At 48.2% G+C, this 65,772-nt stretch overlaps 1 protein-coding gene and 1 pseudogene across 1 annotated transcript; both read right to left on the bottom strand.

Moving 5' to 3' along the window:
- Positions 1-7,172: 7,172 nt before the first annotated feature.
- On the bottom strand, positions 7,173-29,228 carry LOC109786292 (cellulose synthase-like protein E6). The gene is made up of 3 exons (XM_020344871.1): positions 29,052-29,228; positions 7,515-7,859; positions 7,173-7,343 (listed from the first exon to the last, which is right to left on the bottom strand). The coding sequence occupies exons 1-3, from the start codon at positions 29,226-29,228 to the stop codon at positions 7,173-7,175; spliced, it is 693 nt and encodes a 230-aa protein (XP_020200460.1).
- Positions 29,229-43,680: 14,452 nt separating this feature from the next.
- Positions 43,681-49,216, bottom strand: LOC109786293 (cellulose synthase-like protein E6; annotated as a pseudogene).
- Between the last annotated feature and the right edge of the window lie 16,556 nt (positions 49,217-65,772).

Genomic DNA, 65,772 nt, shown 5'->3' on the forward strand with positions numbered 1-65,772 from the left:
GGGCAAAACATGACTGTATCAAATTGTCCAGTGCAAAACATGACAGATCTAAGCGGAAGAGACATGTTTAAACCGAAAAAGGTGGGGTATATGTTTACTAGCTGCTTGATATTTGTGCAGACAGAGATGTCTTCCCGTCGCTATTTAGCAAACACACAAAGTGACCGCAATTTTGGTTGAACTGCACAAGAGAATAGTATAGTCACTGCATGCAGTGCCATTTGAAAATAGACACAGAAAGATTGGATAGTCACTTCATGGACTGCAGAAAAGTAGTACTGTACTATTTATTGGCCAACACTAGGTGCTTCATTGCTTTGGTCTGATTATACAATGGGCATCATTTTGCCTAAGTTAAAGTTCGTATTCCGAAAATAGTCTCGCCGTGTGATCAAGAGAAGACCAAATCATATTGCAGTGGATGTTCCTCCATCATGTGTGGTTCATTCCCATGGTTCCAGCTGTTGGTGAAACCACTTACGTTTGCAAGAGGAATTGTAGACTTCACAAACAAATTTGTCATTCAGTCTGTACTAAATGTTGGCCAAGAGAAGCATCCATGTTAGTAGAAGAACATATGTTTTTTCTAGATCTTTGCTTTTGGAGCTACATATTTGTATATGATCTGTGAATCATTGAGATGCATTAACATGTTGATCTTATGTATGGGAATCATACTAGTTGGTTTTAGTTGTGGCTGATCTTTGCTTTTGGAGCTACATATTTGTATATGATCTGTGAATCATTGAGATGCATTAACAGTTCCTTATATCTGTTCGCTCAGTGTTTACAAGTTACCGATCGATCACTAGCTAGCCTACTAATGCGCTCCTGGCTGTTTTAGTTGCGACGCAAGATCCGAAGTGGCAGTTTTTTGAATAGAAATGCCAACCTCTGAAGAAACTCACAAGCTGCTCTGAAGAAAATGCCATGCGAATCTGAAGAAACTGCTAGCAAAAACGTCCGCAAATGCCTTATCTCCCAGCTAAAGTTCATCAATTAATGCCCTCGGCTGCGACTCGTTGCATGCTGCTCTGCGTACTGGCTGCGAGCGATCTTGAGTGCCCGCATGCAGCCGGCCGTAATTAAGGCAGCTAACTCATGCGAAAAAAGATGCGCTTTAATTGTTGCGGGCCTTTTAAATCCGTGGAATCATTATTGACAAGGAGGGAGATGATTCGAGTGCACTCATTTGACCGTAAGGCCGGCGTGCGACCCAGCACGGACGGGGTGGGACGGCACAGTCAGAATTTCAGTTTCTCTAGTTTTCCACGGCAAGCTGGCGTGCTAAGCCATGCCTGCTTCATTATGCATTGAATTTTGATGACCGTCGCGCTACCTTCCGCTTATAAGTATTGTTTCTCGGCCTTCTATGGTGGCACCGTGACCCAACTCGCCCTATCCTCATAAGCCCCCACCGGCCCGACGTTGCTCGCCACTTATCCTCGCTCTCACCACGTCCGCCATGCCCCCGCCCGTCCGCGATAGGCCTGACCGGAGGCGGTCACCGCCGGAACTAGTGTTCGGTTTTTCACCGGAAGGCAGACGGAGGGAGGAGGCATTCTATCGGTCTTTAGATGGCAATGCGGAGATCGAGGACTTGTTGGAGCGCGACCGCCTGGTGGAGGAGCAGGAGTTGTTCGAGCGCGACCGCTTGGCGGATGAGCAGCGTATCGCTGATTTGTGCCGCCAGCGGGACATGGAGCAGCAGCGCACCGACGCTCTGAGTCGCGAGCAGAGCACCCGCACGTGGGCCGACTACGTGGAGGCCGGCGCCCGGCAAATAGCCCTGGAGGCTGTCGGGCACGCATGCGTTCGCGACGCCGATTTTTACTACAAGCTTGTCAAGTGGGTTTCCCTCTTAGAAGTCGAAGCTTCGGTGGACCACGCCGGCATGGAAAGGGCCAACGCGCATGAGCAACGCGCCCTATCCCACCTCTGGCAAGTCCGAGGCAAGGTGGAGGACGCCGGTGCCGGCGTTTAGCGTGTACCGCAGATGGCGGCCGGCATCGTCTAGTTAGCTAAGAGTAAGTTAGTACTTGTACGCTACTAGAGTATTAGTGGAAGTAGATAGTTAACTTGGCTATGATGGTTGTCAACATGGAAGTTCAGTACTCTATATGTTTATCAGACCTGTTACTTTGCTCTGAATGTTGAACTTTCCGTTTGAACATATGGAATGGGCTGTTATTTTTTTAAATGGGTTGTATTTGTCCTCCACGGGTTTAGAGGCTGACTTGTGGGCCTACCAAGTTGACGCGTACACAATCAGGAGATGATTGTATGTGCAGAGGATGACAGCAGGGACCCGCCAGGGTCATGGAAGTACGCAAGCAAAGTGCCTCCTTATTTCAATCCAATAAAAAATGGCTCCTCGTAATGGATTTCTGACATCTGGGTCCCATGCCATTGTCAACGTAGTCAACAAACGAGAGAGTTGCACAACGAGCGGCTGACATCAGGGACCCAGCAGCTCGCCCAGTTATTTTTGTTTTGGGTTAATTTGATAAATGCCACTCCAAATTTGGTATTTCTAAGAAATGCCATTGCAATTTCCAAACTTTGAAAAATGCCATTTCATGCCATCCCCAGTGGCATTTTTCGAAGTCTGGAGTGGCGTTTTTCAAAGTTTGCAAATTGAGTGGCGTTTTCCAAAGTTTGCAAAAATTGCAGTGGCATTTTTATGAATCGCCATATTTGTTGTGGCATTTATCTAATTTTCTTTTGAGACGGAAGCAGGGTGTCAACTGGGCTGTGCGGGGCACTCTGGCATGTCTAGACAGCCTTCTCTTTTATGTTTACCACAGACCAGCCCAGTAGTTTTTTTTCTTTCTGAAAATGGCTAGCCCAGTTTTTTGTGGTTTGCCAAGTAAGTCGCTTTGTGAGGCCTATTGGGCTGCAAATCTTTCAAGACGAGGAGAGCTTCATTCGGCTGGACGAGAAAATGGCCTATCAGTAATGAGAAATGGGCTGTACATTTTTAAAACACATCAAACCGGAAATTACTTTCAAATTTCTTTTTTTCGTTTCAAGATTTTAAATTGCATTAATTTTTATGCGTGGACAATTTGTTGGATTTTATATTGATATACATTTATTTTTAAAATCAGTTTGAATGTGACTCAAAATTTCGGGACTAAAAACAGTTTGGACCGCACCGAAATATGCAACATTTCGTATAATTTTTTAACCGTGGCCACAATATGGGCTATAATGCTAACAAAAAGAATATGGGCTCCAAAAAAACCTTCAGAATTAGCAAATGGGCTGTAAATTATTAGAAATAATGGCAGATGGGTTGTATGCTGTTTTCCACAGATTTGAGGCTTTCCTAAAAAAAGGTTGACGCACAAGCAGTGACTGTTGGATGTCCATCCAACGGCCGTCGTGCTTCTTCAATCTCTGCTCTTCCTGCTCCAGCCGCTCAAACAAGCGCCGGCGGGACTGCCTGCTCCCTCCTCCCCGCGGCCAGCTGTGCTGCCGCGCAGGCTTCACCGCCCCACCGTACTCCCATCGTTGGCCTAGCCATCCCTCTACTCACCCACACATGTTGTTATTCTCCGGCGACGGTAGACGAACCAGCAAACCCTCGTATAGTCGTACTCCCCTCCGCGTGGGAAACAACTGCCGAGTCTTCCCTGCCTCCATGTCGTTCCCTTCCTAGGCCTCACCATCGTCCACCGTCCTGGTGCTCCCGGCGCGGCCTGGTCAACGTGGTCAACGACCGACATGCATCTGAAGTGGATTGTACGTGGAGAGGCTGACAGCTGGGTCCACGGCCGCACGCAAGGAAATGCCTCCTTATTACGCGCAAAATAATGATTCCTCCACCTGACATCTGGGACCCACCGAAAGGGCCTCTGTATTTCGCGAAAAAAAGTTACCGCCGCTGACAGCTCGGACCCACCAGCTATATCTTCGCACGCAAGGAAGTGCGTCCTTATTACGCACAAAAAATGAATACTCCCCCTGCTAGCTGGGACCCAGTATAATGGCAGGCTGACTTGTGGGACTACTAAGTTGACGGGGACGGAGGGCTTTGTCAACTTAGTCAATATGCACGATTCTAGCTCCAGTGACCGTATGATGTCCATCCAACGGCCGTAGTGCTTCTTCAACCTCTGGTCTTGTTGCTCGAGCCGCCCAAAGCAGCGCCGGGCGTGCCGCATGCTCCTGCCTCCCGTGGCCGGCTGTGTGCCGCGGAGAAGTCACCGCTCCCTACTATTCCCACCGCTGGCCAGGCCCTGCGGCGATGGCAGCCTCACACCGCAGCCGAACCAGTGAACCCTCGTACTCCTCTCCGCGCGGGCTTCCACTGCCGCGTCTTCCCCGGCTCCGCGTCATCCCCTTCCTAGGCTCGCCGTCGTCCACCGCCCTGGTGCTCTCAGCGCGGCGTGGTCAACGTGGTCAAGGAACGGCTTCCATCGGACGTGGACTGTACATGGAGAGGCTGACAGCTGGGTTCACAGCCGCAGCAAGGAAGTGCCGCCTTATTACGCGAAAAATGATTATTCCTCCACCTGACAGCGGGGACCCACCGGACGGTCCATCGTATTTCACGAAAAAAACGTTTCCCCCTGACTGCAGGGACCCACCAGCTACATCTTCGCACGCAAGGAAGTGCGTCCGGGCAAAAAAAACGATTCGCCTCCCTGACTGCTGGGACCCACCAGCTACATCTTCGCAGGCAAGGAAGTGCCTGACAGTCGGGACCCACCTGGTCGAAGCGTACGTAGCATTGTCATTCTGGTCGCGAACATGTACGTACATACTGGTCGATGTAGAGGCGCGCACGTGTCGTAGTAGAGGCGCGCACGTAGCATGTACACGTACGTACAGCGGCCAGTGTGCAAGAGAGAAAATACGGCCACGTACGTACATACGGGCAGGGTCTCGAACGCCTACTCGCGCATACGTATGGCCAGGGCTCGTGTACATGGCTGGGTCAGAACGGAGAAACAGCGTCGTCGTCGTGTTCATGGGGAGCCAACCGGCTGGGTCGGGACGGAATGCATCGTCGTGTTCATCGGGAGGGCTTGGAGGGAACAGCCGATGGAAACGAGGCCTGGCGTACCGCAGAACGGAGGAAACGGCCTTGTGTTCGACCGGCCACGTTTGAAACAGGATCCTGATCATCGGGAGGGGTCTGGCGTACCGCAAAATGGAGGAAACGGACCTCCTACGGTCGAAACGGGGGTCCTGTTGATCGGGAGGGGTGTGGCGTACCACAAAACGGAGGAAACGGACTTGTATTGGAGCGCTACGGTCGAAACGGGGGTCCTGTTCATCGGGAGAGGTGTGGCGTACCGCAAAACGGGACTCCATGGGACACTGTTCATCTCCACCGTCGACCCCCTCCAGCCTCCACGGGCTACTGTTCATCCACCGTCGACCTCCTCCAGCCTCCACCTGCGACTGTTCATCCACGGGCTCCTGTTCATCCAGCCTCCACCACGCACTACTCCACCGGCTACTGTTCAACCAGCCCTCTCCACGGGCTCCTGTTCAACCACCCCTCCACGGGCTACTGTTCATCCAGCCCTCCACCGTCTACTGTTCATTCTGCCCTCCATGGGGTGGTCCTGTTCATCCTGCCCCCCCACGGGGTCCTGTTCATCCAGCCCCAACCGGCTCGATCGATCGGGGTCCTGTTCATCCAGAGGCAACACCATGGGGTCCTGTTCATCCACCCCCACCAGGAACTGTTCATCCAAACCCCCAGCAACGCTCACTGTTCATCCAGAGGCAGGATCGATCGGCTTCAGTTAGCAGCAGTAGCGAAGGAATCGCTCGATCGGGTTCAGTTAACAGCCATCGATCGATCGCTCGGGTTCAATAACGCGTAGCCTGCAGTGCAATCACTCGAGTTCAGTTAGAGCCCAACGCCTCGCTCGGGTTCAGTTAGAGCCAACGCCTCGCACACACGCGCGTACGTGTATGAGAGAAACGCGCATCGCTCGGCCCCCGACCTCCCACCGTAACCGGGAACTCCCCGAAATTTTCCTCGCCCTCGCTTCTACCACGGTTTTTTCCGTCATGGATGGCCCAAAGAATGTCATGCAGCTGCGTCTCCGGCCCGCCGAGGACGAAAAGCCCATTTTCTGTCATGATTTTTTGTCATAGAAGTAGGAGCCCACCACATCTATGATGATACCGGGTTTTGTCACAATTATCGTCATAGAAGTGTCATATGTATGACAGAAAAAAATTTCGTTCGGCCCAAAATGTCACGGATGTGTCTTTTTTTGTAGTGATAAGGTGCTAAGTGCATTAGTTTAGCAACTATAGTCCGCAATGCATAGGTGCTTAACCTGTTGTCGCTAAGCTCTCTTCATTTAATGACTTAGCTACTAAACTCTCTCATGCATTGGTGAGTTTGCTTCATTTAAATGTTTTGCCTAGGTTCGTGTGCTTGGCGTTGGTTCTTCCTCGGGTCACCAAACCCACCTCTCTCCTCTTAATTGTCTTGCCACATCAGATTTTTCGCCTACATGGCAGGCTTAGCACCCGTACAAGGTGAAGCATTGGGAGAGGCCTTGTATGTGATGAAAAATATTTGTTTAGAAACTACATCTGCTTAAAAATCCAATGATATACTTTTGATGACATATAACTCTTGTTTAGTTAGCTAAATGAATGACCTAGAACTACGTGCACACCTTGTAAACCGAGACGGAGGGAGTATTAAAGAAGTGGAGAGTTTTGCACTCCCTCAACTCTACGGACAATCCAATGACACAAAATGAATTATTAGAGTGTGAACTCGAAATTGCATGATAGCATTTTGCCAATTTGGTTACTATTGCAAACATTAATGTTTACTAAAAACTTCAAAACTATATAGAATATATGTGGCAACTAATATGCTGCTAAGAATTAGTATAAGAAAATGGGCTAATGAACACTATAAAATTTACAATAAATTGCATGCTTAGTACAATGGGGCAAGATTATAGAGTGCATCAGAGCATTCATTGCTCCAGCTTTGAAATTATTGTGGTGCTGAGGCCGCTTCTCCCGTGCCATGTACACAAGTGTTGGTAGCACATTTCCTTCATCATCATTTGCATTTTTGTCTTTGCCCTCTATTAGAATCTAGCAAAAGGAAGGATTATATAACTTGAAACTCCCAAATAGCATGCAAGTTATTTACTCCAGAATCATGCAAACCTTTACTCAAATTTGGAGGGCAGGAAAGCTACCTGAACAATTGGATGGTGATTTTTTGAGGTATTTTCTTGGTCCCATTCATGAAATCCTTTATGGTTTGCTTTGACTTCCTCCGAAATTTTACCTGACAAAATAGCTGTATCAATTCGCTCGGTCATATCTTTATACATCTCCTGTCCAAAAATTAAAGGTGTCAGTTGCCATGCCAAATGTTGAGCACTACGGGTAGGCTGCACTTGAATATTAATTATCTTATCTAGTCACATGCGTGTGCCATGTTGTTCTCTATTCAATAGACATTTGATTACATGTGTTTAAAAAAGATGTTTGGAAAATCTGCTTGCCCTGATAAGTGACCATTCTTTTGGGGTGCACAAATCTTGATGCCCATCTGACTCTGAGAAGTAAACGACTGGTGACCTTGGCTCAATGTTGTATCTCTTGCAGAATGGTATCCAATGCTTTGCAAATATGGAGGCCTCCCACAGAGCATAGAAAGTGAGAACTGAACCTCCGTCATCAGAAAGGTACACACTAAGTTTCTCGGCTGGGTAATTGTATGCCATGAGCGATAGGACGGTGGAGATGACAAGACTTGGTGGCTCTGACAGTGGATGTGTGGTGCATACAAAGATATCCACACAAGGTAGGCTTTCTCCGTACCTTCTGCAGATGACAAAGTAACTGCACTAACGCTCAGTGCGGGAAACACATGTTTCAAAGCAGTAGAACCGTACACTTGACACCCTTAAACTATCAAAACAGTTCACTACTTTTGGATCCAGCTTTGAGAGGAATGAGTCTGAGGTACCTGGTTTATGAGTTGAGTGTTTGTTCCAGAGTCGCAAGAGTTGAGGTGTTCAAATGGACTTATTCTTACAAGAAACCAACCCTTGATTTAGTCCTTACCTTTATTATCTAGCTACCATCTTTTTTCTAGAGAAAAGGCATCTCAGTCTAGCTTATTTATTTACTTTTAGGTTAGTGATCTCTGATCTTAATATGTGCCCTTTGTCCTTGATACAGTCTTCTATCTTGGCAATCATAATTCTAAACAATCTGACCATTTGCTTTTTAACTGCTGTAGCATAAAATAGAAACCCTTGTGGTGTACTCAAAGTTCAAAAAACGAAAGCATCAAACTTTTTGTCTAATTTGTTAACAGAAAAGTAGTCCTATTTGTTGGCCGGCGTCACTTTAAAGCTAGCCTAATGTAGATTCTCAGTGCACTCAAGTACTACGCGTTTTATAAGACTGTAACTCATAGGCTACTATCAAATATTAAGAAAATTAGAAGTATATAGAACTACTAGATCATGAGAATTAGAATAAGGTGGGCCCCTCTCTATGGAAAACACGCCTAGAGATCGTCTGTTATGTTTTGTTGAATTTGTTACATTTCTTTTCTTGAATATGTGGTTCATTATTGTGAGTTGTGACGATGGGCTCTTGTGTGCCTCACTGAGCCCAAGAGCTTCAAGAAAATCAGTCGATGTACATCAAAGGTCTGCGGCATGTTCATCGTTTATGGTAAAAAAAGGCATGTCACTGTTTATACCATTGACCTGGTGGGTGGCATTGTCACAAGCTCACAAAAAAAGAGCTGAATGCATTTGCTTTATTTCGAAGATATATACACAACAGGCTAACAAATAGTAGGCGTTACTGTCAGCTCCATCACCATCGCAGGACTAGTTTGGCTTTTAACAGTCTGCGAATGGCCGTCGTAGACGCAACACCACCCCCTCCTCTGGGATGGCCCAACTCTCCGTCAGTTCCCCTGTGACATCCGGGCCCATGTTGATGGGTTCTATAGGGCCCTGTTTTCCGCTGCTCCTAGGAGCGGCCTTTCATTGGCTCTAGATTGCTGGACCGGCATCCAGCTAGTCTTCGACGCGGAGAACGCGGCCCTCATGGCCCCCTTCTCGGAGGGCGAGGTTTGGGCTGCCATTAAAGGCATGAACCCTACCTCGGCGCCGGGGCCTGATGGCCTTCCGGTTAAATTCTTCCAGACCTTCTGGAACGTGATTAAACCTAAGATTATGGCCATCTTCGACGACTTCTACGTTGGGTCCATCGACCTCGGATGCCTCAACTATGGGATCATCTCGCTCATCCCCAAGGTCCCTGGGGCTTCCAACATTCGCCAGTTCCGCCCGATCACGGTCATCAACGTGATTTTTCAGATTCTAGCGAAAGGGTACGCCAATAGGTTGACCCTGCTAGCCGACCACATTACCCACCCCAACCAGTCCGCCTTTATCCAAGGGCAGTATATCCTGGATGGGGTGCTAGTTCTTCACGAAGTTGTAACGCCCGGATAATTAAGCTACAGTAATCCCACGCTAATGATGCCACGTCACCACGGTTACTGTTGTTAACCTCGCGATGATTCGAAACCGTTTCAAAATTTAAATTCAAATTAATGTCAATAATAAAAGTTTTCAAAAATTTAAACAAAAATGTTCGGTGGGTGCCAGATATTGCACTGGTAATTATTGTGGAGAAAACATATTTTTAGATAATGCCTAACTATTTTAAAATGATGTAAAATAGAAAAGAAAAAAAAATGCAACAGAGAAAACAAACAGAAAAAAAGAAGAAGAAAGGAGGAACCCCCCTGCTGGACCGCGGCCCAGCTGGCCATCGGGCCAACCAGGCCGGCCCAGCTCGGCCCCCACTCCTCTCCCTTATCCATTCCTCCCCCCCACTCCCCACCGACAGCCTCCCCACTCCCCTCGAAATATCCCCCCTCTCCCCCGATCGGGATCGAGGAGGAGGCGCTCGACCCCCGCCGCCCCTGGACCTCTCCGCCGCCGCCCGGATCGTCGTCGCCCGGAGTCGCCTCGCCTCCTCCCCTGCGTCGAGTCGTCCCCGACCCCCTCCACGAGCCCCGCTGCCCCGTCCCTACACCCCCGGTGAGGCCACGGCCTCCACGCCCCTCCTCTCCTTCCCTCGCCCCGCCGCGTGGCCCGCGCCGTTGCCTCGCGCCCGTGGCTGCGCGCGAGCTCGCGCTCCCGCAGCCCCATTCCCCCCGTCGTGCACCGCCCGCGCCGACCTTGGCCTCCCGCGACCAAGCACCGGCCGCGCCCCCGCGCCCCGTCTCTCCCGCCCGCACGCGCGCGCACTGCCGCGCTTGCCTGTGGCCACCCTCGCCCCCAGGCCGCTCCCGTGCGAGCTCCCTGCGCCGGGCCCGCCCGCCGTTGGCCGCCACCGGCCGCCGCTTCCCGTGCCCCGCTCCGGTGTCGCCCGCGCCGCCGCGGATGCGCCGCACCGGCCGCGTCCCGCGCCCGCTGGCCTTCGCCGCGCCGACTCCGGCCGCCCCTGGCCACTGGCACCCCCCTCCTCTTGCTCCGGCGCCCTGCTGTGGCCGCCGGCGCCCAGTCGGGTGCGCCCCTGCCGGCCACGCCCGCAGCGCCCATTCGGGCTATGCCCGACGCCCGACCCGCTATGGCCCTGGGCCACTGCCAAACGGGCCCCCCCACATAACGTTTACAAAAAAGGAAAATGAAATGAAAAAAATAAAATAATAATAATAAACTAGTTAATAAATAAATAAATAAATAATAATAAAAATAATAATAAAACAAATAATAAAAATAAAATTAATTAATTAACTAAATTAATTAAGTTAATTAATCCTGTTTAAATTAATCTAATTAATTAGTTAATTTAATTAAACAGTAATTATTTAGCTAAACCCTAATTAACCTAAACAGAGAATGACAGGTGGGTCCCACTGGACCCACATGTCAGTTTGACTTAGTCAACCCGAGTTGACTGCGGATGTCAGCATGACATCATGCTGATGTCATAAATCCAAATTTTGAATTAAATTAAATAATTAATTAAATTCCAGAAATTAATAAAATCTTTAGAAAATCATATCTTTTAATCCGTAACTCGGATTAAAATATTTTTAACATGAAAGTTGCTCAGAACGACGAGACGAATCCGGATACGCAGCCCGTTCGTCCACCACACCTCCCTAACCTATCGAACTCGCAACTTTTCCCCTCCGGTCCATCTGTCCGAAAACGCAAAACATCGGGAATACTTCCCGGATGTTCCCCCCCTTCGCCGGTACCACCTACTGTCGCGTTAGGACACACCTAGTACCGCTCGTTGTCATGTCACGCATCTTCATGCTTATGTTTGCATTGTATTTACTGTTTCTTCCCCCTCTTCTCTCCGGTAGACTACGAGACCGACACTGCTGCTGCCCAGTTCAACTACGGAGTTGACGACCCCTCCTACTTGCCAGAGCAACCAGGCAAGCCCCCCCCCCTTGATCACCAGATATCGCCTATTCTTCTCTATACTGCTTGCATTAGAGTAGTGTAGCATGTTACTGCTTTCCGATATCCTATCCTGATGCATAGCCTATCCTTGCTACTACTGTTGTTACCTTTACCTGCAATCCTACATGCTTAGTATAGGATGCTAGTTTTCCATCAGTGGCCCTACATTCTTGTCCGTCTGCTGTGCTATACTATCGGGCCGTGATCACCTGGGCGGTGATCACGGGTATATACTTATATACTATATACATGACAAATGTCATGACTAAAGTCGGGTCGGCTCGTAGGAGTACCCGCAAGTGGCTCTTTGTGGCGGAGCGACAGGGCATGTTGAGACCGCCTAGGTGAGAGGTGGGCCTGGCCCTGGTCGGCGTTCGCGAATACTTAACACGCTTAACGAGATCTTGGTATTTGATCTGAGTCTGGCCATTTGGTCTATACGCACTAGCCATCTACGCGGGAGTAGTTATGGGTATCCCGGCGTCGTGGTATCAGCCGAAGCTCTTTTGACGTCAGCGACGGAGCGGCGCGCGCCGGATTGGACTGGAACGCCACTAGGCTAGGTCTGCTTCCGGCCGCCCTCGCAACGTGCAGGTGTGCATAGGGCGATGGGCCCAGACCCCTGCGCGCATAGGGTTAGACCGGCGTGTTGACCTCTCGGTTGAGCCTTGGTGGGGCTGCGATGCGTTGATCTTACGAGGCCAGGCATGACCCAGAAAAGTGTGTCCGGCCAAATGGGATCGAGCGTGTTGGGTTATGTGGTGCACCCCTGCAGGGAAGTTTATCTATTCGAATAGCCGTGTCCCTCGGTAAAGGACGACCCGGAGTTGTACCTTGACCTTATGACAACTAGAACTGGATACTGAATAAAATACACCCTTCCAAGTGCCAGATACAACCCGGTGATCGCTCTCTAACAGGGCGACGAGGAGGGGATCGCCGGGTAGGATTATGCTATGCGATGCTAGTTGCAGGACTCCAATCTACACTCTTCTACATGCTGCAAGATGGAGATGACCAGAAGCGTAGTCTTCGACAGGACTAGCTATCCCCCTCTTATTCTGGCATTCTGCAGTTCAGTCCACTGATATGCCCCTTTACACATATACCCCTGCATATGTAGTGTAGCTCCTTGCTTGCGAGTACTTTGGATGAGTACTCACGGTTGCTTCTCTCCCTATTTTCCCCCTTTCCTTTCTATCTGGTTGTCGCAACCAGATGTTGGAGTCCAGGAGCCAGACGCCACCGTCGACAACGACACCTACGACACTGGAGGTGCCTACTACTACGTGCAGCCCGCTGACGACGATCAGGAGTAGTTAGGAGGATCCCAGGCAGGAGGCCTGCGCCTCGTTCGATCTGTATCCCAGTTTGTGCTAGCCTTCTTAAGGCAAACTTGTTTAACTTATGTCTGTACTCAGATATTGTTGCTTCCGCTAACTCGTCTGTGATCGAGCACTTGTATTCGAGCCCTCGAGGCCCCTGGCTTGTATTATGATGCGTGTATGACTTATTTATGTTTTAGAGTTGTGTTGTGATATCTTCCCGTGAGTCCCTGACCTTGATCGTACACATTTGCGTGCATGATTAGTGTACGGTCAAATCGGGGGCGTCACAAGTTGGTATCAGAGCCGACTGCCTGTAGGAATCCCCTTTCCACACTCCTTGGCCGAAGTCGAGTCTAGACATTACAAAAACTTTTACTAACATAGGCTGTGTGTCTGACGGGCCCACGTCGCCATTGGGTGGTACTAGGATCTTTTACTCCTCGACCTTTACTCTGGGACTCTGAACTCTCTTCTACTCGGGTTAAACGAATTTACTAACTCTAACACTAGGATCCCGTGACCGCATTCACCCCAAAGTTGGATAAGCCATAGTTGTTTCCTAGAATAGTATTTTGAACAATTCACACACTGTCATTTGACTCCTTTGAAACGTCTTCTCTTTCAGATGGAACCCACGAGGCAGGTCGTGCGCCACACGACGGCCATCGGTGCCTCGGGATCACCGGCTGTGCTAGCTGAGATGATGACCTATCTGGGTTATCGCTGGCACCCTGAGTACACCGTCTACGAGGAGTACCAGGACTTTAACCAGGAGCAGTACCGTGCCATCGTCCACCTCTACTCGCGGGAGTTTGACTCCACTACTGTGCTGCACACCGCACATGGTGTTGATGTGACCATCGATATGGCTGTCCACGATGCTGCCTATGTTGCTCTGACACGTCTTCGTGGAGAGTATCGGGAGTTGGACACCTCCCCTTTCAGGCACATTGCTATCGCATCTGATGTTCGTGCGGAGGGATACTATACTGCTGCCTACTCCACTGTCACCCGAGAGCCCTTCTACCATCAGAACCTGGTTCTGCATGCTGATGGGCTGGATCGAGCTAACCGAGCTCTTCGCCAGGAGATGTACACCACCCGTCAGCACCTTTACCGTGCTCTGACGCTGCTGCACCCCTTTGTCCGATCTGGACAGCTACCGCGTACTACGATCTACCCAGCCAGGACCGTGATGCCCCACGGTGTCGGTTGGCCAGAGGTGGGAGGCTACTCTCCCGCACTTGGTCCTCTTCTGCCACCTGAGCGTCGGGCTCTACACCTGAGTATTCGCGGCCCCCAGTCTGCTGACGTGGAGGGCTATCCGTTGCCTCACTACCAGCTGTCGGGCTACGATTACCTCCACAGTACCTCTTGGGACTGATGTAGTCTTGCTTAGTTAGTTTTAGATGCATTCGCCGCGAGCCTGTGTGCCACCTATGATGTTTTAGTCTATGTACTGAACTCTGTGTACTGAACTCTATGCATGACCCCTTTTGTAAGTTATGCCGACTACTATGTAGTAGCTATCGTGCTCCTTTCATTATGCATGTTTCATCATGAATGATCCTTGTCTTTGCAAATTTCTCAATGCTGAACCCCTGTTATATATTAGCAGGATGGTTAGACCAGGTGGTCGTGGTAGTGGTGGCAATGCCCCACCACCACCTGAGTACATGGCTGGTATGATCCAACAGTTTGAACTGAACCGCCAATTCATGGAAAATATGATGGCTCAGTTTCCTCGCCCCAATATGGACCAGCAACCAACCCCAGTAACTCGGCAGGATTTCATGCGCCTGAACCCAACTATGTACCGCAGCTCAACTCAGCCTCTGGATGCTGATGACTGGCTCCGTGACATCACCTATGAGATGGAATCTGCCGATGTAGCCCTTGCCAGCTATGTCAACTTTGCTTCCTTCTTTCTGAAGGGACCCGCAGCTCAATGGTGGGACAGCCACAGGCGTACTCTGCCAGCTGGAACAATCATCACCTGGCCAGACTTCCAAGCTGCTTTCCGTGCCCGCTTCATTCCTCAAGGAGTCATGGACCGGAAGAAGCGTGAGTTCCGCAACCTCACCCAAGGCAACAAAACTGTTGAAGCTTATCAGCGGGAGTTTCTGGACTTATCTCGCTATGCTGAGGAGGACATTGCAACTGATGCACGCGGACAGGAGAAGTTCCGTGATGGCCTCCAAGCTGACATCAAGCTCGCACTTCTAGTGCATGACTTTGCTGATTTCGCCACCTTGGTGAACAAGGCCATCAATGTCGAAACTGGTCTGCAGGAATACCGGAGCTCTCACAGGCGCAACCGTGACACGGGCTCATCTTCGGGCTCGCCCTCACAGAAGCGTAAGATATGGATCCCGAACAGCATGTACCGTCCAAATGCATCTGCCCCAAGGCAGACCTATGCTGCACCTCGTCTGCCTCCACCACCATCTAGGCAGTCAAGACTTCCAGCCCCACCGTCCCAAGCCCCTGTTCCCACTCCCAATAATGGCTTGTGCTTCAGGTGTGGTCAACCAGGGCACCATGCTAGAGAATGCAACCAGAACCAGAATCAACTGGCCCTTCCAGCAACTGGCCGTGGTAACAACCAGCCCCGCAACAACAATGCTAAGTCTTATGGTCGTGCGCATGTCAACCACGTTGATCTCAACGAAGCTCAAGACCAGCCTGCTATGTGATGGGTACACTCCTCGTAAATTCAGTACCAGCATCCGTTTTATTTGATACAGGTGCATCACATTCATTCATGTCAGAAGATTTTGCATTCATGCATGGCATTAGAAGCGAAGACATGAATGCTTCACTATTAGTACACACCCCTGCGGGCCAATGTCGAACCTCCATGATTTGCAACGACGTCCCCGTTGAAATCGAAGGACTAGAATTTCTTGTCTCTCCCATCGTACTGAAGTCTTGTAGCATCGATCTCATTCTGGGAATGAATTGGTTAAAAGCGCATACTGCCTCAATCGTTTACACCACTAAGACCATCCATCTGCTACACCCTTCAGATGAGATAGTTACTTACCAAGCCCATCTGGTGCAAAATGCCGAGGCAAGGCTCTATGCATTGAATGCATTGAACGCTACACCACTCGAGGGCATTGAAAACATTCCCGTCGTGCGTGAATTCCTCGACGTCTTTCCTGAAGAACTTCCAGGGATTCCCCCTGCTAGAGCTGTCGAATTCATCATCGACTTGAAGCCAGGCACCACTCCTATAGCCAAGCGACCCTACAAGATGCCGCCGCATGAACTCCTTGAGCTTAAGGAGGAAATCGACAAATCTCTTCGCAAAGGATTCATTCGCCCAAGTTGCTCTCCTTGGGGAGCACCTTCTCTCTTTGTCAAGAAGAAGGATGGGACAAACAGATCAGTTCAAGACTACCGTCCTATAAACCAAGCTACCATTCAGAATAAATACCCTCTTCCTCGGATCAATGATCTGTATGATCAACTGGCGGGTTCGTCAGTGTTCTCTAAGCTCGACTTGAGGTTGGGTTACCACCAGATCCGTGTTCGCGAAGAGGATATCCCAAAGACCGCCTTCGTGACTCGATATGGTTCATACGAGTACACCGTCATGTCTTTCGGTTTAACCAATGCTCCAGCCACCTTCTCTCGTCTGATGAACTATATATTCATGGATTACCTCGACAAGTTCGTTGTGGTTTATCTGGATGATATCCTGGTATTTTCCAAGAACGAAGAAGAACATGCTGAACATCTTCGACTTGTGCTGGAAAAGCTACGAGAGCATCAACTATACGCCAAGTTCTCCAAATGTGAATTCTGGCTACCGGAAGTAACCTATCTTGGGCATGTCATCTCTAAGGATGGTATTGCCGTCAACCCCGAGCGAGTTCAGGCTATTCTTGATTGGACTCCTCCCAAGAACGTTAAGCAAGTCAGTAGTTTTCTCGGTCTCGCCAGCTATTACCGTCGATTCGTCAAGAACTTCTCCAAGATCGCCAGGCCTCTGACTAACCTGTTGCATAAGGGCGTCAAGTTCCAATGGACAGACAAATGTCAGGAAAGTTTCCAGGCACTCAAAGACAAGTTGACTTCTGCCCCAGTTCTAGCTCCACCTGATACTAAGAAGGACTTCGTCATTTACTGCGACGCTTCCCGTCAAGGATTAGGCTGTGTCCTAATGCAAGACCGCAAAGTGATTGCTTATGCCTCTCGGCAATTGTGCCCTCACGAAGAGAACTACCCTGTTCACGACCTCGAACTTGCTGCTGTCATACATGCGCTGAAGCAGTGGCGACATTACCTTCTCGGTAATCGTTGCGAGATCTTCACTGACCACCAAAGTCTGAAGTATCTGTTTACTCAGCCAGACCTGAACCTCCGTCAGCAGAGATGGATGGAGCTTGTTGCAGACTTTGACTTGGGTATTTCCTATACGCCAGGCAAGGCTAATGTAATGGCTGATGCCTTGAGCCGCAAGTCTTACTGCAACCACCTCCAGGTTCACAAAGTTCAACCCTCGCTTGTTGAAGAATTCAGGAAGCTGAACCTCCATATTGTCCCTCCGGGTGCACTCGCTCCCCCTCCTAAGGAGTTTGGCAAGGTGAACCTCCACGTTGTTACCCAGGGTTCCCTCAATACCCTAGTTGCTAAACCAGATCTCGTGGATAGCATCAAAAGGCTACAGAAGTATGACCCTGAAGCCCACAAGATTAAGCGCTACCTCGCAGAGGGAAAGCCCTCATTCTTCACTATTGCTGAAGATGGCACCTTATACTTCAAGGGCCGCCTAGTGGTGCCATGTGCAGAGAAAAACCTGGATATGACACAGGAGGTTATGAAAGAAGCTCATGATACGCCTCTATGTATCCACCCTGGTAGTACAAAGATGTACCAAGACATCCGTCAGAGATTCTGGTGGTCTAATATGAAGCAAGACATTGCTCGGTATGTTGCTGAGTGTGACGTTTGCCGTCGTATCAAAGCAGAACATCAAAAGCCTGCTGGAACTCTGCAACCTATCTCTATTCCTGAATGGAAATGGGACCATGTTGAGATGGACTTCGTCACTGGATTTCCCAAATCACAAAAAGGTAATGATGCTATTCTTGTTGTCATTGACCGGCTTTCCAAAGTTGCACATTTTCTGGCGGTCAAAGAAACGATCACTGCTAGCCAGTTGGCAACGCTCTATATGTCCAGGATTGTTTCACTCCACGGTATTCCATTGGTTATCAGCTCAGACCGTGGTAGCTTATTCACTTCAAGATTCTGGGCAAGTTTCCAAGAAGCTATGGGAACTCATCTGTCATTCAGTACTGCATTTCATCCTCAGTCGCAGGGGCAAGTTGAACGCGTCAACCAAGTTCTCGAAGACATGCTTCGAGCTTGTGTTATTTCCTTCGGCAAGAAATGGGAGGAATCTCTCCCGTATGCTGAGTTCTCTTATAATAATAGCTATCAAGCTAGTCTGAAGATGGCCCCCTTCGAAGTGTTATATGGACGAAAGTGCCGAACCCCTCTGAACTGGTCAGAAACTGGGGAACGTCCACTCTTTGGTCCGGATATTATCCAAGATGCCGAAGAACAAGTCCGCATTATTCGTGAGAATCTCAAGACTGCTCAATCACGTCAGAAGAGTCAGTATGACCGTCATCATAAAGACATGGTCTATCAACCTGGCGAAAAGGCTTATCTTCGAGTCACACCAATGAAGGGTGCTCACCGCTTCGGGATCAAGGGCAAACTAGCTCCTTGCTATATTGGCCCATTCACTATTCTCGAAAGGCATGGAAAAGTGGCATACCAACTGGAGCTTTCGCCGAACCTTTCTCAGGTTCACGATGTGTTCCATGTGTCACAGCTCCGCCGTTGCTTCAAGGACCCAATCCGAGCAGTGGATCATGAAGTGCTCGAATTGCAGCAAGACCTCTCCTATACGGAGCATCCGGTCCGCATTCTCGACCAAGCTGAACGCCGCACACGTCAGAAGGCGATCAAGTTTCTCAAAGTCCAGTGGTCGCACCATTCTGAAGATGAGGCCACTTGGGAACGAGAGGATCGTCTGCGTGAAGAATACCCCGCACTGTTTCCTTCTACCTCCTAAATCTCGGGACGAGATTTCTTGTAGTGGAGGAGATTTGTAACGCCCGGATAATTAAGCTACAGTAATCCCACGCTAATGATGCCACGTCACCACGGTTACTGTTGTTAACCTCGCGATGATTCGAAACCGTTTCAAAATTTAAATTCAAATTAATGTCAATAATAAAAGTTTTCAAAAATTTAAACAAAAATGTTCGGTGGGTGCCAGATATTGCACTGGTAATTATTGTGGAGAAAACATATTTTTAGATAATGCCTAACTATTTTAAAATGATGTAAAACAGAAAAGAAAAAAAAAAGAAAATGCAACAGAGAAAACAAACAGAAAAAAAGAAGAAGAAAGGAGGAACCCCCCTCCCCCCCACTGGACCCTAGCCCAACAGCCCCCCCCCCCTGCTGGACCGCGGCCCAGCTGGCCATCGGGCCAACCAGGCCGGCCCAGGTCGGCCCCCACTCCTCTCCCTTATCCACTCCTTCCCCCCCACTCCCCACCGACAGCCTCCCCACTCCCCCCGAAATATTCCCCCTCTCCCCCGATCGGGATCGAGGAGGAGGCGCTCGACCCCCGCCGCCCCTGGACCTCTCCGCCGCCGCCCGGATCGTCGTCGCCCGGAGTCGCCTCGCCTCCTCCCCTGCGTCGCATCGTCCCCGACCCCCTCCACGAGCCCCGCTGCCCCGTCCCTACACCCCCGGTGAGGCCACGGCCTCCACGCCCCTCCTCTCCTTCCCTCGCCCCGCCGCGCGGCCCGCGCCGTTGCCTCGCGCCCGTGGCTGCGCGCGAGCTCGCGCTCCCGCAGCCCCATTCCCCCCCGTCGTGCACCGCCCGCGCCGGCCTTGGCCTCCCGCGACCAAGCACCGGCCGCGCCCCCGCGCCCCGTCTCTCCCGCCCGCACGCGCGCACACTGCCGCGCCTGCCTGTGGCCACCCTCGCCCCCAGGTCGCTCCCGTGCGAGCTCCCTGCGCCGGGCCCGCCCGCCGTTGGCCGCCACTGGCCGCCGCTTCCCGTGCCCCGCTCCGGTGCCGCCCGCGCCGCCGCGGATGCGCCGCACCGGCCGCGTCCCGCGCCCGCTGGCCTTCGCCGCGCCGACTCCGGCCGCCCCTGGCCACTGGCACCCCCCCTCCTCTTGCTCCGGCGCCCTGCTGTGGCCGCCGGCGCCCAGTCGGATGCGCCCCTGCCGGCCACGCCCGCAGCGCCCATTCGGGCTATGCCCGACGCCCGACCCGCTATGGCCCTGGGCCACTACCAAACGGGGCCCGCCCCCCCCCCCCCCACAGAATGTTTACAAAAAAAAAGGAAAATGAAATGAAAAATAATAATAAAAATAATAAAAATAATAAACTAGTTAATAAATAAATAAATAAATAAAAATAAAATTAATAATAAAACAAATAATAAAAATAAAATTAATTAATTAATTAATTAACTAAATTAATTAAGTTAATTAATCATGTTTAAATTAATCTAATTAATTAGTTAATTTAATTAAACAGTAATTATTTAGCTAAACCCTAATTAACCTTAACAGAGAATGACAGGTGGGTCCCACTGGACCCACATGTCAGTTTGACTTAGTCAACCCGAGTTGACTGCGGATGTCAGCATGACATCATGCTGATGTCATAAATCCAAATTTTGAATTAAATTAAATAATTAATTAAATTCCAGAAATTAATAAAATCTTTAGAAAATCATATCTTTTAATCCGTAACTCGGATTAAAATATTTTCAACATGAAAGTTGCTCAAAACGACGAGACGAATCCGGATACGCAGCCCGTTCGTCCACCACACCTCCCTAAACTATCGAACTCGCAACTTTACCCCTCCGGTCCATCTGTCCGAAAACGCAAAACATCGGGAATACTTCCGGGATGTTCCCCCCCTTCGCCGGTACCACCTACTGTCGCGTTAGGACACACCTAGTACCGCTCGTTGTCATGTCACACATCGTCATGCTTATGTTTGCATTGTATTTACTGTTTCTTCCCCCTCTTCTCTCCGGTAGACTACGAGACCGACACTGCTGCTGCTCAGTTCGACTACGGAGTTGACGACCCCTCCTACTTGCCAGAGCAACCAGGCAAGCCCCCCCCCTTGATCACTAGATATCGCCTATTCTTCTCTATACTGCTTGCATTAGAGTAGTGTAGCATGTTACTGCTTTCCGATATCCTATCCTGATGCATAGCCTATCCTTGCTACTACTGTTGTTACCTTTATCTGCAATCCTACATGCTTAGTATAGGATGCTAGTTTTTCATCAGTGGCCCTACATTCTTGTCCGTCTGCTGTGCTATACTATCGGGCCGTGATCACCTGGGCGGTGATCACGGGTATATACTTATATACTATATACATGACAAATGTCATGACTAAAGTCGGGTCGGCTCGTAGGAGTACCCGCAAGTGGCTCTTTGTGGCGGAGCGACAGGGCAGGTTGAGACCGCCTAGGTGAGAGGTGGGCCTGGCCCTGGTCGGCGTTCGCGGATACTTAACACGCTTAACGAGATCTTGGTATTTGATCTGAGTCTGGCCATTTGGTCTATACGCACTAGCCATCTACGCGGGAGTAGTTATGGGTATCCCGGCGTCGTGGTATCAGCCGAAGCTCTTTTGAGGTCAGCGACGGAGCGGCGCACGCCGGATTGGACTGGAACGCCACTAGGCTAGGTCTGCTTCCGGCCGCCCTCGCAACGTGCAGGTGTGCATAGGGCGATGGGCCCAGACCCCTGCGCGCATAGGGTTAGACCGGCGTGTTGACCTCTCGGTTGAGCCTAGGTGGGGCTGCGACGCGTTGATCTTACGAGGCCGGGCATGACCCAGAAAAGTGTGTCCGGCCAAATGGGATCGAGCGTGTTGGGTTATGTGGTGCACCCCTGCAGGGAAGTTTATCTATTCGAATAGCCGTGTCCCTCGGTAAAAGGATGACCCGGAGTTGTACCTTGACCTTATGACAACTAAAACTGGATACTGAATAAAATACACCCTTCCAAGTGCCAGATACAACCCGGTGATCGCTCTCTAACAGGGCGACGAGGAGGGGATCGCCGGGTAGGATTATGCTATGCGATGCTACTTGGAGGACTCCAATCTACACTCTTCTACATGCTGCAAGATGGAGATGACCAGAAGCGTAGTCTTCGACAGGACTAGCTATCCCCCTCTTATTCTGGCATTCTGCAGTTCAGTCCACTGATATGCCCCTTTACACATATACCCCTGCATATGTAGTGTAGCTCCTTGCTTGCGAGTACTTTGGATGAGTACTCAGGGTTGCTTCTCTCCCTCTTTTCCCCCTTTCCTTTCTATCTGGTTGTCGCAACCAGATGTTGGAGTCCAGGAGCCAGACGCCACCGTCGACAACGACACCTACGACACTGGAGGTGCCTACTACTACGTGCAGCCCGCTGACGACGATCAGGAGTAGTTAGGAGGATCCCAGGCAGGAGGCCTGCGCCTCGTTCGATCTGTATCCTAGTTTGTGCTAGCCTTCTTAAGGCAAACTTGTTTAACTTATGTCTGTACTCAGATATTGTTGCTTCCGCTGACTCGTCTGTGATGCCCCACGGTGTCGGTTGGCCAGAGGTGGGAGGCTACTCTCCCGCACTTGGTCCTCTTCTGCCACCTGAGCGTCGAGCTCTACACCTGAGTATTCGCGGCCCCCAGTCTGCTGACGTGGAGGGCTATCCGTTGCCTCACTACCAACTGTCGGGCTACGATTACTCTCCACAGTACCTCTTGGGACTGATGTAGTCTTGCTTAGTTAGTTTTAGATGCATTCGCCGCGAGCCTGTGTGCCGCCTATGATGTTTCAGTCTATGTACTGAACTCTGTGTACTGAACTCTATGCATGACCCCTTTTGTAAGTTATGCCGACTACTATGTAGTAGCTATCGTGCTCCTTTCATTATGCATGTTTCATCATGAATGATCCTTGTCTTTGCAAATTTCTCAATGCTGAACCCCTGTTATATATTAGCAGGATGGTTAGACCAGGTGGTCGTGGTAGTGGTGGCAATGCCCCACCACCACCTGAGTACATGGCTGGTATGATCCAAATGTCTGGCCTCAAGATCAACTTTGACAAGAGTGATGTGATGGTGCTGGGCTACTCTCCTGCAAAATCCCTGAACGTTGCCAACCGGCTCAACTGCCGCCTGGGCTCCTTCCCCACGACCTACCTGGGAATGTGTAACACCCCGGATGTAACTTTCCATATTTGTAACTCCAACTCTTGCCATTTTCGGCTATGTGTTATGATATTCCCTTCGTGGTCGGGTTTTGTCCTTTGTTTTGCATTTTGTTTTCGTCATGCATCTCGTATCATGTCATCATGTGCATTGCATTTGCATATGTGTTCGTCTCATGCATCCGAGCATTTTCCTCGTTGTCCGTTTTGCAATCCGGCACTCCCACCTCCTCCGCCGCACCCCTCTTGTTTCGTTTCGTGAGCGGGTGTTGAACTTTCTCGGAATGGACCGAGGCTTGTCAAGTGGCCTTGGTATACCACCGGTAGACCACCGGTCAAGTTTCGTTCCATTTGGAGGTCGTTTGGTACTCCAACGGGTAACCGGGTAACCGCAAAGTCCGTTTGTGTGTTCCAGTAAAACCCCTCTCTAAACAGCCCAAACCCCCTCTAAGTCTCTTCCATGCTCTAGGTCGTTCGATCACGATCGTGTGGGCGAAAACCGCGCTCCGTTTGGACTCTCCTAGCTCCCTCTAGCTATAAATATGTGAGACTCCCCGACATTTCTGGATCCCCGAAACCCTAGCCTCTCCCTCCGCGCGCCGGACACGTCCGCCTGGCACCGGACGAATCGCGCCGCCGCCTCGCAGCCAGTCCGCGCCTGCCACGTGTTGCCGCCGCCGCCCGTACGCCCGCGGCCCGGGGAGCCCGCATCCGGCCCCCACGGGCCCGCGCGTCCTCGCCCGCGGCCCGAGCCGGCGCCTCCCGCCCGCCGCCTCGCCTCCTCCGGCCGCCCGCGCCACCGCCGCATCGCCTTGCCGCCACCCGAGGCCGCCGCCGCGCCTCCTCCGCCCGCGGTCGCTGACCCCGCCGCCGTCGTCCTCCGCCGCCGCCCGAGCTCTTCTTCCTCCTCTCCACGCCGGTGACGTCTCCCTCCTCTCCTCCGGCCGTCCGCAACTCCGGCGAGCTGAGCTCGAGCCAGATCCGATCGGGACTGCCCTAGGGTTGACCTCTCTCCCTCCTCAAATTCTTGAAGTCCTTATTTTTTTACAGTACATGCACCTGTTCATCGCATCATAACTCTCTGCATATAGCTCCGTTTCGCGCGTGTAATATGTTGAAATGTTCGTCTCGAGATGCTCTTCATTCTGTTCCATTGCACCATGTTCATTTGAGTCCATCTTGATGCCCAAATCTCTGGTGCAAGAGTGCTAGTTGCTGTTATATGTTGTTACTTATCAGAACTTAGGGTTTTGTTATTTTTGTTGCATTTATTCTGTGCATCTTATGGTCATGAGCTCTACATGTGTTTTGTTGTATGCCATGCCATCTTTACAGGGGTGTATTCCATGTATTTTTGTGATCTATGTGGTGACTAGCACAAGCATGCAAACTAGACTTCGTAATGTTTCTGATTTCAGGGACTTAGTAATTTCACCAAGTCTGTGACTGCTGTTATTTTGTTGCTATGTATCCATGTGGCTACAGAGAGATCCATGCTTATTTTGGTGATGTTCAGTAAGGATGTTTTGTAGATATTATTGTAATTGATCCATTAATGGCCTTGTTTGCAATTATGGAGTGACGTAGCATGACTCAATCTTGCTCTACTTTTGCTATAAAATATTGCTGGCAGATTCTTAACATGATATTCAATTTTGGCAAGCTTGTTGTAGTTGTTTCATACATGCTATGTACTTGCTCTTGCCATGGGTAGCTTCATAAATATGCCATCTTGCTGTAGGTATGCTTGTTTTGTCATGCATTTCTTTGTGGTGAGTGCATCAAGCTCATCAAGATGCCTTCATATTACTGTTTCTGCCATGCTCTGTTTTCTGCCAAGTCTGAAACCTGTTAACGAAACTTGCTATGTTTACATGGTTGCCATCATATCTTCTGGTCCTTTTTGCCTCACGGTAAGTAAGGTACTTTTGTCATATGCATTTAGTAGAATACTGCCATGCCTTGTTTTCCATGTTAATTTCCTGTAGCATGTTGATTTCGTGCTCTGAACATTGTTAACTGATGCTGTTTCTGCCATGTCCAGTAATTTCTCCAAGTCTGTGAACCTGATATCTTTTGCACTTTTGCCATGCTTGTTTTAGCCTGTTATGTTGTGATCTAGCCGTAGCTCAGTGTTCATCTTTTGTCAAGCATCACCTGTAGATTACTGCCATATGCTTTGTTGCTATATTGGAGTGCTGTAGCATTGTTACTTGTTGCATTCTAAGTGCTATCATGCTGTTAATCACAGATTCGTGTCATTCTTGTTTTGCTTGCCATTTGCAAACCGTGCATCCGTTTCCGGTGATCTTTATATCGATTTTGACCGAAATCATCTCATCTTTCCAGTGGCATGCTTGGTTTGCTAAGTTACTGCCTTGTTCATCATTTTCCTTTCGGAGCACGCATATGCATCGCATATCCAATCTCGCATATCATTCATGTTTTGCATCATGTTGCTTGTGCATTTCCCGTGATTGATTGTGGTTCCATTGCTTGTGTTCTTGTGTTGGGTAGAGCCGGGAGATGAGTTCGTGAACGAGGAACCTGTTGAGTACGCTTACGAGGATCAAGCTTTCGACAACTCTGAGAACCTTGCAGGCAAGCTGACCATACCCTCGAAATCACTTCTATCTTTGCTTTGCTAGTTCTTCGTTCTATTGCCATGCTATGCTACCTACCACTTGCTATATCATGCCTCCCATATTGCCATGTCAAGTCTCTAACCATCCTTTCCTAGCAAACCGTTGTTTGGCTAAGTTACCGCTTTTGTTCAGCCCTTCTTATAGCGTTGTTAGTTGCAGGTGAAGTTGAAGTTGGTTCCATGTTGGAACATGGATATTTTTGGAATATCACAATATCTCTTATTTAATTAATGCATCTATATATTTGGTAAAGGGTGGAAGGCTCGGCCTTATGCCTGGTATTTTGTTCCACTCTTGCCGCCCTAGTTTCCGTCATACCGGGATCATGTTCCTTGAGTTTGCGTTCCTTACGCGGTTGGGTGATTTATGGGACCCCTTGACAGTTCGCCTTGAATAAAAATCCTCCAGCAAGGCCCAACCTTGGTTTTACCATTTGCCACCTAAGCCTTCTCCCCCGGGTTTTCGCGAGCCCGAGGGTCATCTTTATTTAAACCCCGGGCCAGTGTTCCTCTGAGTGTTGGTCCAAACTAGAGCCCTTTGCAGCGCCACCTTGGGGAAACTCGAGGATTGGTTTTAGTTGTACGGACTGCTCATCTGATGTGCCCTGAGAACGAGATATGTGCAGCTCCTATCGGGATTTGTCGGCACATTCGGGCGGCTTTGCTGGTCTTGTTTTACCATTGTCGAAATGTCTTGTAAACCGGGATTCCGAGACTGATCGGGTCTTTTCGGGAGAAGGTTTATCCTTCGTTGACCGTGAGAGCTTATAATGGGCTAGTTGGGACACCCCTGCAGGGTATTATCTTTCGAAAGCCGTGCCCGCGGTTATGAGGCAGATGGGAATTTGTTAATGTCCGGTTGTAGAGAACTTGTCACTTGACTTAATTAAAACACATCAACCGCGTGTGTAGCCGTGATGGTCTCTTCTCGGCGGAGTCCGGGAAGTGAACACGGTTTGAGTTATGTTTGACGTAAGTAGGAGTTCAGGATCACTTCTTGGTCATTACTAGTTGACGACCGTTCCGCTGCTTCTCTTCTCGCTCTCTTTTGCGTATGCTAGCCACCATATATGCTTAGTGCCTGCTGCAGTTCCACCTCATTACACCATCCTTTCCTATAATCTTAAATAGTCTTGATCTCGCGGGTGTGAGATTGCTGAGTCCTCGTGACTCACAGATTCTACCAACACAGTTACAGGTGCCGACGATGCCAGTGCAGATGACGAAATCGACCTCAGGTGGGAGTTCGACGAGGAACGTGGTCGTTACTATGTTTCTTTTCCTGATGATCAGTAGTGGAGCCCAGTTGGGACGATCGGGGATCTAGCATTTGGGGTTATCTTATTTTCATATGGATTTTGACCGTAGTCGGTCTATGTGTGTATTTTGGATGATGTATGGATTATATTTATGTATTGTGTGAAGTGGCGATTGTAAGCCAACTCTCGTTATCCCATTCTTGTTCATTACATGGGATTGTGTGAAGATGACCCTTCTTGCGACAAAACCACAATGCGGTTATGCCTCTAAGTCGTGCCTCGACACGTGGGAGATATAGCCACATCGTGGGCGTTACAGAATGCCCATTAGTGACACCCGGCTCACTGTCGCGGACCTACGTCCAACCGTTGCCAAGTTACAAACGCGCATTATGGCAGGGTTGGTGGCTGTCTAAGGCGGCCCGGACGATCCTCATCAACTCTTCCCTCTCCAGCCCCCTCCTGTTCCTCATGAGCTTCTAAAGCCTGCACGAGATGCCCCACCATGAAATCGCCAAGGTCCAGTCCCGCTTCTACTAGGCTGGCGACAATAATAAACAGAAGTACCATATGGTCAGCTGGCCTGACATTTGCAAGCCTCATGAACAAGGTGGCCTCGGTATCATGTGCTCTAAACGCATGAATATTGCTCTCCTATCCCGCTAGCTATGGCGCATCTCGTAAGGTCACGGTGGCCTCTGGTTAGACATCATCTAGAATAAGTACCTGCGTGGGCAACCCCTAGCCTTCTGCCAGGGCACTGGCAGCTCCTAGTTCTGGCAGTCGGTTGTCCAACTTCTCCCAGTCCTCCGCATCGAGACCTCCATCTCGGTTGGATTTGGGGCTGCTACGATGTTCTGGTTTGACCGGTGGGCCGGCGACACCCCCTTCGCGACTCGCTTCCCCGACCTCTTCTCCATCGCTGTTGACCCCCTGATCTCATTTGGGAGGGCCCTTATTGACTTAGGGCACCTCGCATTCCGTAGGCCATTTGGGCCTCCGGATACCGCCGCCTGGCAGGAGTTGCTTGATTGGGTCACTCTCCATGAGCCGATGGTGGATGCTGGGCCAGATCAAGTGCGCTGGCGCCTTGAGCCTTCTGGCCAATTCTCCACCAAGTCCTTATACCAGGCCATCGCCCCCTCCTCTGCACCTCCCCCACTTATGGCAGTGTGGTCTATTCACCTTCCACTGAAAAATTGGATATTCATGTGGTAGTGGATTCGTGGTCGGACCCCGTCTGGGGTCGAGGTCCTCAAGCGCAATGGCCCGGGTTCTGGCTTATGCCCTCTTTGCGGTGTCCCTGAAGACTCGAATCACATCTTCTTCTCCTGTGTGTCAGCTCAATTTGTCCGGACCTGCTTTAGGGAGGTGGTGGGCGAGAATTTGTGCCATACCAACTTCCCCGACCTATTCACCGAACTCCAGGACTCCCCCTTGTCCTCGCGCCACATTAGGTGGCTTGAGATTGGGGCGATCGCTCGGACCCTCTGGACGATTCGCAACAAGCTTGTGATTCAGGGCACTCCTCTTCGGCGGGCTACTGACGCTCTTTTCAAACTGTCTAGTTACTTGCAGCTTTGACAGCCGCTTAGCCGCCCTCAGGATCGGGACGCCATCTCCGCCTTCATCGCCGACCTTCGCTCGATGGCCGTCCGTCTGTCGCCGCAGCCACCGCCGCCACCCCTGGAGCCCGACTAGACGTCTCCTGTGCTCCGGACTGCTCCGGCGCCCCCTTTTTCCCTTTTTTGGGCTTGTTGAGCTGTGCCCTCAGCAGAACCTTCTGTACTTCCTGTTGTGTGACTTAGGTGTGTGTGTGTGTGTGAACTAGTCCATGTTTGTGCGCTCTCTGGCGGTTTGCTTTATTTATAAAGCGGGGTGAAAGCCTTTTTCGGTATACAATCTCATTCTGGAAACAACCCTAGTTTTTTTGATGGCGTGACACAACCGAAGCATACAGCCCCCGGACGTCGTAGTGACCTGGCAGTGAGCCTGTCCCTCATGGGGCGGCAGCGGAGGGGGCTCCAGCGCACGAACTGCGTGACGGTCCAGTAGGCGGTGTACCAGAGCTCCGCTGCCAGCATGCCCAGCCACGCCGCGCTCCCCTCGCCGACGGCTGTAGTGCATCGCCCGGTAGTACAACAGCAGGAGGATCCCCGCGGCCACCGTGACGGCGTGGAGCATGTACACCGCCTGGCCGCCATGCGTCTCCATCTCGAACAGCCTCATGGTCCTCTCCATCTCCCATGCTCGCGTATCCCTCTATCGGTCTTTTGTGATTTCTCTGCCTCGGAACTCGTGTAGATGATGAACAGGGGTCAGGGGCACACACATGCAATGAGGGGCCTAGTCGGGAGGATCTCAACTCGTGTAGTTGTAGTGGATAGCCGACCAGCATGGACCTCCCCACCCCACACTCCACTAGTTTGGTGGACTGGGTTGCCCATCCCACTGACCCACTCCTCGCGCGCGCACACCCCCACATGGCTACACCCCATAGCCCCGTAGGGCATCTCCAACATGACTCATCAAATCGTCTTGATCAGATGGTTCGACCACTTTCAAACCTCTAATGCGGACACACATTTTGGGTTGGACCAGTTCGGACGTTCGAAATCCCAATGCCGGCCCCAAATCGGGGCGGGAGAGTTTGGACATTCGCCGCCTCGGCGTCCGACAACCTGGGCTCACCCTTCCCATGTCTAGAGCCCCCGGCATTGATGCCGCTCACATCGGCTTGTCGCCGACCTGCATTCAAACCCGGCCGGCCTGTGCCGCCCGCGAAGCCCACTTCAGCTTTAAAGTCGGACAACCTCCCCTCCCAAACCCTATCCTCACCCAGTCCTCCACATCTCCCAAATCTACCGCACACCGCACCTCCAATGGCCACCGCGATAGACAAAAAGATGCCCGAGGAGGATAACGAGCGCACCCGGGCGTGGTGGTTGCTTGGCGGCTACCACTCGACGCAGCCACCGCCACGCCAGGGCTCCGGATCCGATATGCGGCGCTATCCCCAGTCACCGGGTCCGTCTTCGTCCACCGTGAAGGAGAAGCGGGTTGACAAGGAGGAGATCGACTAGGCCGAGCACGCGGCGAGGACTCGGCAGCCGCAACCGCCCATGCCCTGCGGCGGCGACAGATGGCGAGTTCCAGCAGCACATGGAGATTGCACTAAGGGACTCATTGAGTGACTAGGGTCTGGCGTTGTCATCTCCTCTATGCAACCATGGTGTCCAGATTAGACTCCGCGTGTAGTCGTCCCTGTCGCCCCGATGCTAAATGGTGCCTGACTCCTGTGAAGCAAGAGTCATCCCAGTCAAAGCTGCGTAGCCGCCTCGACTACTATCTGAGCGTTAGTGGCTAGCGTTGCACATCGTCCTCATTGTCGAGGGTAGGGAGATGCCTCACCAAGGCGGAGGCATGCTCGGAGCGACACTGGGTGCACCGCTTGGTGGTGTTCGCCAAGACTGACATGCCGCCGCTCTAGGTCATCGCTGAAGCTTGGGCCTTCGATAGGTGCAAGACCACCGAGAAGATGGTTGCCCGCTATCAGCGTCGTCTGTACTAGCAGCTCCTCTTGTCGAGCTGGCCGGGACCGAGCGCTCGATCCACCTCCAAGCCAACAAGATGCGACCCAAGGTGGAAGACACTACTAGAAAAAGGGTCAAATGTCAAGCACATTAGTGCCGGTTTGCTTTTGAGCCGGCACTAATGTGTGCATTAGTGCCGGTTCCAACGGCTAGCCAGCCGCTTTCATTAGTACCGGTTCGTGGCCGACCTTTAGCACCGGTTCGTGCCACGGACCGGTACTAAAGTGAGTGGTGGCAGGATGTTGTCAGTCTGGGGCCCCTCCAGCACCTTTAGTACCGGTTCATGGCACGAACCGGTGCCAAAGGTCGTCCTACATAAGCCCTTCGTCCACCCGAGCTCGCTCTGTTCTTCCCCTTTCCCCTCTCCTCTCTGTTCTTCCCCTCTTCCTCTCGAGCTCATCACACATTTTGCCCAAATTTTTTCAAGATTTGAAGGCCCCCATCCATTCAAATGATCACAAAGGTTAGCAACTTTGTCCTTTCATCTCTCATTGCTAGATTAGCTCTTGCAATGCTTTGTATAGTGATTAATTTATGAGTTTAGTAATTTGGTAGAAAATATATGTGCTAGTATTTGATTTATATGCAATTTGTGGTCAAAACTAACACTTAGTTTGCATATGTAGGTGTGGTTTACTTAGTGCCTTCTAAATCTCCGTCGTAACCACAGTCGATCGCCCGCACCGTTCCGTCGCCGGCACCACCTTGTGGTGAGCCTCTTGTTCATGAATGTTTTACATTACCAAATTGATGTTTGTGTGATTTGGATACATAGTTACTCGTATAATTATCTTACCCGTACGTTGTTTGTTATACATAGTGCCATGGTTTTGATATCCGTCCCCGTCGGCCCTCGTCCTTGTTATGATTCGGATGTGGTATATTCTCTTTTAAAACTAGTTGTTGCATTTCGTGTTTATGACAAATTATGCCCATCAAGTTGACATAGATATTTTTGTCTAGGAGGTTTGTGAACCGGAAATTCCAACCGACCCTAGTGTCGAGAGGTTAAATTTAGTTGACAGAGAAAACGAGTATTTGAAAGAAAAATTGAAAAGAATTGAGGGGGAGAAGATGGAATTGGAGTTGCATGTTGCCGATGTCGTCGATGATCACAAGATCAAGATGGAGAAAATGCGCTTGAAGATTAGAAAGATTAGAAAATATGCCATTGATAGTGAGGCTTGGTATCATTATGTTGTTGGATCAATTGTTACTAGTTGCGATCTTGATCGCATTTGTTGTTGCATTTAAATTCTTTAGTTAGAGAGTTATTTGTTTGTTGCATTTAAGTCTTGTATGAACTTTATGTATGAACATGTATTAATTTGGTCTATTCGGTGTTGTGTAATGAAGATGAGCCGACAATGGATGTACGATGATCGATGCTCTCCCGAGTTCATTAATGGCGTGCAAACTTTTCTGCTTGCGGCTGAGGCAAACAAGCGGACGGATGGTTTTATGCCTTGTCCATGTTTAGCCTGTAAGAATTATCACAATTACTCTACGTCAAGAACCATTCACGTCCACCTGTTTAAGTCCGGTTTCATGCCCCACTATAATGTTTGGACCAAGCACGGAGAAAGAGGGGTTATGATGGAAGACAATGAAGAAGAAGAGGACGACGACAACTATCCGGGCCATGGGTTCCCTGAATACGATGATACAACAATGGGGGAAGAAGCTGAGCCGGCAATGCGGGAAGAACCTGAAGAAGAGGCATCAGATGAGCCCGCTGATGATCTAGGTCGGGCCATTGCCGATGCAAAGAGAAACTGCGCAAGTGATTTGGAGAAGAAGAAGTTGCAGCGCATGTTAGAGCATCACAAGAAATTGTTGTACCCGAATTGCGAAGCTGATAAGAAAAAGTTGGGCACCACACTGGAATTGCTGCAATGGAAGGTAGAGAATGGTGTATCTGACAAGGGATTTGGAAAGTTGCTGGTAATGATAAAGAATATTCTTCCAAAGGACAACGAATTGCCCGAGAGTACGTACGAAGCAAAGAAGGTTGTCTGCCCTCTAGGGTTAGTGGTGTAGAAGATACATGCATGCCCTAATGACTGCATCCTCTACCGCGGTGAGTACGAGGATTTGAACGCTTGCCCGGTACGCGGTGCATTGCGCTATAAGATCAGGCGCGATGACCCTGGTGATGTCGAGGGCGAGCGCCCCAGGAAGAAGATTCCTGCCAAGGTGATGTGGTATGCTCCTATAATACCACGGTTGAAACGTTTGTTCCAAAACAAAGAGCATGCCAAGGTGAAGCGATGGCACAGAGAAGACCGTAAGAAAGACGGAAAGTTGAGAGTACCGCTGACGGGTCGCAGTGGAGAAAAATTGAGAGAAAGTACGGGAAGGAGTTTGCAGGTGACGCAAGGAATGTATGGTTTGGTCTAAGCGCAGATGGCATTAAACCTTTTGGGGAGCAGAGCAACAACCATAGCACCTGGCCTGTGACTCTATGTTTGTACAACCTTCCTCCTTGGTTGTGCATGAAGCGGAAGTTCATTATGATGCCAGTGCTCATCCAAGGCCCTAAGCAACCTGGCAACGACATTGATGTGTACCTAAGGCCATTAGTTGAAGAACTCTTACAGCTGTGGAATGGAACAGGTGTACATGCGTGGGATGAGCACATGGGGGAAGAATTTGATCTAAAGGCCTTGCTGTTCTTGACCATCAATGATTGGCCTGCTCTCAGTAACCTTTCAGGACAGACAAACAAGGGATACCGCGCATGCACGCACTGTTTGGATGATACCAACAGTATATATTTGGACAATTGTAGGAAGAATGTGTACCTGGGACATTGTCGATTTCTTCCGAGCAGGCACCCCGTAAGAAAGAAAGGCAAGCATTTCAAAGGTGAGGCGGATCACCGGACGAAGCCTCGCCACCGTACTGGTGCTGATGTACATGATATGGTCAAGGATTTGAAGGTAGTCTTTGGAAAGGGTCCTGGTAGACAACCTATTCCGAATGACGCTGACGGACGCGCACCCATGTGGAAGAAGAAATCTATATTTTGGGACCTGCCCTATTGGAAAGATCTAGAGGTCCGCTCTGCAATCGACATGATGCACGTGACGAAGAATCTTTGCGTGACCCTGCTTGGCTTCTTAGGCATGTATGGAAAGACAAAAGATACACCTGAGGCACGGGAGGACCAGCAACGTATGCATGGAAAAGACGGCATACATCAGGGTCAAGCCAGCTATGCTCTTACCAAAGAAGAGAAGGAAATCTTCTTTGAATGCCTGCTCAGTATTAAGGTACCGTCTGGCTTCTCGTCGAATATAAAGGGAATAATAAACATGGCAGAGAAAAAGTTCCAGAACCTAAAGTCTCATGACTGCCACGTGATTATGACGCAACTGCTTCCGGTTGCATTGAGGGGGCTTCTACCGGATAACGTTCGATTAGCCATTGTGAAGCTATGTGCATTCATCAATGCAATCTCTCAGAAGGCAATCGATCCAAAAATCATACCAAGGTTAGAGAATGATTTGGTGCAATGTCTTGTCAGTTTCGAGTTGGTGTTCCCACCATCCTTCTTCAACATCATGACGCACGTCCTAGTTCACCTATGCGAAGAGATTAGCGTTTTGGGTCCTGTATTTCTACACAATATGCTCCCCTTTGAGAGGTTCATGGGAGTCTTAAAGAAATATGTTCATAACCATGCTAGGCCAGAAGGAAGCATCTCCAAGGGCCATGAAAATGAGGAGGTCATTGAGTTTTGTATTGACTTTATTCCTGACCTTAAGCCGATTGGTGTTCCTGAATCGCGGCATAAGGGCAAACTGGATGGAAAAGGCATGCTAGGAGGGAATCAAAAAATATGTATGGGCGGACATTCTCTCACTGAAGCACACTACACAGTTATACAGAATTCCGCCTTGGTGGCTCCGTATATGGATGAACACAAGAATTTTCTACGCTCCAAACACCCGGAGCGGTCTGATGACTGGATTACACGTGAACAAACCAGGAGTTTCGCCGGCTGGTTGCAGACACGTACCATGCATGACGCCTCTATTGAAGATGACCTGTACTCGCTGTCCCAGTTACCATCTTCGAATATAATGACTTTCAAAGGGTACGAGATAAATGGTAATACATTTTACACGATCGCCCAAGATAAGAAGAGCACCAACCAAAATAGTGGTGTCCGCTTTGATGCAACAACCAAGACGGGAAAGGAAACATATTATGGTTACATAGAGGAGATATGGGAACTTGACTATGGATGTGATTTGAAGGTCCCTTTGTTTCGGTGCAAATGGGTCAATATGACACGATATGGGGTAACGGAAGACCCGCAGTATGGAATGACAACAGTGGATCTCAACAATCTTGCATATGCAGACGAACCATTCGTCCTAGCTAATGATGTGGCACAGATTTTCTATGTGAAGGATATGTCTACCAAGCCGAGAAAAAAAAAGATAAGGAAGCGAATGCATCATACGATGAGCCAAAGCGCCACATAGTTCTTTCTGGGAAGAGAAACATCATGGGAGTGGATGACAAGACAGTCATGTCAGAAGATTATGAAAAGTTTGATGAAATTGCTCCATTCACAGTGAATATTGACCCGAGCATCCAGTTAAATGATGAAGATTTTCCATGGCTACGGCGCAAAGGGACAAACGCGAAGAAAAAGTTTCACACCCAAAGATCTGGGATGTGATCGGCTTCACTATCATCACTTTCTTCTGTGTTTCACACCCAGGAGGGAATCTCTGTAATAGTTAGGGTAGTTATGTGTTTTGGCATTTGAAACGCGAAGAAATTTTATGTGCAAACAAATTCTTTCATGCATTTACTGATTTTTTCAGCTAAATGACCCTGAAATTGAAAAGCATTTCAAATGAACTCAGAAAAGGTTGAAAGTTGGCATGGTATCATAAATTCACCCACATAGCATGTGCTAAAAAGTAGAGAGGGTTACCGCAAAAACTGGATGCACTTCGTGTATAAAATGGACAATCTCTTTCGAAGTATCAGGGTTTCGGACGAAAACTCATCCGTTACAAAGGGATTTCATTTTTTAAATAACCTAAGGATTACCAAATTGAATATAATGATAAAACACACTAATATTAAACATAAGAAAAAAGAATCACTAAAAATCTATTTTCAAAGTTAAGTTATTCACAAACTATTGATTCACACAAATTTCAAATAATTCAAAATGTAAACTATTCAAATTTGTAAACTGCCGGCACTAACAGAAAGTTTGTAATTTTTTGTACCTAAAGCAAAAATATTCCCAAAGAAACTCTAAATACAGCAAAAAACAACTCAAAATAAATAAACCAAAAATAAATAAAGCAAAAAAATAGGAAAATAAAAAAGCCCACCTACTGGGCCAGAGCGGCCTGCATAGGACTAGAAACCCAACCTGTAGTTGGGCCAGGATGCAGGCCCGCAAGCCCAGTAGGCCCACAGGCAGAGTAGGAGAGGTAGGCCCAGATGGCCTGCTATTGAGAGGAGCTCAATGCAGTGCCCGCGTCGGGGCTTATAAACAAGTCCTGGCGCTCCTCAACTAGCGAGGTGGGACTAAACTTCTGCGCCCCTCGCCTGGCAGCGCACACCCTTTAGTACCGGGTGGTGGCACCAACCGGTACTAAAGGGTGGGCCTTTAGTACCGGTTGATGCCACCACCCGGTACTAAAGGTGGGCTCTTCCCGCCGCTTGGCCTGGCCAAAATCGACCTTTAGTACCGGTTGGTGGCTCCAACCGGTACTAAAGGACCATCCTATATAAGAAACACTTACGAAAATTTCGTCAGTTTCCTCCCACTTCTCTCTGCTTCATCGCCGCCGCCCCGTCCCGCGTCGTCGCCGCCGCCGTCGCGCCGTCCCCGTCGACTCCGCGCCGCCCCCGTCCTCGTCGCGTTGTCCGCGTCAACGGCCCGTCCCCATCCCCGCACCGGCCCGCGTCCCCGTCCCCGCACCGGCCCGCGTCGCCGTCGCCGTCGCCTCGACCTCGCCCGCGCTGTGAGCCTCTGCCCCCCCTCTCCTCTCCCTCCAATCAAAGCCGCCGCGCGCGTCGCCGTTGCCTGCACACACAACACATACACACATACACATACACACACACACACAATACACACACACATACACAATTTTTTTCTGTTTTTAGTTTTTAGTTTTTCTGTTATTAGTTATTAGTTTTTAGTTTTTTCAGTTTTTTCGGTATTAATGTTATAGAAATGTTAGTTATATAGAAATGTTAGTTTTTTCTGTATTAATGTTATAGAAATGTTTGTTATATAGAAATGTTAAAGAAAATTAGTTATACAATTTTAGTTATAGAAATGTTAGAAATGTTAGTTTTAGATATGGTCAATGTTTTTTTAGTTTATTATATTTTTAGTTATAAAAATTAGAATTTGCATATAAGAAATCACAATCCAATCATTTAAAAAATGTTACTTTACTTTTGCGGCATATAGTATTTGTTCTCGACGATGCCCGGCCCGCATCCTCGCCGTCGACCCGTTCGCGACGACGTCCTGCTTCAGAGGACCCATGTTCGGGATTGGGCACCGTCGGGCTGGCACTGGGAGGTGCTACCTGCAGGGGCGCGACGCTTGGTGAGGAACCCGGCCTCGGGTCCCGTCGTCGACCTTGATCTCCTTTGGTGGCGTTCGCGTGGGCCACATTCGGTGCAGAGGGAGCCGGCCCCGCCGGAGGTGGTGCGTCGTCGTGTCAGGGAGGAGGACGAGCACGTCCATCGCTACATGGCTGCTATGGACGTCAGGTTCTCCAATACCTGGCAGGTTCTTTGGGCAGATTACCGGAGATATGATCCTGTGATGGTTCCTTGTCTTTGGGTGTCCACCGCCCGCGCCCCAGGAACCGCGAGTGGCCTAGATTCTTCTATAGTATTCGATCTTTATTAGCTACCTAGCCAGTGATGTATTCGAGATTATATATTATTTGAGACGATGTATTTGAGATTATATATTATTCGAGACGATGTATTCGAGATTATATATTATTCGAGACGATGTATTCGAGATTATATATTATTCGAGACGATGCATATTATGTACTATATGATTCAGTTTTTCCTTATTGATTGCATCCATGCATTGTAATTTGAATACTAAATTGTTTTATATTTCTTCTGTATTAGTTAAATAAAAGCTATGGCGGACAATACCGGCAGAGAGGGAGAAGAGGCCCTGTTCGAGATCATACGCAGCCCTAGCAGGCCAGATGATCTGAATGAAGCAAATGACGGCTCCCAATATCTGAACAATACCGGGGAGGGTGATGATAAGATATTCGATCTCGACGACCGAGCTGATGAAGTCATGAACTATGATTATGATTATGATTATGATGACGCAGACAATGATTATGATGACGAATACAATGTTGATCTTGAAATAACAAAGACTACCGGCGAGGTATATTTATATAAGCAGGCATCTAGTGATCATCACATGTTTTTTTATTTGAAGATATATTAACGAATCGATCTTTCTTCTTTCAGCCCTCCGGATCGAGCAAATCTGCTTCTACAGACAGCAGGACAAAGCGCGGCCCGAGCAAAAAGTTGAAGGAGGGTGTAAAGTACAACATCGATTCCATCAAAGCTAGTGGCGAACCCCTCACGCCTAAGAACATTGCAAGCAAGTTCGTTCGTCAGTGCGGAGTTCTTGTGAAGGACCAACTCCCGATCTCCATTCAAGAATGGAAAGAGCCAAAAACTAAACGCCCAGATGTTACTTGGGTCGACGACAGAGCAAAACAAAAGCTTTGGGAATCTCTGATGGAACATTTCACCCTACCAGATTATTTCACTGATGCAGATGTGCAGAAAGTCAAGGACGCTGCCCTTAAGAAGATGGCAATTGCATTCAACACCCACAAGAAAACTGTATGGGCCAACTACCTCGCTGCAGAAAGGAAGACTCCAGAATTCAAGGGAACACTGGAGAAGCAAAGAGAACACTGGCCCGCTTTCGTGAAATTCAAGGAATCAGAATTATCTAAGGAACGGTCGAGAAAAAACAAGGCCAATGCCGCAAAAAAGACGCAGTTCCATAGACTGGGTCCAGGTGGCTACGCGGTGGCAATGCCTAAGTGGGATAAGTCTGAGCAAGAGATGGAGGATGCAGGGGTCACTCCGGTTACTAGGAGCTGGCCCCCCAGGTGTAGAACTTGGTTCTATGCGCATGGGGGGCGTTGGACCCGAAGACAGGCCTGGTTTCGAAGAAGGCAAGTCTAAAAGGAGCAGAACAAAAGTTACTTGACGCAATAGAAGATGCTCGAAAGGGGGTGTTCACGCCCAACAGAGAGAACGACGAGCTTACGCGCGCCCTGGGAAATCCTGAACACCCGGGAAGAACACGAGGCAAGGGCGTTATTCCCTGGTATGAGGGCTTTTCGGAATGGAACGACGACTACAGGACCCGTGCAAGAAAGAAGATAGAGGAGGAGAAGAAGAGGAAGCTGGAGGAGGAGCAGAGGAAGCAGGACGCGGAACGCCTTCAAGGCCCAGAAGCAAGGCACGTGGACTTGGCACTCAAATTCCAGCAGTAGCAGCAGCAGCAGCAGATCGACTCACTTAGCCAGGAAAGGGGGTCTCAGCAGCGGCAGCAGCAAGCGGATGATCATCCAGCATTGGATAGCACCGTCCCATCCATGCCGAGAAGCAGCGTTGGTTCCGCCCCGGGCGACACACTGCTGGATACATACCCTGTGGATGACATCATAGAGAACACTAACTGTGAGCTACACTTCAAAATGAAGAACATATCCATGAAGGTGGCGAACGTCGTTGCTTTTACAATTACCCCCGAAGCAACCTTCCATTGCGCCCCGATTCCAGCGGGCTATGCTCGTGTCTTGGTTGATGAGGTGGTGGGCCCATATTCGGGGCTAGAGCTTGACATTCCTGGAGGTGACGACGAGCAAACACTGGGAGAGGCCATACATCGTTTCATCCTATGGAAAAAGGATTGCATCATCTTTCGAAGTCCACCGACACCGCATCTGCCGACTCCTCCTCGAAGTCCGCCACCGTGTCAGCAGACTCCCGCTCCTCCAAGTCCACGAACGCGTGAGAAGAGTCCTACTTCAAGTCCGGCACAGCGTCAGGCCACTCCTCCTGTTTCAAGTCTGACAATGTGTCAGGCCACACCTCCTGCTTCAAGTCCGACACAGCGTCAGGCCACACCTCCTGCTTCAAGTCCGACACCATGTCAGGCCACACCTCCTGCTTCAAGTCTGGCACAGCGTCAGGCCACTCCTCCTGCTCCAACTAAGCCACATCAGCCGTCTCCGCCGCCTAAGCAATCGCAGAAGAGACACGCCGCAGCTATGGTGCGTAGCGGTACGAGTTGAGGTAGTACAGAAAGTACAGGCGGAGACAAGCGATATAAATATGGTCCAAGCAGCCTCGCTCCTCTTCCTCAGAGGCCTTACGACATGACCGAGGAGAAAAACGATGCAATAGTGCGGGCCGAAGTGGACGCTCATTTTCGACCGAAACCGGCAACGCCGCCGAGGGAGAAAGTGCATGAGGAAAAGATTGACCACTTCATTCGTATGGCTAGACCACCAGCTCCCAAGCCTGTTGACTCGGACTATGAGCGCCAAATCAGGAAGGCACATCGAGCACGACTACAGAAAGAAGCGAGCTCGAGCTCGAGCCAACAAGCAGCTGTCAAAAAATGCGGGAAAACCGTTCCCCAGCTGGGAGAATAGGCGGCGCAATCGACCCCCCCCCCCCGCTTGTTGTGCCAACAACACATGAGAGTACGCACGCCCAATATTATTGTGGGCAAACCGTTTACGTTCCTGAGCTGGGCGATGTGGTAATAACCGAGGAGCATATAATGCAGGCTGAAATGCTCAAGATCACTGTTGGACAACTCCTCGATATCGAGCCCATGTCTCCGCTTAGAGAGGAGGAAATAAAACGGAAATATGTCCGGGGCCAACCTTTGGTCGAGCCCGAGGAGGTCAAGAACCTCCCAACGAGAATGTATGAATGCATGATTGGTACATGAAAATTACCAAGATTTCCAATCGAGAGTCCCTCATGGTGCAAGTCGAGGAAGATCATTACTTCCATAAGAAAGCTCTGGTCGTTGAGTATTCAGAACTATTTCAGTTATTCAATCAAGATGCACTCGACAAATCTATCGTCAGTTGCTATTGTCTGTAAGTGATTTCTTTCTGTAATTTAAGTCTCAAGCTAGCTCTAGTGCTCATTGATTGATCATTAATTACCTGTAATTATATATCCTCACTATATATTCTTTTTTGTGGTATTATGCAGGATGAAGATGTATGAAATGAAAAAAGTTGGACGCTATGGCATTGGGTTCATTGACCCAAATACCGTTAATGAATACACATGGAAATTGGAATGGTGTAGATAAGATGTAGAGAAAAACATGGTAGAGTTCTTGAAGCGCCTCAATAGCAATGAAGATATACTACTTCCTTACAACTTCGAGTGAGTCACACTGTCTTGTACTACAAATTCTGTTTTTGCTTACTAGCTACATGTTAATAAGTGTATAGGGTTTAGGGTTATAGTTGATTAGTGTTATGCACATGCCCGCTTAATTTATACATGCAAACGTATGCGCATGCAGCTTCCACTGGATCTTGTTAGACATTAAAGTTGATGAAGGAAAAGTTGAAGTACTGGACTCACTACTTAAAAAAATAGTGACTACAGCATCGTGAAGGGGATAGTCTATAGGTTATTTCAATCATTATTAACTATATCTCGGCCTATTTAGTTCGTCATTTCCTGATATGAACTATTTTTAATAACTCCTTTATTAATTTTTTTTTGCCGGCGGGTAGGGCTTGGGCAAAGTACATCAAGGTGACTCCAAGAAAATGGCGACAAAAGCTATGTTGGTATCGACCCAAGGTAAGTAATTAAGTAGTACTAGCTAGCTAGCTACCATTTCTTTAATTCTTGTTTCATACCATTAATTAATTAACATGCTTGATTAATTATTATCTGATTAAATTCTATTATCGTAAAGGCCCTGAAGTAGGCGCCGGGGACTGAAGTGTGTGCATACTACGTTTGCGAGAACATTCGCATGATGGCGTCCGAAAGGAGCAGATCTGATAGACAGGACTGGGTACGTTTGCCAGAACACTATTCACAAATCTTACATGATTGTCGATATCTAGTCACACAACTAATACACATGCATATTGATCTCCTTCTTAACAGTTCAAAGAGGTGCGGGACAAGCTCCTATCAGAGGAGCGCATACGAGCACTTCAAGAGGAAATAGCGGGATTTTTGCTCGACCAGGTCATAGATCCCAAAGGAGAATACTATTACCCGCTACCGCCCCCATGAACCACTTGTCATCATGCTCTGAAGGCACCAAGGCAACATGTAGGAGAAATTGTATATATATACATGTGTATGTGTGAATAATTAATGGTGGTTGTGAGACATTCGATTATATATATATGATCAGTTCTACGAGAAAATCTATTTATATATATGCATAACGTGTACAATATGTAGTATCGTAAAATACCAGCAAACAAAAAAGAATTAAATGGAAAACACAAAATTAATGGAAAAATAAAAATTAAAACCAACCCCCCCCCCCCCAAACATTTAGTACCAATTGGTGCTACCAACCGGTACAAATGGTCTACCAGCACCCGGGCCTGGCTCGTGCCACGTGGTGGCACTTCAGCGTCGGTTCGTGCCGAACCGGTACTAAAGGGGGGGCCTTTAGTCTCCACTCCATAGTGCCGGTTGCAGAACCGGCACTAAAGGCCCTTACGAACCGGTGATAAAGGCATGTTCTGCACTAGTGAGAGGCGGCTGAGCATTTGCGTCGGGAGCGCGACGCCCCGGCCATGGACAGATGCCGCGATCGCTGGAGTTGTATCCTCCACTGGTGCGATTACGACGACTCAATGACAGCGGCGACTGCGGTGCCGGTGGGCTTGAAGGCCATGTCTACGAGGTGGCCGTGTGCTACTTAGCCTAGTTTTAGTTTAGTTATGTTAAGTTAAATTTTCAGTAGTTTGGATGAAACTTGTTAAATCTTATCTAATATGCATGTGATATATCTTACTATGCTTAATTTCGTGTGTGATTCATGTTTGAAATGTTTGGACGAGGGAAATTAGGGAGACAATTTTGGATGGCCGACGCCCAACGAGATGTCCACGGACACGTCAAATTGGCCATACAACGCAATATACAATAGGTACCTTAAACTCATTCAACAAAACTAAGTGAGACAAAGATCTGAAAATCATAGTGAGAACACTCAATGATTCGAACGTGATATTTACAATCCAGTGCCACCTTGCTTTGTCTCTACATTGAGATCTTTGTCCAATGGTCCAAATGGCTAGATCCTATGTATCCAGCTAATGGTCTGATCCTATACAAGTTGTCCCCTCCCTAGTAAAATGTATTGTAAAGAAATCTGTGATATTCTGATTCACATAGATATGGTGATTTTGGGCACTGCACAGTCTTCAACAAGTTACTTTCATAGTTAATATTCTTACAAATATGTTGGTAAGAAGATATAGAAAATAAAATGTATTGTGAAACTATTTTCATTGGTACAACTTTGCTTAATTATTGTGAAGAGTTTCCTCTTAGTCAGTGCTCTCGTTGGCAAGATCTAAGAAATGACAGGATACAAGAGAGGGAGAGGTGGTTGAAAGGGGATCATGATTTGAGGCGGGCACAGGTGGGATGAGAAGGGGTTAGGTGCAGCATTGTGGATGAAAATAAAGGGTTTACGCAAAATGTCTGTGTCCTGGCCAGCTTGCTAAATCTGGACAACTCATTCTTCATTCAATGGTGCAAACGATTGGATCCTATGTATTCATGTGTCCACCTAAAGCCCTGATTCTGTACAAGTTGCTCCCATACTAGGATTTCGCTAGTGCTAGAGGAGATTGAGTTAGATCTGGCATTGATTGCATTGGCGTTCTTGACATTTTCTGTTTGGGTATTTTTATTTTCACAGGGGTAATTTGATCCATGGTTAATCCTGAGACAAAGGGCTTATGCAAATTGCCTCTGCCCAACCTAGGGCTGCGCCACATATAAATACAATTGCCCATGAAACTATCAGAGCAAGTGTTCCAAGAGAACCATAAACCATACCAACTTGAGTACTTAATTACACACCGATGCCTCTTGTGGGACCTTGAACTATTGTTGTCGGTAGGGCCAACATCACAAAGCCAATAGAAGCTAGTGTAACTGGGAATGGTATTCTGCATTTGTCCTTCCTTAGGAACATTGCTTCATAGAATGGGATACTGGTGAATACCACCATCCCACAGAGAATGAGCTGGGGGAAAAGTGCATCCAAGTGTACATTCCATCCACCTTTCATGACTTTACTTAGCCCTCCCAGCAGGCAAACAAGGTTGAGCAAAGAGATAGTCGCGATGATCACATATTCTGGATCCGACGACCCGAATTCCATAATCTCTTGCTCATGCCTCTTGGACTCGTCTTCATCGCTTACCTTTGGTGAAACCACAAAATTCATCTTTGATAGTCCAAGTAACTTCCGGAGATTTTTAAGGACTCCAAAGACAATGAGGTTATTCTTTTGACCAACCACATCCTCTATCCATTCCACCATCCTTTCAGCGTGTCTACAGATGATATTGCCTCATATAGGCTGTACATAGTGGCGGAGCTTGACAGAGATTGTTGAGGGGGCAAAACAGAGTTATGAGGGGCCAAAAGGGCATATTCTGCTAAAACTATGATAATTTTTAAAGTTTTAGCTTACGAACTAATGATATTTCATATACTTTCTCTAGGGTAGGGGGCATAGCCCCCTTTGGCCCTAGTGAAGCTCTGCCACTGGCTGTACATGTTCTTCATGCAGAAGACATACACGAAGGGTGCGATCCATGGACTTGTAATCTGAACACATGAATATTACATCAGTTTTCTAATACAAAACATATATGTAACTAAGGCGAGGCCTTTCCATAGTATGAATCATTTACCTCTGGGAAAAGGGAGGTGCCTTTGAGGAGGGCTAGTGAAGGGATGATAACATAATATAGTGTAGCGAGCGGATTGGTGCCCATAGTCCATAGATATGGTAGCCCATTTGATGCCGTAGCTTGGTTTTTCCATGTGCAAACAAGAAGACGTTGTACTTTGAAAGGAAAATCAAGAAGATACCCTCGCTCCATCGCTTGTGTTGCAGTATCATCTGAGCAAGTGTTGTTGGACCTACACCCATAAAAGCTTGTTTTTTAGGATTGTTGTAGACCGAGTCCCATCCTCTGCAATGTATTGCCAACCCGGTGTTTACATCCTCCACCGAGCAACCATATTTTACCCCAATCTCGTCTCCTCACTGCATGCCATGTTCGTATGTGCAGGCTGCTAAAGACTTGGCTTTCTCTTCAGTCTCATCTATGCTTTCTTGTAATTTGTCCTTGATCCCTGCATTCCAGTCTTCTTGGTAGTCTTCGGTGAACTTCCTGCCGCAAAGGATCTCCCTTCTGTGGCACATCCCGTGCCAATATACATAGGGCCACCCAAACTGTCCATACCACCCATCTCCACCTTTTAGATTGAAGTAGCCACGTTAGTGTCAATAATATAATATGGAGAACATGAGAATTGTAAATGAGGTTACAATTTGGCACTGCTAACCTCATTGATGACATGGAGGGAGTTCCCATATATGTTATTCTTGCTCAGATTGTAATAGTTCTGAGGGTACTGCACAAATCCGATCTTGTGACCCATTCCTTCATCAAGGAAGAAGCACAGTGCATCTCTGCCGCATCGTTGTTGTTGGAGTACATATCGCAGTCCACATTCATGATGATAGGGCTGTTGCTTATCACTGATGATACCCTTATCTGCATTTCAGTAGAATAATTGACACATTTTAGTTTAAGTCCACTAAAGCATTACAACCTTTCATAGAATATAAAATTGTTATCTAATTCCCTCAAAAAGTTTGTCATCTAATTGGCCAAGATAATTGAACACCGACAACACCGATTCCATTCCAGTAGGCTAAATAGGTGTGGTGTCAAGCTACTCTTAGTCTCTCACTGTCTCCTGCTTGGCGGAGGGCAAAAGTATGGAAACAGTGCATCACCATGTGCTTTTAGATGCATCAGCAAGTGTATACATTGGGTTTGTGGTATTAGCTAACTTCTTTATAGCTTCTGTACATTCAAAAACCAAAAATTATCGAAATCACGGTAGGGAAACCTAACTGTCTTCCTGAATAACATAGAGGTGTATGCATGTGTATGCATATGATTTGTGATAACAAATATATATTTACACGCAACATTGACAATTGTGTTTTGTATGCATCCATGGATATGGTGCCCATTTTGGATTTTTACTCGATGTCTTTGATGTCACTAGAAGATGAGTAGACATCATCTACTCAAATTTGTGTGTACATAAGCATAGTCCGATTACAACTTGGATTCCGGTGTTGTCCAACAGACATTGATTTGATTGCATGGGCTACTCATATGAGTGCATACCAGAACCCGCACACCTCGGAACTTGAGCGATGCGACAAGAGTTCTATGCTCCTTGTGTTTGTGTACCTTTATTAACATACGGTAAGTGACTAGTGCGGCATCAACCAACTTTTTCTAATTGATTCTGGCACACATCTCGCTGCAACAGATCCACGGACAATAAGCCCAGGGACTATTTCCCTATTGAGGCTTTCTAACTGTACCAACATATTTTAAGCATACATTCACTGCATTTATATTTCATAAAAGACCGGAGAAGTGGAGGTTTTCTCAACTCTAATTCTCTCAAGTACTTGGGGAAATTCTATTGTGGACTATTGATACAAAGAGGTGAAACTGAATGAAGAAAACACACAACACACCATTTTGTTACTCTTGTCCAGTAATACAGTTTATCACAAACTTCAGAATTATAAATTAGAATATGGTGCAGGTGCAACTAGTATTTCGCCAAGAATCAGTATTAGAAAATGAGTTTACTAATGAAAACTATGAAGCTTACAGTAAACTGTCTACTTAGTGTGAAGGGGCAAGGTTAGTAAGTTTACCAGAGCATTCATGGCCCCAGCTTTGAAGTTATGGTGGTGTTGAGGCCTCTTCTCACGCGCCATGTAAACAAGTGTTGGTAGCACCTTTCCTTCATTATCAACTGCATTTTGGTCCCTGCCGTCTATCAGAATCTAACAAAAGAAACACGTTTAGAACTTGAGACTCACAAATACCATACTAGTTATTTCTCCAAAATCATGGAAACCTTTACTCCATTCTGGAGGGCATGATAGCGACCTGAACAATTAGCTGGTGATTCTTTGAGGTGATTTCCTGGTTCCATTCATAAAATCCTTTATGCCTTGCTTTGATTTCTTCGGGAACTTTGCCCGACATGACAGCCGTGTCAATTCACTCAGTCATTTTGTCAAACATGTCCTGCCCAAAAGATGAAATAGTATCAGTTGCCATGCCAAATGTCGAGCACTATATATAATAATCTTGTCATCACCAGTGTATGTCAATTTATTCCCTGTTCAATAGCCATTTGATGCACGTGTTTTAAAAAGAAGAAGATGTTTGCAATATCTGCTTACCTTGATCAATGACCATTCTTTTGGGGTGCACAGTTCTTGATGCCCATCTGACTCTGAGAAGTAAGCGGCTGGTGACCTTGGCTCAATGTTATATCTCTTGCAGAATGGCAGCCAGTGCTTTGCAAACAAGGAGGCCTCCCACATGCCATAGAAAGTGAGAATCGAGCCGTCGTCGTCAGAAAGGTACACGCTTAATTTCTCGGGCGGGTAGTTGTACGCCATGAGCGATAGGATGGTGGAGACGACGAGGCTTGGCGGCTCCGAGTAGGGGTCCGCAGTGCACACAAAGATGTCCACACACGGTAGCCTTTCTCCGTGCCTTGTCGAAATGACAAATTAACCGAGTTAGTGCTGAGCATGACAAATAGTATATGTTTGGATGATGAAATATATGAAAACAGGTCCCTGGTTAGCTAGTTTTTAAATTCAATTTTGCTACCCGGGAGATGCATGCAAATTGCTCTGGTTTGCCATGATGGGATGGTGTACCTAACTACCTATCAGCTGATGAGTCCCGGAGGTTGGACCAAACCAGACAACCGTACTGAAATTTAAATTCTGCAGCGTGTTCAGCGTTGATTCCGATCCACTTGTTAAATGCATTTACTACAGTTTAGGAGATCTTCTTGAATATGTATTTAGAGAGGGAGCTCTCTTTATCAAAAAGCAAAAACAAAAAAAAAAGTCTTAACCAGCTGCTCTTGTATCTCTTGTCGTAAGAAAGGGTGTGGAAAAATAATACTGTATATGCTCATATATACGAGTATGCTGAGCATGGCAAGATTATAAGTATCTTGTTGTGCATGAAACTGATGAGACGTCACCTTCCCGTTACACACACAGTCCATGCATTAGCTAAGATTGCTGGGTGTTGATGCTGGCGTGCCTGCCTCGGCGTGGTGCATGAGGCCAGGCCTGCAGCAGTACAAATCGGAACACGCGGCGCGGTAGACGCACGCACGGTGTAGCCAGCCAGGGGCACTGGAGGCAACAACACTCGTGTGGCTACTGGTGGTCAGTGCAAGTGCAACTATGGCACGACAGCACACGTTTGTTCTGCCTTCATTGCCACTGAGATGCTAACTAGAGGATGTAAATGACAAATAAATGGTGTCCGCAAGTCCCGTTTAGTTAGCTTTACCTAGCTCTGTAATTCATTTTCCCGGAAAGAAAAACAAAATTTTAAACTGTTAGATTACATAGTGGGTTTAAACGGGATTAAACTGGACCCGCCTGACATCCGTAGGTTTCCATGCGCTGGACGCCATTGATCACTGCCGGTCTGGCTGACCGCTCCCTTGCTCCTGGCCGGTAGGCAAAGCTGTCCTGCCCAGACGGCGGCCCGTTGGCCGTTACACGCACGGACAAGTGCATGTGGGAGTGGGAGGGACGTGGTGGTTTCTTCTTCTTCCTCTTCATCATCAGGTAAAGGCAAAGGCAAAGGCAAGATGAGCAGCACTCTGGTTACTACACAAGTCCTACGCACGACGACGACCACGTGTCACCTGAGCTAACGTACGGATTAGGCAACAACGTAGTGGTAGGAGTAAGCAAGGGAAACACGTACGCCCGTACGCCTGCGGGCAACTGCATCATATTCCTCTCTCGATCATGCAGCCGCGCGCGTGCCGCGACGTTCGTGGTCGAGGGTCATAAGCCATGCATAGCGCGGACGGACGTGGTTCATACCTGGCGGCGAGCCTGTCGATGAAGGGGCGGCGGCGGACGGGGCTCCAGCGCACGGACTGCGTGACCACCCAGTAGGCGGCGTACCAGAGCTCCGCCGCCAGCATGCCCAGCCACGCCGCCCTCCCCTCGCCGGCGGCCGGGACGCGCGTCGCCCGGTAGTAGAGCAGCAGCAGGATCCCGGCGGCCACCGTGACGGCGTGGAGCCTGTACTCCGCCCGGCCCCCGTGAGTCTCCGTCTCGAACAGCCTCATGCTCCTCTCCATCTCTAGCTAGCTGGCTCTCTCGCTCTCTCTATCGGCTGGCCGTCTCAAACTTTCCCGGGGACGGGAGAGGAGGTGCATGCTGGGCACTGGGCAGGAGCGCGCGTATATATGCTCCCCGCGAGGAAGGGGGAGGCATGATTCAGCACCGATACGCCCGGATACGGCTGGATACGCGTATCCTGCAGTATCCCATCCTTTTCGAATTATTAAAAAAAGGATATAAAATCGGGATACGGCCTAGATACGGTGGGGACTCGGCAGCCAGCCTCCAGTGACCATGCTGCTGCCCAGTTCTCCTCCCGATAGCAACCATGGTCGAGCAGGTAACCTCGATGGCTGCTAGCTAGTCAGGGTGTGCATTCGCTTTTTGGGTTTCATTCGGTTCGGTTTATACGGTTTTTATACTTTAGTTTATACAGTTTTATACATAAATACGGTTCGGTTTCAGTAATAATCAAAGTTGACGTGAATTTTTGAACGACTCATATTTTTTTATCGTCAGATTATTCAATCTGTGTATGTAGGTTTGTTTTTTCTTTTGAGAACTGTACGTAGATTAAATCATTAGATGGCAGACATGATTTGGTGGCATATGTACGTATGGTGTGCGCCAGATCGAGCATATATGGCTGATGAGGCGTTGACAGAGATGTATGTAGATATACTAGGAAAATTTGAGGACAAAACAGGAGAAAAGCACAACATGCGCTAGCCTTCTGGATTTTTACGTAGAAAAAATATGCCACGAAACATCACTCGCTAGTCTGTAGGCTGTAGAGTCCACGCTCCTTTTTTTTGGGGGGAAAAGCATCCACGCTCCTGGTCCAGGCGCTGTGCCAACCTCCAACTCATGCTTCAGGCAGCCCAAGGCCCAGGCCCAAGTGCTAGCCTCCAGGTCGTGCGCCAGCCGCGTTGCATAATTTAGTACTCCCTCCGTTCGGAATTACTTGTCATAAAAATGATATATCTACAACTAAAATACATCTAGATACATTCATTTCTTAGATGAGTAATCCCGAACGGAGGGAGTACCATCTTGTGAAGTGACCAACAACGAGATGGCACTAGTAGGAAAAGGGGTTTAGGTCACAGGACAGTTTTCACATTAGCCCCGGTTCAGTCACGAACCGGGACTAATGTGAGCATTGGTCCCGGTTCGTGCGGCCAGGGACCTGCCGGGCCTCGTGGGCGCATTGGTCCCGGTTCGTCCGGACCCTTTGGTCCCGGTTGGTGGGACAAACCGGGACCAATGGCCTTTAGTCCCGGTTGGTGCCACCAACCGGGACCAATGAGTTCCATATATATACCCCATCGCCACAGCAGAGCACTCCTGAATGCTCTGTTTTTTCTGGCCGGCGAGGGGAGGGCATTTGGGTGCTCTAGCTCACCTCCTATGCACATGAGGTGTTCGATGAAATGTCTGAGCCACACTAGTTAATCTTTGTCCTCTCGAAATTCGACCTCCGAGCTCCATTTTCCCCGAGATTTGTCTAGGTTTAGCGGTCCGTCACGTCCCGTCCCCGTCTTCACCACCGTCGATCGTCCGCGCCGATCTCGTCGCCAGCACCACCGTGGTGAGCCTCTTATTCTTATCTTCTTTCTGAAAGGAAAAAATTCTTACTTTAGATAGTTACTTGTCTAATTTTGTTACTTTTATTATTCCTTCTTATTACATAGTGCGATGGTTTTGGTATCCGCCCCCGTCGGCCCTCGTCCTGTCTATGATTCGGATGTGGTATATATTATCTTTTTATAACTATTTGGTTCATTTATTGTTTATGACAAATATACCGACCAACGTGACATAGATTTTATTTATCTAGGCGGTGGTTGAACCGGAAATTCTAACCGACCCTATTGTCGAGAGGTTAAATTTAGTTGAAGAAGAAAACAATTACTTGAAGGAAAAAATAAATAAAAAATTGAGGAGGAGAAGATGATATTGGAGTTGCATGTTGCGGATGTCGTCGATGATCACAAGATCAAGATGAATGCAATGCGCTTGAAGATTAGAAAGATTAGAAAATATGCCATTCATACCGAGGCTTGGTATCATTATGCCGTTGGATCAATTGTTACCTTGGTTGCGATTATGATCGCATTTGTTTTCGCATTGAAATGTTTTACATAGTTTCAATGTATGGTTTAATTAATTAGATGCTCTGGAGAGCTATATATATGTTGTTAGATGAGAACTATGTATGTACTTTGGTTCTAATGTGATGATGAACTTCTATTAATTTGGTCACTTAATTATCTATTCATGATGTTCTGTAATGGTTTTTGACACACTTAATTATATATAATGCACGCAGATGAACCGGCAATGGATATACGGTGACAGACACACCTCCGAGTACATTAAGGGCGTGCATGATTTTCTCGAAGTGGCTGAGACAAACAAGCAGAATGGTTTTATGTGTTGTCCATGCCCTACATGTGGGAATACGAAGTCTTACTCTGACCGGAAAATCCTTCACACCCACCTGCTTTACAAGGGTTTCATGCCACACTATAATGTTTGGACGAGGCACGGAGAAATGGGGGTTATGATGGAAGACGGCGAAGAAGAAGAGGACGATGACAACTATGTGCCCCCTGAATACGGTGATGCTGCAACGGGGGAAGCTGCTGAAGATCAAGAGGAACCAGACGATGTGCCCAATGATGCTGCAAGGGGGAAGCTGCTGAAGATCAAGAGGAACCAGTGCCCGATGATGATGATCTCCGCCGGGTCATTGTCGATGCAAGGACGCAATGCGAAAGTCAAAAGGAGAAGCTGAAGTTCGATTGCATGTTAGAGGATCACAAAAAAGGGTTGTACCCCAATTGCGAAGATGGCAACACAAAGCTCGGTACCGTACTGGAATTGCTGCAGTGGAAGGCAGAGAATGTTGTGCCTGACAAAGGAATTGAGAAGCTATTGAAAATATTGAAGAAGAAGCTTCCAAAGGATAACGAATTGCCCGACAGTACATACGCAGCAAAGAAGGTCGTATGCCCTCTAGGATTGGAGGTGCAGAAGATACATGCATGCCCTAATGACTGCATCCTCTACCGCGGTGCGTACAAGGATCTGAACGCATGCCCGGTATGCAGTGCATTGCGGTATAAGATCAGACGAGATGACCCTGGTGATGTTGACGGCGAGCCCCCCAGGAAGAGGGTTCCTGCGAAGGTGATGTGGTATGCTCCTATAATACCACGGTTGAAACGTCTGTTCAGAAACGAAGAGCATGCCAAGTTGATGCGATGGCACAGTGAAGACCGTAAGAAAGACGGGAAGTTGAGAGCACCCGCTGACGGGTCGCAGTGGAGAAAAATCGAGAGAAAGTACTGGGCTGAGTTTGCAGCTGACCCAAGGAACGTATGGTTTGGTTTAAGCGCGGATGGCATTAATCCTTTCGGGGAGCAGAGCAGCAATCACAGCACCTGGCCCATGACTCTATGTATGTATAACCTTCCTCCTTGGATGTGCATGAAGCGGAAGTTCATTATGATGCCAGTTCTCATCCAAGGCCCTAAGCAACCCGGCAACGACATTGATGTGTACCTAAGGCCATTAGTTGAAGAACTTTTACAGCTGTGGAATGGAAACGGTGTACGTATGTGGGATGAGCACAAACAGGAGGAATTTAACCTGCACGCGTTGCTGTTTGTAACCATCAACGATTGGCCCGCTCTCAGTAACCTTTCAGGACAGACAAACAAGGGATACCACGCATGCACGCACTGTTTAGATGACACTGAAAGTATGTACCTGGACAAAAGCAGGAAGAATGTGTACCTGGGCCATCGTCGATTTCTTCCGACCAACCATCAATGTCGAAAGAAAGGCAAGCATTTCAAAGGCGAGGCAGATCACCTGAAGAAGCCCGCCATGCGTACCGGTGATCACGTACTTGCTATGGTCAATATTTACACGTAATCTTTGGAAAGGGTCCCAGCGGACTAGCTGTTTCGAATGACGCTGAGGGACACGCACCCATGTGGAAGAAGAAATCTATATTTTGGGACCTACCCTACTAGAAAGAGCTAGAGGTCCGCTCTTCAATCGACGTGATGCACGTGACGAAGAACCTTTGCGTGAACCTGCTAGGCTTCTTGGGCGTGTATGGGAAGACAAAAGATACACCTGAGGCACGGGAGGACCTGCAACGTTTGCACGAAAAAGACGACATGCCTCCGAAGCAGTATGAAGGTCCTGCCAGCTACGCTCTTACGAAAGAAGAGAAAGAAATCTTCTTTGAATGCCTGCTCAGTATGAAGGTCCCGACTGGCTTCTCGTCGAATATAAAGGGAATAATAAATATGCCAGAGAAAAAGTTCCAGAACCTAAAGTCTCATGACTGCCACGTGATTATGACGCAACTGCTTCCGGTTGCATTGAGGGGGCTTCTACCGGAAAACGTCCGATTAGCCATTGTGAAGCTATGTGCATTCCTCAATGCAATATCTCAGAAGGTGATCGATCCAGAAATCATACCAAGGCTAATGAGTGATGTGTCGCAATGTCTTGTCAGTTTCGAACTGGTGTTCCCACCATCCTTCTTCAATATCATGACGCACGTCCTAGTTCATCTAGTCGACGAGATTATCATTCTGGGGCCCGTATTTCTACACAATATGTTCCCCTTTGAGAGGTTCATGGGAGTCCTAAAGAAATATGTCCGTAACCGCGCTAGGCCAGAAGGAAGCATCTCCATGGGCCATCAAACAGAGGATGTCATTGGATTTTGTGTTGACTTCATTCCTGGCCTTAAGAAGATAGGTCTCCCTAAATCGCGGTATGAGGGGAGACTGACTGGAAAAGGCACGCTTGGAGGGGGGACTCAATAATATGCAGGGACGGATATTCTTGGTCTCAAGCACACTACACAGTTCTACAGAACTCTACCTTGGTGACCCCGTATGTCGATGAACACAAGAACAGTCTGCGCTCCAAACACCCGGAGCAGTGTGACGACTGGATTACATGTGAACACATCAGGACTTTCAGCAGTTGGTTGGAAACACGTCTCAGAGGTGACACCACTGTTTGTGATGAGTTGTACTCGTTGTCCAGGGGACCATCTTCGACTGTATTGACTTACAAAGGATACGAGATAAATGGGAATACATTTTACACGATCGCCCAAGATCAAAAGAGCACCAACCAAAACAGCGGTGTCCGCTTTGATGCAGCAACCGAGAGGGGAAAGGATACATATTATGGTTACATAATGGACATATGGGAACTTGACTACGGACATGATTTTAGGGTCCCTTTGTTTAAGTGCAAATGGGTCAATCTGTCAGGAGGCGGGGTACAGGTAGACCCACAGTACGGAATGACAACAGTGGATCTGAACAATCTTGGGTACACTGACGAACCGTTCGTCCTAGCCAATGATGTGGCACAGGTTATCTATGTGAAGGACATGTCTACCAGACCGAGGAAAAGAAAAGATAAGGAAGTGAATACATCATACGATGAGCCAAAGCGACACATAGTTCTTTCAGGAAAAAGGGACATTGTGGGAGTGGAGGGCAAGACAGACATGTCTGAAGATTATGAAAAGTTTCATGAAATTCCTCCCTTCAAAGTCAAGGCTGACCCAAGCATCCTGATAAACGATGAAGATTATCCATGGTTACGGCGCAATAAGCAAATGACACAAGCGAAGAAAAAGTGAAGACTTTCTCCCACAACTATTATGATGATACCATGCCAACTTTGTAATAGACGAGTATGATACCATTGTCCGTTTTGTACAAGAAGTGCATCTAGTTTTTGCCGTAACCCTCTCAACTTTCTTGCACATGCTACGTGGATGAAATGATGATACCATGCCAACTTTCAACCTTTTCAGAGTTCATTTGAAATGCTTTTCAATTTTAGGGTCTTATAGCTCAAAATAATTAGTAAATGCATGAAAAATAACAGGCCAAAAATTAAAAATTATGCCACCTACTGGGCCACCACGGCCTGAATACGATTAGAAACCCATCCATGGGCCAGGATTCAGGCCCGCAGAAGGCCCAGTAGGCCCACAGGCATGTACAGAGAGGTTAGGCCCGTAAGCCTGCTTTAGAGAGGAGCTCGACAGCTCAGGCGCACCGCACCTTATAAACAGGTGCGGCTCTCTCTTAGCTAGCGAGGTGGGACTAAACTCACCACCACGCCGTTGTGCAAGGCCATTGGTCCCGGTTGGTGGCACGAACCGGGACCAATTCCACCCTTTGGTCCCTATTGGTGCCACGAACCGGTACTAATGAGGCTGTGGCCCCACGAGCACCTTTAGTACCTGTTCGTGGCACGAACCGGTACTGGAGTTTCTTACTAGCTAAGCAGTTTTTTAGTCCCACCTCGCTAGCTGAGAGGCACTAGGAGCGGTTTATAAGCCCTGAGTGCAGAGACGATGAAGAAGAGGCGCAATGCTCACGTTGCTTAGCTTCAAGCCTTGAGGAATAAGGTAGACTGCATCGAGCTATGTGCAGTGCAGTCTACACTATTCCGAAAGGCTTGAAGCAAATCAACGCGCATTGCGCCTCTTTTTTATTTTTAATCATTAAAAGCAAAAAGAATTTTCATAAAGACCTTTTTTTGATAGAAACTTTAATAGCAGAAAGAATTATCATAAAGTAAAATAAATAAGTAATTAGAAACAAAATAAAATAAAATAAATAAGTTTTTTGTTGTAAGTAGAAACAAAACAAAATAAATATAGCAAAAAAGAAAACAAAAAAATAAATACAGCAAAAAGAATTTTCATAAAGAACTAATGGCACTAATAGAAAGTTTATATTTTTTCTAAAACTAATGGCACTAACAGACAGTTTATAATTTTGTTGACCTAAAAGCAAAAAGAATTAAAAAATAAAGCAAAAAACAAAAGAAAATAAATAATGCAAAAAACAGAACCAAAAAACTGGAATTTTTTAAAAAAAAGCTGCCACCTATTGGGCCACCACGGCCTGAATACGACTAGAAACCCAACCTGGGCCAGGATTCAGGCCCGCAGAAGGCCCAATAGGCCCACAGACAGCACAGTGTGACATTAGGCCCGTAAGCCTGCATTTGAGAGGAGCTCGAGAGGGCAGCCGCAGTGGGGCTTATAAACCACTCCGAGCCCCTCTCAACTAGCGAGGTGGGACTAAACTTTTGGCCGCGGGCAGCGCAAGGCCTTTGGTCCCGGTTGGTGGCACCAACCGGGAACAATGCCCCCCCTTTAGTCCCGGTTGGTGCCACCAACCGGGACCAAAGGCCGCCGCTTCTCGCCCTTTGGGCTGCTGAAAAGGGACCTTTGGTCCCGGTTGGTGGCACCAACCGGGACTAAAGGGTGGCATTGGTCCCGGTTGGTGCCACCAACCAGGACCAAAGGTGTGCCTATATAAGCCAACACTTGGGAAATTTTTAGATACCTCGCCAGTTGCCCTCGACGCCGCCAGGCTGCCCGTGCTCGCCGTCGCCGCCCGCTCCTCGTCGCCGTCGCCCCGCGCCCTTGCCTCGACGGGTCGCCGCCCGGTGCTCGTCGCCGTCGCCCTGCCCCCACGCGCCGCCCCGCCTCGTGCTCCCCTGCTCACGCGCGCCGCCTCGGCGCCCCGAGCCCCCCTGCCCGGCCCGCGCGTGCTCGCCGGCGCCCTCGCCGCCCCCGCCCCGTCCCGCCCCCGCGCGCCGGCGCCCTCGCCGCCCCCGCCGTCGCCATCGTCCTAGCCGCCCCCGCTGTGAGAGCCGCCGTCCCGGCTCTGTTTTTTTATTAGTTAATTGTTTTTTTATCATATATATAATGTATATGTGTATGTATGTGGCTATATGTTTTTGTTCATATGTGGCTATATGTTTTTTATTTTTATTAGTTTAATTTTTTTGTTCATATGTGATGTATATGTGTATGTGGCTATAATGTATATGTGAACAAAAAAAATTGTATGTATGTAGATGTTCAAAATGTATGAATATATATGTCAAAAATGTTTTTTTGTTCATAGAAAGTTTTTTGTTCATATATAGAAAGTTTTTATGTATGACAATGGATATATATTCGATATATATGAGAAATGATGATCCACATGGAAAAGTTTTATATATGCAAAAGTTACAATTTTAGAAAAAATTTATATATCTAGCTAGGAAGGGAAGAAGAAGAAAAATAAGGATAGGAAAGAAGAAAATAAGAAGAGGAAAGAAAGAAGAAGAGGAGAGGAAGAAGAGGAAAAAAGAAGAAAAAGAAGAGGAGAAGAAGAAAGGAATAGAGGAGAAGAAGAAAAAATAGAATATTTTCTATTTTTTCTTCTTCTCCTCTTTTTTTTTCTTCTTTTTTTCTTCAATCCTCTCCTCTATTCCTTTCTTCTTCTCCTCTTTTTATTTCTTCTTCGTTTTCTTATGTTTTATCGGGTCTGTCGTCGTCGATATATACCCCTCCCGATAACTTCAACACAAGGGGGGGTCGATATACCCCCTCCCCGATAACATTATTTTCCCGTGTATATATGTCGTCGTTGTCGATATAACCCCCTCCTGATAACTTCAACACGTGGGGGGTCGATATACCCCCTCCCCGATAACATTATTTTCCCGTGTATGTATGTTGTCGTTGTCGATATTACCCCCTCCCGATAACTTCAACACGAGGGGGGATAACTTCAACACGAGGGGGGGTCGATATACCCCCTCCTCGATAACATTATTTCCCGTGTATGTATGTCGTCGTTGTCGATATAAAACCCCCTCCCGATAACTTCAACACGTGGGGGGGTCGATATACCCCCTCCCCGATAACATTATTTTCCCGTGTATGTATGTCGTCGTTGTCGATATATATAACTCCCTCCCAGATAACTTCGACATGACGGACGGTCGATATGTATACCCCCTCTCGACCGTGATAACTTATACCACGGGAGAATCCCCCAGCCCTCTCGCTCGACCAAAACTCTCGAGGACACCCAAACCCTAAAAAAACGATGTCGGTCTCCTATCCCCTCCCGCCGCGCCCCTACCCTTGAAGCGTTGCCTAGGCCACCCCAAACCCGGAATAAGCTAGGTCTATGTTTGCACTAATATATCCACCTGCTGTCATGTTTGTGTAATAATTGCCATGTTGTAATATTTGCAGAAACAATGGAGCACGGACGAGATGAGCAAGCAGAAGAGGTGTTGGGGGACATAATCTTAGCTGGAGGTGATATCTTGTCGTATCTTAACGACAATGATGGTCTGGAAGAACAGGGTGAAGAAGCAGGCTACGGTGATCGAAGAGTGGAGGAGGAAAGACATGACGGTGACCCAATGCTGGTGCAAGAAGGAGCCCGTGGTGACGGCTCCGGTGACCGAACAGAGTCCGGCCAGGTAAATATATTAGTAAAGGCTGTGCTGACTAGCTAATTGATGCATTCATTGTTTTGGTATGTACAAATATTAATTAACACTCGTCTTTCTTCTTTTTTCTAGCCCTCCGGATCGAGCACAACTACGGTAAAGAGACGAGGCCCGAATAGAAAGTTGCGCTCGGATGAAAGGTTTGAGATCACAGCAATCGTGCGCGACGGCCAACCGGTTGAACCCCTCCGGACAAAGGATGCTTTTGCTGCTCAGTGCGGGGTTCTAGTTAGGGACAAGATCCCGATCAGCATCCACCAATGGTATAAGCCTAAGAAGGAAGACCCTGAGGTGTCTTATGTCAATGATATGCAGAAAGATGATCTTTGGACTGAGCTGAAGGCAAATTTCACCCTACCGCTAGAGGAGGATCCGGAGAAGCCAGTTATAGAGCAACTAATCAAGTCTCATGCTCTTAAGAAGATGGCAGACCTATTCAGGAGGTGGAAGAATGAGCTGAAAACGTTTGTCGACAAAGAAGAGACACCAGAATTCATCGGCCGGTATGAGAAGATCAGAGATCACTGGCCCGCATTTGTGGCCCACAAGACATCGGAAAAGAGTAAGAAGATGTCAGGGACAAACAAGAAGAATGCTGCGAAGAATAAGCTTCACCATCGCACGGGGTCAGGTGGCTACCTCAAAGCCCGGCCTAAGTGGGCCAAGTCTGAGAGGGATCTGCTTGATAAAGGGATCGAACCAGAGACAATGAACTGGCCAGATCGTTGCCGGACTTGGTTCTTCGGGGCTGGCGGAACCTTGGACCCTGTATCAGGGAGGTGTCGTTGGACGGACGAGCAACTTGCAATACCCGTCAAGAAGCTTAAGCACTATATCGATGCAGCGCAGCAAGGGACGTTCGTTCCAGACAGAGAGAACGACGAGCTCACAATGGCCCTCGGGAATCCTGAGCACCCTGGACGGACACGAGGCACGCCAGGCTCCGTTCCGTGGAAGGCTGGTTTTCCGGACGCGGGCGGTTACAAAACCCAGGAGAGGAGGAAAAAAGTGGAGCAGATCCAAATTCAGAAGCTGCACGAAAGGGTTCAAGCGCTAGAGGAACGAGACGGCAATCGAGATGCCGAAACTGCCCCCCAAGCTACACCGCCATCTCAGCGGAGAAGCAGCGTGGCTTCCACCAAGCTGCCTCAGCTGGAGCATGCGGCTCCTGCTAGCTACCCCGTGGATGCTATCACGGAGTCTCAACATTTCCACCTTATGGCGGAATGGCAGAACTTGAAAGTCAAGGCGGCTGTTGGCTCTGTTTTACCTACTGAACCCAGCGCAACCTACCACTGCCGGCCGATTCCAGAAGGATATGCTAGGGTGATGGTGGATGAAATAACGAAGGGATTTGAGGACCTCCAGCTTGACCACCCTACCGGTGAAGGGGAGACTCGGCTGGGTTTAGCTCTGAAGACTCCATGCCTATGGCGGAAGGAGCTCATCAAGCTTCCGAACTGGACGGCTCCGGTGAGTAAGGGCACTCCGCCACCTCCTCTGCCTCCTCCTCCTCCTCCTCCGGCGAGTGATCAGGGCACTCAGCCTCCTTCTCCGGCGCGTGGCGGCACTCCGCCTCCTTCTCCGCCAGCGCCGGCGCGCCAGAGCAGCCAGCCTCCTCCTTCTCCGCCTCGTCAGCAAGGGCGGAAGAGACCCGCCGCCACTGCGGCTGCTCCGGCACGTCGTAGTCCTTCTCCTCCGCCTCGTAAGCAAGGAAAGAAGACAGCCGCAGCCGTTCCGTCTGCTCTGCCGGCGTCTAGCAGTACAGCTGCCAGAGGCGGGAGGCAATACAGATTCGGTCCTTCTCTGAAGACTCCAGAGAAGTTACCATATGAGAGGACCGAGGAGGAGAACGCGAAGATCGTGCGAGCCAAAGTGAAGAACTTCTTTGAAGGGGTGAAAGCAAAGAAACATCCACCTCCGGAGGAGAAGGTAGATCCGGTGAAAGCAAAGCGCACTCTGGCTGCCCTGACAAAACCACCAAAGTCTCCGCCGAGAGGCAACTATGAGCGTGTTCTTGCAAAGACATATGCCGAAGCGGAGCGGTCGGGAAGTACTGTCAGTGATAAAAGGATGAAAGAACGACGAGCTGGGAAAAAAATTACCCAGCTCGGCGAACAAGCGAACCAATCGTGCCCCCCGCTCAAGGTGTCAAAAGACATCGTCGCTAATGATCCGAGTATGGTGCCCGGTTATAGCAATCTTGGAGATTACCTGCCCGACGATGTACATTATGAAATCATGGAGGTGGACGAACACAAACACCATTACGGGAAGCCTCTCGTCAAAGATGTCAGATCTCTAAGCACGATGATGCGAAGACTACATGATTGGTACATGAAAACCTGCAGAGAGTCTGATGGGATGAGTACTTTGACGCTGAGAGTTAAACCGGAGCATGACCTCGTTGGAATTGAACTGCTGAATGTTCCATTTGAGGATTTCTTCCAGTTTTACAATCAAAAGGCCCTCGATAAAACAACGATCACTTGCTACTGCCTGTAAGTAGTACTACTTCTGTCATTAAGTCTCTCTATATAGGTCAGCTCTTTCATTGCATGTATTTATACTTATCCTCACTATATTATGCAGATTGAAGATCGCCGAATTGAAGAAAAGACAAATCGGTGATATTGGGTTCATTAACACAAATCTCATAGATGCATATACGGTTGAAAAACATCCCAAAGAAGCCGAGGCCAACTTGCTACAATCGTTGGTATTAAATCAAAACAAAGATATAATACTCTTTCCTTACAACTTCAAGTGAGTGTTACTGTCTTGTGCATATTCGGTTTCCCTTATTAGTCCAGGTTATGGTAATGTAATTGATGACTTATGCATGCATGCGCAGCTTCCACTATATTCTCCTAGAGATTAAGCTTGAGGAGGGAGTAGTAACCGTCTTAGACTCGAGACGAAAATATCCCCAGGACTATGCGAACATGACTCAAATGCTCGAGAAGTAAGTTAAATCGATCATTATCCACCATATCAGCAACTTTGTTCATTTCCTGATATCAAGTAATTGTTTTCTTTGTCTGGCAGGGTTTGGAGAAAATTCACCTCAAAAGCTCCGGGACTGCCGAAGAAGCTGCAATTTAATCACCCGAAAGTAAGTACTATAGTAGCATGTTCCGCGCATCTCCTAGTGATTCAAGCGGTAGTTTCATCAATACCATTTAGCATGCTTGCTTATCAGTTTGATTGACCTCTATTTCTTGTAAAGTGGTTGTGGCAGTAACCCGGGAATAATTATTGTGGATACTACGTTTGCGAGTCCATCCGCTACCATACCTGTGAGCGGGGCTACACTGAAGAACAATATGAAGTGCGTAAGCAATAATATTCACAATTTTATTTTATTACCATCATTTGTGTTGAGTTTCATTTATTCATATATATATATATGTATTGACCCCCTTCTTCAAATTAGATGTTTCGGAAGCGGGATGAACTCCTAGCAGAAGATCGTATGCGAGGAATTCAAGAGGAATTGGCGGCATTCTTCCTTGACCACGTGATCGCTGAAAACGGAGAATACTATGTGGACCCTGTGTTCCTACAATATAATTAGGAGATTGTATTGTAAGAGATAATTATTGTATATATGTAGCCGGTAGTGTCGGATAGATATACGAGAACTTGTTGTTCGACCAATATCTCGGAGAAGGAGAGGTGGTCGATATCACTTCTCTCTGTATGCATATGTTCATGACGATCTTCTGTTTCCTTCATTTGATTACTAGCTAGCGTGTCTACTCCTCTCCATACGTATATAGTACGTAGCGTCGACCAAGCACGGAGATAAGAGAGGACACTTCTCTCTATTAATTATCTAGCTAACACAATATATGAAACACCTAAATTAACCCCCCAAAACCCCTAAACCACCCCCTTTCAAAAAAAACAAAAACCTCAGCTCCTGCCAGGTGCTGACATGTGGATGCCTATTGGTCCCGGTTGCTGGCACCAACCGGGACCAAAGGCCCTCCTGCCTGGGCTCCCCGCACCGGCCACGTGGACGGCCTTTAGTCCCGGTTCGTGTAAGAACCGGGACTAAAGGGCTAGGGCATTAGTAACGACCCTTTAGTCCCGGTTCCAGAACCGGGACTAAAGGCCCTTATGAACCGGGGTAAAAGCCCCTTTTCCTACTAGTGTGGGTGGATGGCTATAAAACGAACGGTGACGGGAAGGATCAACTCAGCTCTTCAGTTATTTTTTTGACTGGGAGCTCTTCAGTTATTTAACACACACTGAAGCTAGCTTTGGCTATTTCGGTCTAATCAAAAATTGTTCGGTTTCTTTCTAACCAAAAAAACCGTATGCTAAACAGTTTTCATATTTGGGTACTGAAACTGAACTTGAAACTTGAAAAAACCGAAGTTTCAGTTGGGTTTGGTTTTTTTGGTTCGGTTTTTGGTTTTTGGTTTGGTTTTGCACACCCTGAGCTGCTAAGGAAGGAGATCTTGGTAGAGGAAGATGGCAAGGCGGCCGCCAACAAGGAAGAAGCTTTGAGCAGAAAGAAAGATGGGGATTGTGGTGGCCAGTGAGGAAGAAGATTTGGGCAAGGAGAAGATGGCTGATGGAAGCTGCTGATTTGGCGGCGCTGTCGTTTCTTCACTGGCGGCTGGAGAAAGGGAGTACGAGAATGGAAGTTAGGGACAACTGGAATGGCTGGAGCGCTACTAGTAGGGTTTTCCAGAATTGGGCCTTACATGGGCTCTAAGTGGATGGAGAGCTACATGGGCTTTGAGTGGACTGCTCTTAGTCTTTCATGAATAGAAAGGAGACAACATATATCTAGTGCTAAAAAGATTCTCATCTAAAAAATGTCATTAAGTCTTTATTCATATTTATTATTCTAAATACTTTCATATTTATTATTTCTAAATACTTATATACCCCGCTGTATCCCCGAATGATTGTTTTTGAAAAATGCCGTATCCCGTATCCCCGTATGCGTATCCCCTTGTCTCTGTCCCCGTATCCGTGCTTCTTAGGAAGCAGGCCCAGCTCTCAACGGACACGCCGTGCGTCCGTGCTCGCGATCTTGTTTGGCCTAGCTATACATATCTCGTGCCGCGCGCATGCACAGTCCCTCCTGAGCTTTTTTTTTTTTTGAGGGAAACCAGTCCCTCCTGAGCTATCTGATATATATGTCTACTGCCGTCCATAGACCATGCGCCTTCGTACGTGCACGTGCACGCGCCGCTGGTCTCCTTGCGCGGTTCGCGAGTCGATATATGCATGCACGCACTCCAGGTGAGCGAGACCACACCTGCACGGAAGAAGTTTCTACCTCTCTACCTAATATTAAAGAAAGGATTATTTCTCCACTAATTTTTATCATCTGTGTCCCTTTTTTGTGTCCGTCCTTCCATTGTTTCAGGCCCCAAAAAAAATTTGTGCCATGCAGGACTCGAACTCTGCCCAAGGGGAAAAAATCTTATGAGACCGGGTCTCATAGGACAACATGTGAGACCCATTCCGATGATTGACACGTGGCATTCACAATCTCAAAACATCTAATCCCATTTTGCCCATCGATTTACATTCCCAACTCCTATTCCGGATTCCAATTCACGTATTGTAAGGTTCCGTATCAGATATATACGTAACTATCTGGGGCTAGGGAGAGTGAGGGCTTTTGGTGGCCGAGCTACAGGCAGGCCGGAATCCGGCTCGTTTGTTTGGGCCTTGGGATTCGGAACCTGTCAGTTCATGGCAGCTGCGTTGCCAGGCCTAGTGAGGGAAATACGGCCCATGATACTCCTATCTGCGCGTAGGCGTATTGTGTTCGACCCATCGGACGGAGCTGTTCCCGAGCCTGGAAAGGGCTGTGACATGTGTGTCCTGCGACGGGAATTTGGAACATGTTGGGTGGTTCAAAACAGCACAGGTAAATGGATCCAATGTGACTCCGTCAGACCCCACCCCACGCCGCTCGGGCTTACCTTGTGGAGTAGATAGAGCCACGGCACAGGATTCGCTCCCCACCCCATTCTCTTTCACACACCAGCACGGCGGCGGCGACTGTGCTCCGGCAAGGCAATATGTCCACCGACGGCCTCGAGCTCGACGGGTATGTTCATTTTGCTACGCTGATTTCCTTCTTCTCTCTCTTGCGTGTGGATTCAACGGCGTGGGATTGGAAAGTAATTGCTCATGTGGCTAGATTTGATTCTCGCAGGGGTGTCTCCGTGCCGGCGGGATGGAATGGTTCTGTCTTCCCAGTGGAGTTCCAGGATTCCATGAGTGCAGCAGGTTTAGACATCGACAAGGCAGGCGAAGAAAACGAAGACGGAGATGGAGATGGAGACAGATACGAGGTGTCCTCTGAAACTACGAGTGGCTAGAGTAGACACAGAGGTTAGTAAGAAAACTTTTCTACGTATTTGCTCATGTGATTTTGCGGCTGTTCAGCAAGTGATCCTGCGTCGTAGGTGTGTTGTCTAGCTCACTTTGGCAGTTTGGCAGGTAAAAATGAACTTTTGGTTTCAGTTCGGATGTGCGTTAGCTTCAGTACTTCTGTTGGGCGAATATGGTTGGATTTTGCCGAATCAGTGTACGCCTACAAGAATGGAAAAAGTGCTGGATTGGGTTTGGATTTCAGTATATATGTTGCAACGTTTTATTTGGTGAGCTTGGTTTCAGTGGAAAATTCTTGTTGTTAGGAATTATTTCTGTGAGACACAGGAAGCGTTCGGATTCAGTTTTCTGTGTTTTAGTTCTGGATTTTGGTCGGATTGGGTTCGGATTCAGTTAGTTGAATTTGGCTAGCTAGCTAGCTTGCAAGTTGATTAGCATGTTGGTGTGGCGAAAATGTTGCTGGACGGGGGTGTGCTGTTATAGTTGCAATGCAAATTTGTTTGGGAACAAGTTGCTTCGGATGAGGGTGTGCTGTTTTCGATATTTTCTCTGTACCACAGGGAAAATGTGTGTTGTTGGCATTTAGAAGAAATGGTTCACTGATTCTGGATTGTGCCCTGTTTTTATCTGGATTGTTAGTGCTAGTTGTTCTGGTAAAAGAATTATATAGGTTTCTGGCATTTGTGGAGGGAGGGCGAGCATGGTAGAGTGAGTAATAAATTTTGTGGAAAATGTTGATTTTCCGACTCAGTGTCTGTCTGCAATGAAAAAATGCTCGAGTGGGATCGGATGCAGTGTCTATCTTAAGAGTGTTTATTTGATGAGCTTGGTTTCATTTGAAGGCACGGGATTAAATAAGTAGTTTCGTAATACT

Source organism: Aegilops tauschii, chromosome 5 (genome assembly GCF_002575655.3).
Source record: "Aegilops tauschii subsp. strangulata cultivar AL8/78 chromosome 5, Aet v6.0, whole genome shotgun sequence".
Taxonomy (NCBI): Eukaryota; Viridiplantae; Streptophyta; class Magnoliopsida; order Poales; family Poaceae; genus Aegilops; species Aegilops tauschii.

Bases quoted from the DNA above. Each gene is read 5' to 3' on its own strand.
- LOC109786292 (XM_020344871.1), bottom strand. From the start codon at position 29,228: ATGGAGAGGACCATGAGGCTGTTCGAGATGGAGACGCATGGCGGCCAG. The intron at 7,860-29,051 runs GTACACCGCCTA...ACTGAGCGTTAG, and splicing joins ATGCTGGCAGCGGAGCTCTG to TGCAGTTACTTTGTCATCTG. The intron at 7,344-7,514 runs GCAAGCAGATTT...ATTTTTGGACAG, and splicing joins AAGAATGGTCACTTATCAGG to GAGATGTATAAAGATATGAC.